The sequence below is a fragment of the Malaya genurostris genome, chromosome 1 (genome assembly GCF_030247185.1).
Source record: "Malaya genurostris strain Urasoe2022 chromosome 1, Malgen_1.1, whole genome shotgun sequence".
NCBI lineage: Eukaryota > Metazoa > Arthropoda > Insecta > Diptera > Culicidae > Malaya > Malaya genurostris.
Genome location: NC_080570.1, coordinates 9,662,763 through 9,723,710, shown reverse-complemented (window position 1 = coordinate 9,723,710; position 60,948 = coordinate 9,662,763). Strand labels below are relative to the sequence as shown.

The 60,948-nt window shown below is 38.5% G+C and overlaps 3 protein-coding genes across 5 annotated transcripts; all 3 read right to left on the bottom strand.

Annotated features, from left to right (window-relative positions):
* Positions 1-1,831: 1,831 nt before the first annotated feature.
* On the bottom strand, positions 1,832-14,556 carry LOC131431930 (acyl-CoA Delta-9 desaturase-like). 2 transcript variants are annotated; one of them, XM_058597902.1, is made up of 5 exons: positions 13,950-14,556; positions 2,981-3,280; positions 2,786-2,916; positions 2,232-2,727; positions 1,832-2,171 (listed from the first exon to the last, which is right to left on the bottom strand). In XM_058597902.1, exons 2-5 carry the CDS (start codon positions 3,246-3,248, stop codon positions 1,960-1,962), a joined length of 1,107 nt encoding a protein of 368 aa, XP_058453885.1. In that variant the 5' UTR covers positions 3,249-3,280; positions 13,950-14,556; the 3' UTR covers positions 1,832-1,959. The 2 variants fall into 2 exon arrangements, with proteins under 2 accessions (XP_058453885.1, XP_058453892.1); XM_058597909.1 differs by lacking the exon at positions 13,950-14,556 and adding an exon at positions 3,404-3,424.
* A 6,194-nt stretch (positions 14,557-20,750) lies between these two features.
* LOC131431919 (acyl-CoA Delta-9 desaturase-like) lies at positions 20,751-43,953 on the bottom strand. 2 transcript variants are annotated; one of them, XM_058597880.1, is made up of 7 exons: positions 43,577-43,953; positions 22,186-22,537; positions 21,997-22,127; positions 21,720-21,925; positions 21,471-21,656; positions 21,226-21,401; positions 20,751-21,165 (listed from the first exon to the last, which is right to left on the bottom strand). In XM_058597880.1, the coding sequence occupies exons 2-7, from the start codon at positions 22,469-22,471 to the stop codon at positions 21,002-21,004; spliced, it is 1,149 nt and encodes a 382-aa protein (XP_058453863.1). In that variant the 5' UTR covers positions 22,472-22,537; positions 43,577-43,953; the 3' UTR covers positions 20,751-21,001. The 2 variants fall into 2 exon arrangements, with proteins under 2 accessions (XP_058453863.1, XP_058453871.1); XM_058597888.1 differs by having other exon boundaries at positions 43,709-43,953.
* Positions 43,954-50,726: 6,773 nt separating this feature from the next.
* LOC131431911 (small glutamine-rich tetratricopeptide repeat-containing protein beta-like) lies at positions 50,727-52,365 on the bottom strand. Its single transcript, XM_058597867.1, has 3 exons — positions 51,826-52,365; positions 51,346-51,762; positions 50,727-51,278 (listed from the first exon to the last, which is right to left on the bottom strand). The coding sequence occupies exons 1-3, from the start codon at positions 52,161-52,163 to the stop codon at positions 51,050-51,052; spliced, it is 984 nt and encodes a 327-aa protein (XP_058453850.1). The 5' UTR covers positions 52,164-52,365; the 3' UTR covers positions 50,727-51,049.
* Between the last annotated feature and the right edge of the window lie 8,583 nt (positions 52,366-60,948).

Sequence of the window (60,948 nt, the reverse complement as noted above, 5' to 3'; positions counted from 1 at the left end):
ATTCATCAAAATTGATGTTGTTCCCTTCAACATACTCCCCATCGACTGCAACACTCTTCTGCCAGCGCTTGATCCGATTTTCGAAGCATTTTTTATATTTATTATATTATGATTTTTCCATAATCTCATATCGGAAGCTGGAATGCGTTCCACGGAGCGGTTTCTTGTGTCGATCGAATAGGAAAAAGTCACAGGGAGCCAAATCAGTTATTCACCCACAAATCTGGTCTTTTTCGGTGAATTGCTTCACTCAATCGTCTCATAATGCCCAAATAATACTCCTTGTTGACGGTCTGGTCTTGTGAAAGATATTCATGATACACAACACTCTTGCAATCAATGAAAACTGTGAGCAACGTCTTCTTTTTCGACTGAAAACGACGTCACCACTCACGGCCACTTCTGAAACGTTCGTGCCACTGATAAACGACTGCTTTCTTCACTCTTCTAACATTTGGAATGTCGTCTTACCATTGAAACTGTTTTTAACGCAAAATTTAATGCAAACTCGTTGTTGCCAATTCAATTCCATTTTGAAAATTGTAAAAATCGTTTTAGTTTTTCCAGTGCTAGAAAGTTTTGCTCATAAAACTACTCCCGGAACTGTTTAAAAAATCGTTCGGGAAATTTTCCATTAAACTGCTTCAAAAACTCCGATAAACGCAGTCATCCCCATGCATAGACAGTTCCTTGAAGTTTTTGTATGGTTATGTCATATTCGTGTAAAACCTTATTGCGTACAAGAAGGCAGATAAAAATTACACAGAAATAGATTTTACTAGATTTTTAGTTTGCAAGCTTTTTTAGTGTCGGAAAACTACTATCGAACTCTAAAAAAACAAAGCTCTCGAGCATTTATGACAACGGTTTCAAAAACTACTCGACTGTGAGATTTCAACCAAAAGCTTAAATTATTCGCGAAAAGGCACACGGTCTAAAACTACAATCGCATTTGTTTATATGTTTTGTTGGCAACACGGAAACATCGTGAGACAATGTGAACATATGCGAGAGAGCCAAATGAGAGACATAAAACGCGCGAAAGGAATTGAGCGAGCCACGTGGTCGACCGAAAATCCTAACGCGACCAACGGTTCTTAGGCCTACAATCTGTCTTCAAATTAATTAAATAGAGGTCTAATCTAGTTATAGTTTTACGTTTCACTATCAAATAGTAGTCGATCCAAATAACAATATTATTTGAAAAGAAACATTGAAGAGATTATTGGACGCGACATTTAGCAGGATGTGAGAAAACTGCTGCAAAACAGCGCCTACCAAGTTTTTTTTATCGATCATTTTGTTTTGTCGTCGTCGCTTGATGTCGAACCAGAGATGCCGGGTCGAATGCTTAAATGTTTGCAGATTGCAAAAATTCTCCAAAGATGTATTACACTTTGTAGATTCAGCGAATCCAACAAAAAACGCACGAATCATTTTCAAACGTCTGCTACTTACGTTAACTGTCTGTAAATGTCTTTGGTCTTCAAAATATCTGCAAAAACACTCGGAAATCTAAAACAATCTGCAGCCCTTATAATCAATATGTAGATTTATAGACAAATCTGCAAACCAGGCGCCTCTGTGCCTGTCTGCTGTCAGACCGTTTGTTTGAAACCAAATTCAGCCTAGAGAGTGAGCACGAGCACGTGTTAATTTTCGTGAGTGTTTTACGAGAAAGAAAGCATACTTTCTCGGTGGCTTTCGATTTGACAGTTTGGCTTCGAGCGAAAACGACATCAGTTTCATCAACATTGTTCGAAGATGTAACATTTGTTCTCAAACAAAAATAACATTTGAAGCATGTCATCTTGATAAATTTCGACACCGGTTCGTGTTTAATTGGTTTTGTTCTTTCTAGAAAAAAAGTAGTGGTCTGTCACAAAAAAATCCTCAAAAATAAATTAATCGCTTCTACTAGGCCATCGAGATCCAGTCAACGGACGAACCCCGTCCGCCCTAGTGAAGTCTTTCGTTCTTCAGATAGTGCTCACGTTGCAGGTTGCACATATCTTCGGCGCCGGCTTGCTTCAGACAGTCCACGATCGGTCGACCGCTGTCCACCGCCATCGTTAAACCCTTCTTGACGGCTTCCGTTGTCATGGTCTGGAGTTTGGTGGCCATTCCCAGTGCAGCACAAACCCGTATGAATGCCGTGGTGCCACCAGAACCTGACAAAAAAAACATGATTATCGGCAAACAGCAGTAGTCATCAGATCCTAGATCCTTACCGTAGGTTCCGAATTCACCGCTTTGGTAGTCGAATGGCAACAGATAGTGATACTGTGGCCAGTAGCTCTTTGTCACGATGAAAACCATGTTGGAATCGCTCTGCTTGTGGTTTTTATCCAAACCCCAGACGAAGTGAGCCGAGTTGATCAACCAGGAAACATTCAGCACCAGCAGATATCGGAGCGAGAAAGCCACGAAGATTGCCGCCTGCACGGTATCACCCCAGTACTCGAGCGGGGCGTTGATCGGCAACAGCACAAACATCACCGGATAGAGAATCCAGTAGAAGCGCTTCTGGAACATTACGATCCCGTCCTCCTCCAGATCGCTCATGTCAATGTTCTGCAGCAGCTTCTCCTGGCGGGGACTCAACTTACGAATGTTGGCAAACACTTGCGCGTGCAGAAAGTCCTTGTCGCTGTAGTACGGATCGTCCGCGTTGCGGAACTGTTCATGGTGCAGTCGGTGCATGCGAACCCAGTCGTAGATGGAACCCTGACCGATGAAAATCCATTATAAAATTTGAAAGAAAATGAAAATTTTAGCATCCTACCTGTCCGGCCATAGTTTGAAACAGCATCAGGGTAAACCGTAGGAATGTGGATGCCTGGTAGGCTTTGTGTGCCCATAGTCTATGGGCACCTGCCGTAACGCCTAGTATTCCACATAAGGTTAGGAATGATGCTGTAAAATACAAACACACATAAAGTAAAAACCCGGAATCAACTACAACGGAAATACGACTTACTGAAAACGAACGTGATCGCTGAGGTGTGCGAAAATAGGACAAAAATTCCGTACACTCCGAGAATGTTCAGGTGGATGTAGAACAGCACCGACGGCCAGCTGGCCTCCCTTTTGGTATCCCGTGATGAACTGACTGATGACGTCTTCCCGTCCGTTGGCGTTGGTGAGCTGCTGGCCGCATCGTTGCTTCCCGCCGTCATCGTTTGGGAACCGTTGAGGTTCGCATTGTTCTCGGACCCAATGTTTGGGGACGCCTCAGCCGTTGACATTGCTCCGATCCCCGGTGCCGGTGCGATTCGATCTGTTGGAAAAGACAACGAAAAAACAATGTCATATTTTCGGAATTTCATGGGCTGTCAGACTGGAACTGGTTTCTCCTGAACTATGCTTTCGCGTTAAATGTCGACCTTGACGGTTTTGTTACCGGTGGTTATCCATTGTCCCCGTGCAATTATCGCCTAGCGGCTTCTTCGACATGTCGTTACGCAGGGCCACATGGTGAACCGGTTATTCGGTTCGTCGTCAACAACACACAGATATGGAGGAAGGTGATTGCATTTTTGCATTCAAAGTTGTTGTTTTTGTTGTTGTTGTTGTTCGTGGGCGGAACGAGCGATAGGCGATTTCTCTGGGAAAATATATCGTATAAAATCGCTAAGCAAACCGGCTGTAAACAATTGCTCGGTTGTGAGATTGCATTTGTTTAGATTACAACGTTCTCGAATGACACTGCAACTTCCGAACAGCGCACACGCCGCAATCTAGTGAGCTTCGACAATTGAAATACACGATCAACGCTAATTAATACTTTGACACTGCTTACCGGGCTATCGATTTCGGCCTGGCGACACGAAGGGTTGCGCCGGATATCGACAGGCTTGAAAAGTTTTCTGACCCTAAGAGGTTACGTTCATTATCAATCGTTTGCCATCCCCCCATTTTCAATGCGATTGACCGGATCAGATCGAGAGAAGATGGTTGGTCCGATAAATTAATTACGTTTATGCGATAATTCGTTTGCAACCCAGCAGTAACCCGATGATCGACGCTAGTGAGGACTAAGTGTTAATTATAAAATTAATTCGTGATAGTTGTTCACTCAATGGAAACTGTACAGACCCGATAAACTAGCGTCCGTAGGTGCTGCACTCGGTAAACAAAGGCGTGCTTTCGAAGCGCTTCTAATACACAACAACACATTTTTCTATTATATAATTTCATAATACTGTTCGGCTGTTGAAAGTTCTTCCAGTTCGTCTCGAAACAGCAGTAGAATGTAGCAGTACTGAAAAAAAGTTAGTCGTAGAATGAAAAACAAACGACATTGAATTGTGTTCGGTTCCCACATTATTGACTACAACACTTCAGAAGAGGTCAATCTCGTATTCGTTCAAAACTGTCAATGTACGTGAGGTTAGTTACATTGACCGATCATTATAGCACATCAAATTAACATATCGGTGCATTATATTGTATATTCATGTTCTGTTAACCCCAGAAAGTACCGACACCGACACCGATCTATTACTATTTGGACGCTAAAAACCTGATGATTAAGAATTGCTACTGAATCTCGGCAGGAAAAATTGCCGAAATTCGCACAGCCTAGAGCTCGGCAAAATGTTTAATTACTAAGAATCTCAGCAGTCCGAGAATTGGTAACTGTCAATTATTACCATGGCCTCGGTAAAAGCGTTCGGTATTGAACCATGAATTGCCGAGTCATCTATACTAGAGCGTGTAAAAGATTTTACTTTATTGTTGTTTGAAATAATTAACACAAAATATGTGTTTGGAAAAGGAGATGTTTTATTAATACTAATTTTAATTCAGAATTCAAGAAAGAAAATCAAATTTACGAATGAAAACACTTGTTTTAGTGTTCCTCTACACACTTAAACCCGATTCTCCTGTTCGGTAAAGTAAAATGCCGAAACAGATCGGAAGCTCACAATTTTGCCAATTCCTCGGTAATTAATATTATGTTTTCCGAGATTCGTTTGGTAGATTTACTGAAGTTTGTGAAAAGTGCATCTGTTTGCGCAAACTTGGCAAAATTTTGTGCTGAACTCATCGCTGTTTAGCAAATGCGTTTGCCGAAACCTCAAAATAGGTGTTGAGTTTTGCCGAAATTCGCAAGACAACTGTCATTTACGTTTTACATTTCTGCTGGGCACTACGCAGTTAGTTCCTGACGAAATATTTCGGAGAAAATTACCGGTGGTCATTGGAAAAAAGGGAATTATTCCAAAAGGGGAATGTAAGATGTATTCATTATGTGTAATAACTACAAATTATTGTTGATTATATATAGAAAGCTTCCTTCCAGATCCTGCTTTCTTTGTCGGAAAGGCATTATAGGTTATGTCGAAGAACTTCGATGGCGTGTCAACCAACAAATGCGAACATTCAGCGTTTAGTTCAGATTGTATATTTTACAATTGTGCGTCTTCTAAACATATGTAATGTAATGTATATTTTATGTATGTTACAACCGAATGTAAACATTGTCACTCATTTCGGTTCTGTTTAACGAGTTGTTGGTTAAAATGGGAAAACTGTGTTTTATTGAAAATTGTCGGAGAAAATCTCCAGTCGTATCGTTATTTAAATTTCCGAAGCATACAGAGTGAAATAAAGTTTTACACAATAAGTATAGTCTTGGTAATGCGTATCATTTCGTTCTTCTTTCGGTACTTGATACCTTGACAAAGCAGCTTGTTCGATGCAAGCTGTTAAGAATAAAGAGACAAAATATTTGTCGAGAGAGGATGAATTTTTCAATAAATCTTTCACAACAATGTTTGCTCATTTCTTCCATATATTCGCTAACCATAGATTTTGATTCTTTCACACTCTGACTTTTCGTAGTACAGAACGTCGGAAATCTACTCTGTTAGCACTTGGAATTTCGAGCTTTCCGAGGTTCTTTATTGCACTAGAAAGTAATCGTAGGTACCTTACGCGAAATGTACATTGTAACTTCCAATTAACTGCTATAATGAATATCTGCTGTAATCTGTCCTCTCGCGATTAATTTAAATACACGAGAGATCATGCCGATTAGTTCGAAACAAACAGAATATTTAGTGTAACATAAAATCTCAATATATACAAATGAGCTAACGAATCGAAAGGGCTCTCACGGTTTGACATTTTCATTATAAATATGATGATGGGAACTCAGCAGTGCAACCAGTTTATCATCATAGTTGCTAGTTTCATGGAGGACCGTGAATGTGCGCCAAAAAAAGATCGTGACTGTCATGGCTGGAAATTCGTTTGTGGTAACATTGCGATGAAAAAAAGGTTACTATTACACTACAAATTTTTTTATACACATATGACAGCTGAATACTGGAACTAGAGCTGAGCTCTGGACCTGAACCAACCGGAATGATGCACTTGCTTTACTTCCTGCTCAGTCAACTGCGCAGGCTAAAAGGATGATAAATTGATAATCATATTTTAGATGGCATGTATCAAAAATTATGTTGATGCGTTACGTCACGACAAAAAGTAACAGGTAGTTGTAAAAATATCATTATATTTTCCATATTTGCAATACAAACAGTGCTGAGTTCGGTACTGATTATGTGCCGAACGTACTCAAAGTGACCGCAGCGGTAATTCCAAAGTAACAAACTGTTATCAACTTCCAGTTCGCACGGTCACACCGAACCACGAATATTTGAACATACGCTACGCTTCTACCGCAAATGTCAAGCGACAGCGCTCATTCATGATGTATTTCCCGGAGAGAATCACGGGGAATCGTCCGCTGCTTTTCGGTTTGACCGAATTTCAAGCAGTCTCGTCTTTTATCTTTCCGCGCAGTATCACTTTAGCACCTGTTTCCAAATTGATGCCAATGTTTTTTTTCTCGGATGCACGGGTGCGGAATCGGAATCGGCGAGGTGCGGTCGGTAACATATCATCGTCTCGGGCGAAGGCTAGGGTATTTCGTTCTTTCAAGGTCCGGTCCGGCGGCTGAGCTAAGCTGAACTGAGCTAATCAAAACCGAACGAAGCGTTCAAACGATGATCGCATCGATATTTATTTCAATTGACGATTGGATCGTTAGCCTGTAATTGAGTTGAAATTTACTACCCTGCCTGGTTTAACCTCGCCAACCAACAACCATTTCCGATCTGAAAGATACCGAAAAACTCGTGCAATCGAGAAGAAGGATCATGGGAAAAGACACCATCAAACACGCTCTGGTGAACACAGTTTTGCATGGATTCGTCAGTGTTACCACACAAATTTTCACAAATTTGACCTAGTGCAAAAAATAAAATCAGCTGTACAAGTATGTAACATATTATAAAACTTTGAAATTGCCAATTTTTCGGTCAGCCAGCGACGAAGTTTAATTTCAGTTGGTGTGCAACATCACTTTATTTTATAGCAGCTATATCAAGCACTTGATCGAAGCAACCAGCGATAAAACAGAATGTGCAAACCTTGTCTCTTACATACTAATTTCCTACTAGTCGTAATTCGGCACAATTCTACGAGTATTTGTTTGCTCTCCAGTGATCAGAAAACTCTACGAGCAGCAGTTAATTAGAATGCTTTAATAGCGTGTAAATCTGATGAATGCGAGATCGAATTAATCAGCATCAGCAATTCGTTCGTGTTGGTATCGGACTGCACGTGTCAGAACCACGCTTCCGCGGAAGCACTCGAAACAGCATCGACGCAATTGCATTTCTCGTGAATCCCCGAGTTGAGCTGAGGCTGAGGCTGGGAAGTCGAGGAAGGTACTGAGAAGCTGGGCCAACAAACTACCTCTATCTTTCAGGGTCACCGTTGGTTGACTTGTTGATGCAGGTCCGTTGTCGACTCGGACGCCGTTGCACCCGGGAATGGTCGATGCACTTTGCCATAATCCTTTCACTTTTGTCCGATTCAGTTCCTTTTGGTTCTTCTTCCTCGTGCTTGGTTTGGGTTTGGGTGATTATTCCGGAAAAAAATGGGCTCGCTCGAAGGTTTTTTTTTGGTTTGCGACCGGAATGGGCGGCATCGTCATCGTTCAGTTACCGTAACCAGAACAGTAAGTTTTGAAGTCGTTCCCAAGTCAATGAATTTATTCGATTCTGGTAAGGACTTCTTATTATTTTCTTTAGGCGCAGAAATGGAATGCCGGTATAAGAATATACGAATGGGTGTTGTGGTCGCTCTGGTGTAGGCACGCTTCAAATCCCACCAGAAGTTTCTTTTTTTTTACATAAAACAAGGACGAAAATGAAGCATCTTTCATTTTCGTTGGAATGTTACCAAAAAAATATTAACTTGAGTGATAACTAACGCTCGTATCCGTACTGTATTTTACAGTATTGTACTGTATTTTTGAGCTAAATACTGCGTACTGTTTTATACCCTCAAATGTACTGTATTTTAATTTGTACTGTATTTCTACACTGAAATGTATCGTATTTTTCACACTAAAAATAATACTAAATTTTGAATCTTTGACGCATCGAATTTCGATATGTGGCAGTACGTAGCGAATGTGAATGAGAACACAACAACACACACAACAATTTTTTCATGAATAATTCTTGTTCAGAGCGCGTCACAACAATTTAGCAAAATTTTGATGATTAAAAATAAGAAAAAAAGAAAATATACTCTAAATCAAAATGCGAATACAACTGTGTTATGAAAACCGCAAAAAAAAACGCTATCGCAGAGACGAGACTCGAACCCGTAGCTAGCTGCTATCTGAGGAAATCGTTTTGCCAATTGAGCTACCCTGCATATGAAACACACGTAAAAACCCGATCAACACATCGTATCTAAATTATTTCTCTTTTTGATACTTGTTAGAAAATTTTGATATTTGAACTACTAACGAGACCAGACTTGTTTCATCACTTGCTATGAAAACACCTTTTTTATTATAAACTTGTTACGGCTTGTTGATCGGGAACAGACTAATTGAGGGACGAAACAACTGGCGGACGAAACAACTGGCGGAGAGGTTGCTGTAGAGAAATGACTACAATTGAACACCGTGGTACCCGAGCTAAACATGCTCGGTTCTTTTGTTCAGTTAGACTGTTTTTTCGTGTGTTTCACATGCAGGATAGTTTAATTGGCAAAACGATTTACCCGGATTTAGCTAGCTACGTGTTCGAGTCCCAACTCTGCGGTGTCTTTTTCGCGATTTCCATTACATAGTTGTATTCGCATGTCATTTTTTCAATCTGTTTTCCACGTAAGATACTGACAAAATTTATTTGTTTTTCTTTTTTATTCACTATTTTTAGAAAAATGCGTACGGTAAAATGTACTATATTTTTAAAGTCGATGTACTGTATTTTCTTGATTTTTATTATCTATTCATGGCACACTTTATTTGAAATGATAACAATGCAATTAATCTCGCGCTCCACCAAGTGGTGAGTGCGGTCATTTCAGAAAATACTGGGAACGAACCAAATTTTTTTTTAATTTTAATAGGCACATACATGTCTTTATAATTTATCTTTAATGTTACTGTGATGTCCCTCGTGAATCGCAAGAGTGATCCATATTGATATATAATATATTTGATCATGCGGGTGACAATTTTATGTATTCTGTTTAGCTATTTTAGCTCTGAATTCAACCTCACAAATATCACTTTAAGCTCTTTTGCTAGTTGGAGACAAGGTATGCTTTAACTATTTTCTTCTGATCGGAATGGCATACTTTTTATTAGTTCATTGTTAAAAATCAAAGAAAATCGTCGATAAATTAAATCTATTGTCTATTAAATCAATGGAAACAATTAATTACTCCAGGGAGTAATTCAAAAAATTGTATTCTTTCTTTTATAATTTATTACAACGAAACATTTCAAGAATGTTTTGTCAAGTTTTGAAGTCAATCGAAGTAGAAATCTTGGGCCTGTGCGCCAAGCTCTTGCTTCTTCGTATAATGAGATAGCCATAGATAAAGGTCCAGAGTTTCGTTTCAATAGGCTTGAAAATTTCTCAGAAAATTCTTCAAATGTTTTACTACATGAAAATATAAAGAAAATAATAAATGATTTTTCAAAAGTGTTAGACCCTACCCGCCCCTTAAGTGACACACTCGAGATGGTCGGGTATCGGGTATTTTACCCGAAACCCGACCCGTACCCGTACCCGACGGGTTTTTGGTCGGGTACGGGTAAAAATTTTTATTTTCGATCGGGTACGGGTCGGGTACGGGTAAAAAAAATTTACTGCTTACTCGGGTACGGGTCGGGTCGGGTAAAAAATTTACTACTCACTCGGGTACGGGTCGGGTACGGGTAAATTTTTTTTTCTGATCGATTACCCGACTTTTACTTCACATAAATATGTTTACACGTTGACGAGAATTTTTTATTGCAAAACAGTTGTTCCGAAAAATAAACAATTTGATTCAAGGGGTTTTGACATTCGCGCCTAGAACCAGACCTAAAAACTGGCATCTTTTTCCAGAAAAAAACATTTCTTTTCTCCATTTAAAAAAAAACGATCAATCATAGTTACGCGAAAAGTTATGTGACTATTTTCCACCCTACTTTTTTATAACATATTTAATAAGACACACTGCCTTAGCTCTAAGATGTTGCGGTCAGACCATACTTTTCACGTAGGTTTTAATGAACTGCCATTTTAAAGCTGTTTAATGCACAATCCAGTAAACATTACTTGATTAATATATAAAATGTAGTGTAGTACTCATATCACATTCAGATACCAGAAAACTGTTATTTCAAATATTGGTTGGAGATTTTCAAAATTTACATATAAATCATTAGGATTCTAACCATAAAAACATGAACATTTATTTCAGAAAATCTGCATAGAAGTTCTTCTTATTCTTCACTTCTGGGTGGTGTCACCTCACTTGAAATGACACCGATTGATGGCACAGCAAGTTGAGCTATATTACCAGTTCGATGTCAACATTTCATGAGGGCACATAAACCAATGATCTCCTTAATTTTCACGTGTACCTACAAAGTATTCGTGTAGAATGAAAGATAATATCTCCATGTTTCCAACTTTTCCAAATATGTAACGAACGTTTTTGTATAATAACGCAGATATAGTCGAAAGAGAAAGTAAACAAAGAAAATCTGTCAATTGTTATTAGGCCCTTTTGAAATGTTGACGTCGAGTTAATTTACGTTTCTTTTCACTGAAAAGCTCGATGCATGACAGTCGCAAAAGTACGGGTGAAAATCTTTTCACGCGAAATGCTTAAATTTTCACCGTGTTCACTCGTTGAGGGTTCCAAGGGAGGTGGAACAGAAGTTCAATGGCTGTAAAAACCACCAGCTCCCGTTAACATCGTTGGTGTGGGTTTGTGAGGCTTACAAAACGGGCATATTTGACAGATTAATTTATATTAAAATCATAATTCATTTTGCTTTGTAGTAAAAAAATGTAACCAAAAAAAATTTCTCACAAATGTTCAAACTACTTACACTTGAAGGACTCACAGTTCAACATTTTCAAAATTGAATTTTTCACACCGGGAATACACGTGAATTATTTGATGTTTGGTCAATTCACGTAAACGAACCGATGATACTCTATTAATTTTAGGGGATGTTCGTGATTTTTCAAGTGATTCAAATGTGAATTTTTATTTGTGTGTCAAGATAATGAGCACGCTTACTTGTGGTTCTAAAGAATTGGATCAAAAGTCGCACTGTTTCGTAAAAACCATACCTACCCAAAATTGAATACAACGGGTATTACGACATTTTGGATAAATATGCTTCTCGAAAAATTTGAGTAGATATTACTCCCTTTTGTTGACATTTGTAAATGAGTATAAAGTACCAAAGACATAGGAAATCTATTCATGCTTCACAGTGTATTTATATGTTTAAATGTAAACAAGCATTTTAATGTATTTTACTTACAAACTAGAGCCTGATACGCTCTATCTAGCTCGCTATCTAAAACACTTTATTTTTTCCATCCTGAATTTTAGTAAACTTTTTACTACTCATTCGGGTCGGGTACGGGTACAGGTAATTTTTAATCGGGTACGGGTCGGGTACGGGTAAAATTTTTTATTTTTTATCGGGTACGGGTCGGGTACGGGTAATTTTTTTTTTATTATTGATCGGGTACGGGTAATTTTTTAAATTTTTAATCGGGTACGGGTCGGGTACGGGTAATTTTTTTTGCTGATCACTCGGGTACGGGTCGGGTTCGGGTATAAGAATTTCTATACCCGACCATCTCTATGACACACCACTAAAATTCATAAAAAGTGCACTTTTTTCAAAATTAGATGAAGTCAATCTTCTTCCAATTTAAAGCGCAAAAAGTGAATCGAAACCATTTCCTTTTACCCGATTTGGAGTTGAAATTAAATGATTTTGATATTCTTATGTTAGACGTCTTACTTATCATAATTGAAATCACAAAATTTCTATTGAATACACTATGATGAACTATGATTTATGATTGCCCGGTTTCAAAAATCGGATCTAGAAACGGCAATGAAAAACGACGTGTTCTAGCATTCCTGAATTTGTTTAGAATATTCCGATAATGAAAACGCACTGAACTGCAAGAAGTTTTTTTTCACTCAAATGTTTGAAAACTCAACGCTTACTCTAATGTATATGAATAAATGCGAGAGAACTCATGGCCTAAGTAAATTTTACTCAAATCCATACTCAAATTTTGACATATTGTTCCACACGCTCTTTGAACATAACTCATGGTTTGAGTTGCGATTACTCAAATTCATAAACTGGAACAATATGTCAAAATTTGAGTATGGATTTGAGTAAAATAAACTCGTGGCCATGAGTTCCCTCGCATTTATTCATACATTAGAGTAAGCGTTGAGTTTTTAAACATTTGAGTGAAAAAAAAACTTCTTGCAGTTCAGTGCGTATTCATTCTCGGAATATTCTTATCGAATTCTGGAATGCAAAAACACGTCGTTTTCGTCCCGGGTTGGCGGTTCAATGCATAGGACGCTGGTCTTACAAGCCAGTTGTCGTATGTTCGAGCCCCGGCCTGGAAGGATTCTTAGTGTCAGTCGGATCCATAGTACTAGTCATGCAATGATTCTGTACACTAAGAATCGGCTGCGAAGTCTGTTGAAACAGAAGGGCCAAATTCCACAAAAGGAATGTAATGCCAGGACTTTGCTTTGTCACTCAATTTTGAGTTATGTTCAATGAGAGTGCAGTTTATGAATTTGAGTAACTGCAACTCCAAGCCATGAGTTATGTAGAAAAAAGCGTCGCGAAAATACCATGGTTACACTACAACGCCGGAAGAAAATAAACAAGTTCATAAGTTCTGAGCAGAAGATTGTTCGGTTCAATTGCTTCTAACGCGAATTGAAACGTATCACACTAATTAACTACTAGGTTAGTCGAATATAATAAGTTACTTCTACATCAAAATTCAAATGTCGCGGAATGTGATGCAAAATCGTTCGTTATTTGTCATAGTTACGGCACCTTTAGCGACTTGACGTTTACTGTTTCGGTTCAATTAGTCATTGAACACGGCTGACGGTGAACCGAGTTCATCGAGGGGTCCCACCTGAAGGGTACATGGAAAATCATTGACCATTCTATCTTGAGTTTTGTTTAGTAGTAAAAAAAATACAAGCGTATCGTTTACCAGTTCTAAATTTGACAGCTAAACTGTTCGAATAAATAAAATGGAAACGGATACGTCTCGAGGTTCCGAACATGCTCTAAAAAGCATTGTGGTAAAAATTCAAAATTATTTCATAATTTTTTCATAAATCACGGTACACGACCGAACGACCGCGAGACTGCAGGAAGGATTGTTCGGAAATCTTTCAAAATTAGCATACGCACGTTTGTCACCGGCGAAGCACGAGATGGGATTCCGGTTTTAAATTTCTAAATTTATTCATGCTGATTCGCAGAACAGTCAAATGAATAAGGCATTATTTTTTTCTATTTTTGGGTAGAACTTACTGTTGCTTACCTTATGGTTCAGCGATATCCGTGTCTTGAATGGATCCTGATCGGAAGGTGCGCCGATCGACGTTACCAGAGTCGACAGGGGCGTCGATTTAATCGCTGCTAATTGATGGCTTGTGAGATACCTGAGATGCTGCGGTGAGAGAGAAGATCCGGACCGAGTTTCAGCCACTCTCACCAATTCATATGTTCTAACAGATAAAACAAACCGTCACATGCAATTTTTGTCTTATCGCGAGTAGTTTTTCGTTTTTTCCACTAAACTTTCAACTAAACGCGAATTCTATCAAAGACAAATAACAATCACAAAGTGGTACTCGACGATGTCCATCCGGTACCGTCGCGGGATCTGTTCTCGGAGTTTGAAGTTCTCGCAGTGCTCGACCAACTGGGCGGCTGTTGGTTCAGGGCGGGATGACGACCGTTCGACGCGAATGTTCAAGTGCGAATAAGCAACCGATAAGACGTCCCAGGTATCGAAGCGACAGCCGTCATCTCCACTTCTCTCCGTCTCCCTCCTTTCACTTCTCCTACTGTTCGGTTGCTGACGTTGTTGTTGTTGTTGTTGTTGCTGCTTCGGATGGCGTTGCGCCAGCCCAGGCCAGGTGAATTACATACAAATCGAAATTCAAAACGAACGGCAATCATGACTGGAAGTTAGGAATTTATACCGGCTAAGTGACAAACAGTCCGTAAATGAAAAACCGGGATCAGACGGGTCGTACAAAGTAGAATAATTATTTCACGGGTTGAACTTTTCCTATAGCCCAAATGGATCGAAAGTTGATTGTTGAGAACCTCGCAACGTTTTATTCAAGTCCTAGTATGATTACGTGATTACATCCGAGTTCGAAGAAAAACCCTTTTGTCATCTGCGCCACTCGAACACTACAGAGCAAATAAAACACTATCTCGTCAATTCGTGAGAAATCCAAACATTAACTCAATCAGAATCCAAGCTGTGGAAACCGGAACTGAATCTTCTGCAGTGTGATGTCTCTTTTAGGGTAACGGAGGTACCGTTTGCCACACTAATATATTTATTTTATCGTGAATACGCCTTACTTTACTATAGGGCACCTTTTCAAAATTTACCCTCTGAGAAAGTGATGAGTTTCTGATCGTGAATATTGTTGTTGTTGTGTCTAATCTAACAACATAATTTTTGCTTCATGCCATCGAAAATATGATCATCAATGTATGATAACATACGAATAAAGCCGGTGTTTATTATCGTAGATAATTTCACAATTTGACCCTTCTGAATGTCAGAAATAAATCCCGCACAGCATTTTTAAAGTTTTTTTCAGATAAATCTGCACATCAGAAATGAAATGATCGACATCAACATTCTATACCAACCGTTTAGATCGCCCATTTGTGAAAAATCTACAGACGAAATCACGTGAAAAGAAAGCTTCTAATCAAATTTGGTTCAGTATGCAATCAATCGGAACTATGAGCAACTCTGCTGCGGGGCGTTCACAGAGCCAGTTTCGCTTCAAACAAGAGCGATTGCGTCTTCCAGCTGCTGGTCGTTTGCGAAAAGTGAACAACGACTGGAAACATTACACTGGATCAACCCTTCTAATGACTCCAAATGTTATCTGAAGAACTATTAGAATTACTTGTCTGTTGAAATATGCTAATCGGAAGTGAATATAATCTGTTTAGTGAAAGTTTACAGTATGATAAATTTTAATAAGAAAATTTTCGAATTTTTTCTCGGCTTCGTCAATTTCTTCAACATTTATCATATGGTTGAGTGATAAGTTTTTGATCGTGAATATCTCTTGTTCTATTTAACGTTTCAACATAATTTTTGCTCTTAGTCAGCGGAGATAAGATCAACAGTTTGGAATATAATTTACAGTTGTACGACATGACTACAAATAACTCGAAATTAAAGTTATTTAATATATTTTATAAGTAAAGAAGATAAAAGTTTGATGCTATATTCATTGCGTAGTTGGCTCGTTTAGCTCAGACCAGGTCGTGAATTTATTTCTAGAGTTCAGTTCTAATTAGGTTTTAGAATCCAGATTTTTTTCCTAAATCCAGCTCTAAAATTCAATACCACGTCCAGAATCCAGAGCCAGAATCGAGTTCCAGAAAACTCTGGAACTGGAACCGAATTACAGAACATGATTCTAGAACCAGAATTCTGAAACTGAGTTCTGAACCACGGACCAAAATTCAGGACCGGAATTCGGATCCAGAGTTCTGTAGTAATTCCAGAATTCGCAGTTCTTGAATGCATTCCGAAATCTAGGTTCATAATTCTGTTCCAGAATGCTGGTCTAGAGTTTAATTCCTAAATTCAGTTTTAGAAATTTAATTGATTCAGGATTCTGAAGATTTTTGAACTTTATTCCGGATCAAGACTCTAGAACTGAGTTTCGAAGCGGCATTCTGTATCCGAATTAGAATACTAAATCCTGGACCGGAATATGGCATCAAAATTGAGTTTCAGTATTCGGTTCAAAATTCAGCTCCAGAATTCCAGGTCCAGAGTTTTTCAGATTCAGATTCAGATTCTTTAACATCAATGAAACTGAACCACCCATTTTATTCGTATTCACATCATTCGGCTATGTGTCTAACATTACCCATCCGCCTTTTATTTTTTGTTTGTAATCAAAATGAAGTACATATTCATACCTAATTTGTTGAAGAATGGAATAATCTTTAAAATTCCGAGACACGATGTACTTCATTTTGATCACATCCTAAAATATGTTTTGTTGCAGAGTGACCAAAATACCTCCGTTACCCTTAGCTAGAAGCTTTTCGAGCCGACAACATTTACGGACCATTGGCTTATACTGAAACTATTTTTTTATCACACAAGGAGATCCGATTACTTTTCAGGATTCTTCCCCTTTCTGTAGATAGTAGAACCGCGTACGTTTCAGACGAACTTTGACAGATCAAGTGAGAAGGACAAAGCTGATTGGACTGATTCATGAGAAGCTCTTTGGATCGTCTAGAAAATTGGTGTGAAACTCTCTATCTCGTTTATTAACTTGGCACGTGATGATGCAATGCAAAAAACCTTGTGGAGCACACATAAGTTGGATCTCAGCTGTTCAAATCTCGGTAGCTGATTTTATTATCGTGAATACGACTTACTTTACTATAGAACACATTTTCAAAATTTACCCTCTGAGAGAGTGATGAGTTTTTGATCGTGAATATATCTTATTGTATCTAACGTATCAACATAATTTTTGTTATATGTCATCAGAAATATGATCATCAATTTTCAGTTGTATGACATAATCACAAATTATTCAAAATTAAAGTTTTTTTTTTGATATTTGGTATTAACGAGTATTGAAGATGAAAACTCATGACCTAATTTTAAAAGATCATAGCTCAGAGATCTCTAGAAGTATTTATATAATCTAACTATCAATAAATTCGAAAATGTGCAACTTAAACATGTATTGAAACAACATTAAAGGGTTTCAATTGTAAACTATTGAAAAATTTGTCATATTTGACCCATGTTAGAATCAACCAATCAGAACACGTTCTGAGGAAGATATTGAAATATCAGCTGTTGTATGATTGTTTCGGTATAAAAGATGAACATTGAACTTATTCTCATAATTTTCTGTGTAACGATAGTCGAAGCAAGGCATACGGGTAACTTAGTAACTTTGAAGATCTCACGCGTTTGGAATGAAGTGCAGAATTGTGCCGAAGAACTGTCGCATCAGGACGCACAGCAAAACCGCACCAACGACTTGCTAATCCTATTGGAATGAAGCGACCAACAGAATGATGGTAAGGAACTTCATTGGGAGAACACACTTTAACCACGATTGGCGTTTCCGGTGAACAGCAGCGGAAGTCGTCAGAGCTTCATAGGAGCGCTGCGTTTGAAAACACCGCTGCTCAGTTAAGATATCCGGAATTTGAGTCGGAATTCATTGTGAGTTCCAATTCCGCCTCGAATCGATTGTTTCATCTTATTAGGAATCCAATTGAAAATCACAATGAATTCCGAATCAAATTTCGCACGAGTTTATCGAGTGTACACGCCAAGAGCCATCTCAGGTCTGTCTAGATGCAGATCCCATGGGTCATGGCAATTCAAGGCACTTTTCAGTCTCATTTGAATTTTTAACCATTTCTTATCATATGCATCGGATTTTTTAGAATGGAAGTTGACATAAGTTTGCGCCATCACTAACGAAATTCAATTACGATGGGCAACGCTCACACGCAATGTGAAAACAAAACTATTGATGTGAAACACATCTTTCAACTAGTATGAGTGTCTTTTCGAATCAACGACAAAACCTTTGAACTTGCCTTTATATGGAGCCGGGACAGGGATGCCAAGTATTAATAATAAAAATCTGTATATTCCGAAATTAAGACTGACAAAACCTGGTTAAAGATAAACTTAACATAGAGTGGTCTGCGATTTCTTATGTGTCATATGAATAGGACCCCTCGATAAGCTTGGTTCACTGTCAGTTTCAGTCTTTTCAAGCAAAAACTACAAGCGTCTGATTGCTTAGATGCGTCGTAACTATGGCAATGATTGTTTATGTTTGAAACAATACCAAGATAGAGTCTGAACGCTATTGAGCAGTTTTGTTTCATATCCAGTGATTCTTAAAATAAGAAAGTAAAAACTACTTTGAAATATTGTTAAGAATTTGAGAATTTTACTTTTTTTCGGTTTTTAACGATATCAAACTAACTAGAGATTATGAGAGGAGAAAGAATATGAAATTATAGAGCCATTATGGGTACTCCCAAGGAAGAGCAAGGATGCGAAGATAAAGTGCGGAAAAGTGAGACGTGACAAGAGTCATTTAAGTAAGGAGGAGGCTTCTCGTATCTAAACTTTTACCTTCTACCAGAAGAGTCGAACTTAGGCATCTTAGCGATACGAATCATCCGAGTCTCTGATATGTCAGAAAGTACAGGCAAAGGTCGTTTGCCATTTACTATCCGAACTGGCAAAAGTAAAGTTACATGCAGTGTTGGAGATTGCCGAAAATTTTACAGAAGCTATATGCTATATTGCTCTCTATATTGTATACAACATTTTCAATCCGTTAGAAGATGCTACAAGAACTCGAGTCATTCAATGCATGAACCACGAGAGAATTTTTCTACATTTCTTCGCTCCACTTCATACTCTGAGTATTTCACGGTCCTTGAAAAAATATACAGTCTGATAATGATAGTTGCTGTGTGGAATTTCCCAAGAGAGGATTGCAAGTTGACAATTATCGCAGAAAATCGAATCTATGGTTCAACTTGATGTTTCTCATACTAGGTTGCAATATTTCAAAACCATTGTGTGGAGCATTCACATTCATTTTCATAGAGTTAGAATAAGCGGCAATAGTAAAATGATTCTATCGCAATTATCAACTGTCTGTATAGAATCGGATCGCGAAACGAGAATAAGCGACCGGTTGTTGCTTCAGAGAGGATCCCCACAGCAGCGTCCTAACCTTTGATTTTCAGAAATGTCATCGAGAGAAATTCGCTCTCGAACTGGTGTCGATTCTATGTTAAATGAGCCATGCCGGGTGTTTGTTGTTGCGATGATATTAGTCTCTCTTTGATGGCACTGATTCAATCATGTGAAGAGTGAAGAGTGAGCGTTATTTGATACGATAAAAGCCATCCTTGGTTACATGAAGTAATCACATTTTGCCCATGACGGCTTCTCACAAAATGTGTTTCATTGTGTTGATATTTTCTCATCTCTATATAGCTCGTAGAAAAATTCTGCGGAATTTTCTGAATGATTCATTGGGTTTTGTTATGTATTTTTTCTGACTGAGAAACTGCTGAAAATTACAATGCTTGGAATAGCATTCCACCATTTGATCATCGAATAGCTCGACTTTGAAGGCTTACATCATAAATGACCGTGCTCGGTAGTTCGGCTGTTCAAAGCTCTTCAAAAGATGGAAAAATTACCGAATGAAGTCTAGTGTGCAGAAAAAAATGGGACTATTAATACATTATTATCCAACATGCTTCTTACCCTTGAAGCCCTAGAAACTGTTTTCTCCGCTTTTCAGCCGGGGAATCGGGAAGTTTTTATGAATGTTACACCTTTCACACACACTAAGAATTAAATTGAATGTTCGGTACCGAAAATGTTTGGTAGTCAATTGGTTTATTATTGTTGAATTCGTTGATATTTGTATCTTGCCAAAATTAAAAATGGTGACTCGCGTCGACCATATTTTTTAATCCGAATTCTCATTGCTCAGAAAAGAAATTTAAACAAATTTTCAAACAATTCTGAATTAGGCCTTACGCAGTCCAGTATTCTAGATTTCCTTCACTCATCGCGCAGGCGACAACAAGCGCTGACCCGTGGATTGAACTTGTTTTACATTTAGCCTCTACGGTTCTGAAGTTTTCAGCAGATTCATATGTGGGACCCTTCTAGACAGACACAAGCTCACATGCTAATGAGTAAAAAATACCAAAGCAGAATTTTAATCAATCCAACACCGACTTTGAACCGACTATTGGGTTATTTTCGCCTGTGACACCAATGCGCAACGAAGGACGTAGTTCTAGAAAGCACTGCGGAAGTCGGTACCGCCTGTATTTTAAAACTCATTCTCATTCTCATTCAGAAGTTCAGCAACTTCTGCTCTTGAATCGATCATTTTCTGCTCCTATTCGAGAAGTTGTTTTTAGTATTCGATCATTTTCAAGCCATTTTGTTCTGGAAAATCATATAATCATTTGGATCGAGGTCACAGATCTCACGGAAATATTCGGATAATAATAATAATAACTATCCTTCTAGTAGCGTCATTCAATGAATTTCCCTGACAATAAAAAACACTGCATTGTTCGGGATTGATCCCATAATGTTATAGTAACTTTAAAATTCACTGAGTTGAGGAGTTTCCGGACCCCTTTGCTGTTACATTCGTGTGTCTTGTCTAATCATAGCCTTAAAATCTACATACTTTCGTTAAAATACGAGTAAATAATGCATCTTGGGTGACTAAAGCTAAAACCGCTCAAACACTGGTCCCGTGGACTTTATCATTCCTGTAGTCGTAGGATGTCTTCCAAATCTTCCTGTTGAATGTCCTGATCGCCGAAGCCCCAAACTGCATCTTTGTGTGCGTACTCATCAGTCAGGAAACGTGTCCCGTCGCCATACTTGGCCGCACGCCGTTCGATGATTGTCGGAGAAACGGATTTTCCTAGAAAAAAAAGGTAATCGTAGTCAAAATGATAGATCGATTGATTGATTGAATTCCTACGTTCGTACGCCCAGCCCAGCCGAGCGAAAGCATCGATGAATCCGGTGGTCACATTGAACATGTAACCCTTCAATTCTCCGGTTTTGTAATCCCATGGAAACACGTGATGATAGTTGTGCCAGCCCTCGCCCATGGCAGCGATTGCAACCGAGAGGTTCTCCACTGGGCTGATGGTTCTGTAAACATGGATAGAATCATACAATGTCAGCCGGCATTTTTTAATTAAACTTCATTCAGTCCCCTACTTATCGTACGGTCGATTGCCGAACATGTGAGCCACACTATTTACGAAAAAGGCAATGTTGAGGGTGGTGGTGAAGCGCATCGTGAAGCATACCCAGAAGGCAACCCACAGACTCTCCGCCCAAAAGTAGTACGGTACCAGAACCGGGAATCCGATGACCAACAGAGCGAACAACGGTAGGTAGTATCTAGCAGGGGAAATAAAAGTTACAGAAAACTAACTAAAACTTTCGACCACACAAATCGCTTACTTCTTCTGCCACATCACGATCGGATCGGCCTCCAGATCACTCATGTCGATGGCCTTTCGCTTGGCCACCACATCCGGATGCGGTGTCAGAAAGACCCAACCGACGTGAGCGAAGAAAAAACCACGCTTTGCGTTGTGTGGATCGGCATCCGTCTCGGAGTATTTGTGGTGAACTCGGTGATCATGCGCCCACGTGTAGGCATCACGCTAAAAACGAACATCGAACAAGTGTTAAAATTAGATTGCCTACTGGCAGGCGATGTATTGAAGAAACGTACCTGACCACAAATGGTGAATAGAAACATCAGCAGTACCCGCAGCGGCCACTTTGCTTTGTACGATTTATGAGACCACAATCGGTGAGCACCGGCTGTGATTCCGAAACCCGATCCCCATACGAGTAGGATAGCTGAAATTCGGAATAGGATAATTTTTGTCAATCGAAAAAAATCCGGAAAAATACTCACTCCACACTACGGTGTAGAATTTGGCCTGCAGAGTCACCACCTGGCATAGGCCTATCAGGAAACCAACGTGCAGAAACAACTGCGCGAAAAAATCCGGCCACCGGATCTGCGCTCGAAACTCGTCCTCGGCCGGTTGCACCGTTGACTTGGATGGTTTCGCAAATGGGTAATTATTGTTATTTTCACTGCTGACTAGATTTGCACCGTCCACTCGCTGCCGAACTGTGGATCCATTTTGACAGTTGCTACCAACGGGGTCCTCCTGTTCCACAATATGAGGAGCCATTCTACAGGTACAGGTTCAAACCGTGTTTGATTCCGATCAGTGAACTGGTAAACTGTCCGGGTGTGCCTAGCAAAATCGATATAAAAAAAGCAATCGTCTATGAGATTATCAAACCATTTCCATCCAGCTGGGGGTGATGTGGGTGCTACTAAAGCAAACATATTCGCCGTAATTACTAACGCTCTTCGGGAGGGGCCGATCTTATCGACACTGACAGTCGCATGTGCGGCGGCAAGCGGAGAACCACTCTCGCCTTCTATATTGGAAAAGCCATAAGCTATCGGCGGTCCGATGAATGACTGACAGTGTGTGTGAGTGTCACACGAGGGTGTTCCCTCTGGAGCGCCCTCGTCGGTGGAGCCGGTGTTTGGTAGTTCATGATGATGCGGGTAGCAGAGGATTACCGCAATTTGCATAGTGTTGTCATTAAGTGACATCGATACAGCGAGTACACGCAGCGGCACGGGGTTTGTTTAATACAACAAAACGTTTCTTCGTTTATCTAACCTCAGCCGGGCGGCGTGAGTCAGAATACGATCGTTCCGAACCACACGACACGACCAGAACGGGTGGTTGTGTTGTGGGAAATCGAAAGGTAATTGTTTGATTCGAGATTATCAATTCAACATTCGAACAGAAAATTATATTGAAACTGTTTATGTTGCTCTTTTCCGTGTGTACTTGAACTTCACACGAAAATTTAAAAAAAATGGTGTAGTTAAACTTCACACGAAAATTTAAACAAATTTCACTGAAGAGTCAAAAATCGAAACGACACAAGAAGAGATCCGACTAAAAATTAGTGTGTCCAGTTCAATCTAGAGATGGGCAATTCGCTCCTGAGCTGTTCCAGTGAATCGAATGATTGAAGTGAGCTGACAGCTCACAGCTCTTTTCAAAAGAACCGCAGCTCACCAGCTCACTCATTTGCTACCCAGTTTACTGCATTCATTGCATCATTGCAAATTAATGATTCAATTTCGATCATGCATATGAAAGAAAACCGGTGCATAAGAAAAGCGGCGCACAAAATGAACCTTAAGTTCAGACTAAAAGAGCTGATGAGTTGATACATCGAATCGATTCACTTTGGTGAGCTGATCGGTTCGGAACTGTTCACCAAAATGAGCTGTTTTGCACGCCTCTAGTTCTATCAGTAATCCATGACTTTCGTAACTTGGCAACTCATAGGCGTTGTTCAACGTCAATGCCTGCGAATAGCACAGCGATCCGCGATGCGCTGTCCTGGCTCTGTTCAACCCGGGTAGAACTGATTTCCAAACCAATAGTAAACTTTATTATTAAAATTAAATTACTCAATGGCAACACCTAACATAAATTTGTTTAAAATAAGAGATTTTAAATGTCGAAAATAATAACTAAATCTGCTTGAGAGAATAACAACAATTGAGCAAATTCTATCATTGTAATATCAAACCAAAAGTAAATTATTTCTTGAAGACAAATTTCAAAGACAGTTGTTGTTTTAACATTCAAAACAGAAGAATATTGTAAACATTTCTTTTATCTAATTCTCAGACCGTTTATTTAATTACTATTTGTTCGAAGATGGAACTATTGGACCAGTTGTATTTAATACAATTGAAACATTTCATCAGTAAAAAATTGGGATGCAATATCCAATATTGATGTTAAACAGTTATTACAAAATATCATGATTTCTACTATGAAATATAGAGAAAAAAAATTAGAAGTATTGCAATAACAGCCCAGATATGATGGTAAAATTTACTGTTACTTTGGGCTTTGTTTGCTGTTTACATCTACCCGGGAATGCCTGCCCTTTTCAAACCTGAGCTGTGATTCTCAAGCTCAAGTTTTTTTATACTCCTTGTGTCCAATTTTCGAATAATAGCAACACCAGTCGTAAAGTCACTTTTCAACATCTTCATAACTAGTAAAGTTCTGCCCGGCAAGCGCGTGAGACATCGAAGGAAACGAATGTTAGTCGGACGGTGCCAAGCCTACGGAGTATGGCGCGACAGACAAAGTTCAGCAATGACCTTTTTGACAGCTGTGTTCGTTTGTGAACGCATGTCGTTGTCATGCCGCCAAATGTCTTTCTCGTGCCTTGTGGAGCATTCTGGTCAGTTTTCGAGCAATGCTTGATTTATTTGCTGTCAGTAGCGATTACCACTTACAGTTTCCCCTGATTTGAGAATCTCAAGACACTAGACACCTATCTGGTATATCGATATAAAGTGAGAGTTACGATAGAAATGTGTCGATAATGTACATTTGGTGTGAACATATTTGACATCAAGTCATTGAGTAAAAAACATCATCTTTTTTCATCGTGTTAAAAATGTTGATTTTTGTACCAGAAAATGATGACTGGCGGAAAGCATTAATTTTTTTGTCATTTGAAAAAGTGATTTGCTCCTGAGTCGCGTCGAACGCTTGTTGAGCCATATGATGATCATGCTCTATCAGAAGCCCCTCATGAAAATAGTTTAAACTGTTTAGAGATAATGATTTTGACGTGAGAAATGAAGAACGCGGAAATCTAAGCTGGGCGCAATTTGGGGGATTGATAATTTTCTCAATTAAATTTATACCCTTTTCCGCAAGCCAATTGAGAGTGGTTTTGACATAGTGAGCCGACGCTCAAGCCGCCCAAAACAGTGGAGGTTTACTATGCTTCTTATATAAAGGCAGCAATCTGATCGATAGATTTCTGCATTTATAGTTCCCGGTAGTGTAAAAAATGGTTGACTTCAAACCACAAGAACATATTGCTTGCCAAACCAGTACCTTTCGACTGAATTTCTCCACTTGAATCTACCTGTCCACATCGCTCACATCCTCCCCAACGACGACAGTAAAGTATTGTCGACTTGGAAAGGTTTTTGAGCCCTCCTTTACATAAGTCTCATCGTTCATCAAAACACACTGCAAAAGACGCGAATACAACTTCCGGGTCCTTGTTGCTGCTCGCTTATTCTGTTCTACACTTTGTTTCGAGATTTTCTGCTTCTCGTAGGTCTTCAGGTGATTTCGCCTCTTGATACGTTGGATCATTCCGACACTCGTTCCCGCTTTTTTGGCCAAATCACGTATTGACATTGATTTGTTCTTCATGATTAGAGATAGCACTTTCTGGTCCAGTTTCGGGTTGGAAGAACCGGGTTTTCTGCCTCTTCATGGTAGCTCATCCTAAGAATAATGTTCCTCAAACTTATTAATTATGTTCTTAACACTGGCATGATGCATACCAAACCGCTTCGCCAATTTTCGCATAGTAATACCCTCCTCACTAAGCCATGTATCCAGAACCTTAACTTTCACCACTTCCTTTTCAATACGCGACATTTTGAAAACGCAGAATTTCAACCGAACAAACAAGTAAACAAACGAAAGCTGACAGCCAAACGCACAGCATGCTGCGATCTGAGCATAAAAAACCATCACAAATAAAGGGTGATTTTTTAAGAGCTTGAGAACTTTTTTAAACAATAAAACGCATAAAATTTGCAAAATCTCATCGGTTCTTTATTTTAAACGTTAGATTGGTACATGACATTTACTTTTTGAAGATAATTTCATTTAAATGTTGACCGCGGCTGCGTCTTAGGTGGTCCATTCGGAAAGTCCAATTTTGGGCAACTTTTTCGAGCATTTCGGCCGGAATAGCCCGAATTTCTTCGGAAATGTTGTCTTCCAAAGCTGGAATAGTTACTGGCTTATTTCTGTAGACTTTAGACTTGACGTAGCCCCACAAAAAATAGTCTAAAGGCGTCAAATCGCATGATCTTGGTGGCCAACTTACCGGTCCATTTCTTGAGATGAATTGTTCTCCGAAGTTTTCCCTCAAAATGGCCATAGAATCGCGAGCTGTGTGGCATGTAGCGCCATCTTGTTGAAACCACATGTCAACCAAGTTCAGCTCTTCCATTTTTGGCAACAAAAAGTTTGTTAGCATCGAACGATAGCGATCGCCATTCACTGTAACGTTGCGTCCAACAGCATCTTTGAAAAAATACGGTCCAATGATTCCACCAGCGTACAAACCACACCAAACAGTGCATTTTTCGGGATGCATGGGCAGTTCTTGAACGGCTTCTGGTTGCTCTTCACTCCAAATGCGGCAATTTTGCTTATTTACGTAGCCATTCAACCAGAAATGAGCCTCATCGCTGAACAAAATTTGTCGATAAAAAAGCGGATTTTCTGCCAACTTTTCTAGGGCCCATTCACTGAAAATTCGACGTTGTGGCAGATGAAATTATCTTCAAAAAGTAAATGTCATGTACCAATCTAACGTTTAAAATAAAGAACCGATGAGATTTTGCAAATTTTATGCGTTTTATTGTTTAAAAAAGTTCTCAAGCTCTTAAAAAATCACCCTTTACATGCGTACAACACAAATGTATGTGGATAGCTTATTTTGGATACACTCCTTAGATAATCGGGAAAAAACCACTACCCAATTCAACTGGACCCAATAGAAAATCAGTTTTGCACTGAATTGTTACTGGCGATTAAGATATTCTTAATAGATTTGCTTTTAGAATCCTAAATGGAAAAACTCATGGGTTTATCTGGATTAATATTTTTGGTGGAATTAGAAAAGTGTGATATAACAGACGTGATCAATTTCAACTATTAAATAAATATTCGAAAATCGACCAGAATGGGCCAGAAGACACGGAAAGGTATACAGGATACAATCAAAGCACTAAACTGGAAGCTACCTCCCTACCCGCTGTATTCACTAGGCTTGACCCCTTCCGACTACTACTTGTTTTTATCGATAGGCCACGCATTGGCTGATCAGCACGATCGATTCGAAGTTGAAACTAGGGTGTCCGATTGGCATCAAAAGACGAACATTTCTATTGGCGTTTTAAAATGCCAGAAAGATGATCAAGATGCGTAGAAAACAGTGGTCAACCATTTGAATTTCCTTTTTCTCATTTATCGAATCTTTTTACTCAATTTTCTGGTGTCAAGTTTTTATGCGATTATTCTCAACCCTCAATCTACAGTTTTCGATTCTCAATTCATAATTCGATTTAATTTCATAATTAAATTTACGATTTTCAATTCTTCGTGTTTCATTCTCAGTACTGATTTCTTAGTTTTCTGTTCTCCATTTTCAGAGCGCAGGTTTCGACAAAGCTGTCAATTCTGAATTCTAAATTTTCATTTGTCATTTTACGATTTCGATTTCTCAATGCTGGATATCCTTTTCGCAATTTTCAGTTATTATTTTCCAATTCTCAATAGTTAATTTTGAATTCTAAGTTAATAATTTTTTTTCGTGAGTTTAAATTTTATGCTTTTAATTTTGAATTCTAGTGTCTGAATTGTGTAAAAAACAAATGGTCAATACTTTGAATGATTTTGTGCTATTATCCCATTCAAAATAAGTGTTTTATTTCAACCAAAAAAAACGCTCTATTAGTACCTGGTATTTAATTCCACCAAATGTATAGCATCGCTTTCTTTCCGAAGCGATTTTATTTTGCAGTTGATGTTAAAAGTTAGCCAAACTTAATCCCTTGATTTTCTGCGCTAGGAATTCTCAAAATAAATCCATTTTTCATGTACCGTCACGATTCGGTCCAGAAAACCCTTTGATTCATGCTGAAATTGGACCAATTTGAGATGTTTTTTTTTTCAGCGTTCAGAAATAATCATGTAAAGGACGCGAAGATGAAGCAAATATCGAAGAAAATAATAAAGATGCGATTGTTATAATTTCTAAGCATCCATGACCCTTCCTTGATACTGTGGTCGGATTTGGCATCTTGTCACTACACCAAACATGTTTTGGAATGGTATAAAGCGAATGGAGTCCATGTTATATCGAAAGAGCAAACTCACCTAATTGCCCGAAGTTGCGACCTATCTGACGGTACTGGCCTCTCGTGAAAAGAGAACTTTCAATATAAACAACAAGTTTCAACTGTAGAAGAGCAGCTCCAGTCGATGACCAACATGCGGGCCACCCGCCGGGTCTTCGTAGCATGGGGGTGTTTCCCGCGGACCCACAGAAGGATACGGCCACTATTGAAACGTTTCCACGTCAGATTTCAACACCACCGCCACGAAGAACCACTCCCATCGATAAGGGCAACCGGCCGGATCAAAGACTCAAGCGTGTTTCCTGAGGACCCACATGGACAAGCCCTTGGCATCGTAAACCTAAATGGATTGTGCCTTAATAAATATATCTTAGAAAAACAAAGAAAAGTTCCAACTGTAGAAAATCAGCTAAATCGGGTACATAGAAGTCTGCACATACTCTAAAGACTGGAGTAAACTCTAAAGCTCAAGCAGCCTAATGAAGTGACTGTAATAAGTTTCAAGACGACTAATAATGCTCAATGTATATAAAATGCATTTTAACTTGAACTAACAGTCAATTTGTTTAATTTCAAATTTTTTCACGAACAATCACAAAGGAATACAAAGGAATTGAGTTCAAATTAACTAATTTACTTCACGGTTCTGTGAATTGTACATATGAATCGAAAGATATAGGTGATCAAAACGGCAATCGAATAAATAGTTGGCCAAAACAGATTTGGCAAGCAATTCGTTGCTGTAGATTTGAAACTGATAATTAGCGAGATTAGATTGAGTGTAGACGTAGAATCTTGATGTAGCTGGTCGAGCAATGAACGACGACGATTAAAGTAGGAGCATTCACCGGCAGCTCTGTTCGTTTGCTCGGCTTTCCTCAATCGTTTCATGTCAACAGGTGTCAATATGCAACGCCACGACTGATGAGTTTTTGTCACGGCACACTAATAATTGAGCACATTAAATCGATAACAGAAACTAGGAGTAAATGGTCGTTTCTATGAAAAATGAACATTTTTACAACCACAGTAGCCACAGTACCGAGCTTTATCTCGTATCTGTCAAACAGTCATTGACGTTTTATCATCGCTCGTTAACTGTTTCGTTCAATTCAGATAAACTTAAAATAGTACCAAAAAAAAAACGCATTATCACCATCGTCCTTATCGGACAGACGTTCCAAATAATAAAAAAAGACAAGAATGAGCTTTGTTACAATAAGATACCGGGATGTAAAATTTTTTATTGTGTTGTATAGAACCAAATCTACCCTACTCTATCTCATCTATTGTCTGGACAGAACCAAAAACACCTGCTGGAATCATCGATTGAATAACAGCCCAGCTGCCGTAGCGCTCCAGTCGACATATGACTCACTGAAAAAAAGCAAACAACCGGTGATGTTTGGTTCCTTGTCTTATCACCGGTTTTTTTCCGACACTGCTTTTTTTTCGCAGAGCAAACGTAAACAAAACATAAAAAGAAACATCACGCATGTGCTCGGACTGCGCGCTTCTTCACGACTCATTAGAACGTTAGAATACTAACCGAAATGCTGAAGAAGAGATTGAGGTCCCACACGATATATGCGGTGTCATTTGACGGTACGATGATGTAATAGCCGGAATACGGTTCGGTTTATACCAGATTTGTGAAGGAAAATCATTCATTCAATGGCCACCCATCGGGTACTGACAGTTGCTTCCTTTTCACCACAGCCTACTAGTTCACCACCATAGTAGAAATGCATGTCACAGCACTTGACAGTAATTGTCAGTCCACACATCTCCGCTTGCTCTGTTTACTTAGTGTGACTATGATAACGAAAGTTTAAACATTTTCGACTCAAACTAGCCGGCGTCAGCGTTCTTTGCCGCGTACAGCAACGAAGTGTGAACTGAATGAAGCCCAACAATGTGTGACTAAGCCATTAGTATTCCGGGCCCAGTGAGTTCCCGGGGCCTATAAGCACAATCGAACCGATGATTATTGCTTCACCGACAACCGAGAACAGTCACATGTTTACGGTTATTCGTATAATGTTGATAATCGCAAGCGATGAAAATCACGTCCTCCACATTCGGGGTTGCCAACAAAATATTTCATAATAATGGGTCGACCCGTCAACGACTTACTCGTTTTCACTCGCCCATAGCCTGCTGCTGCTGCTACGAATTCGGATCGATATTGTTTATTCAAATCACGATGAGCACGTGAGTTCCAGTTCAATTTTATTGTTTTGGTGCCGGATTTTTACTTTTCGATGCGGTACTGCCAATGACATTCTTGTTTTCGTTATCAGAAATGACTGAGACGATGAAAAAATGAGATGCATAAACATTAATTTTACGTTGCCTATATTGCTTCTATCCTATAGATGATGGTGACAACTTCTTTCTCTATGTTTACCCTTTGATTCTTGAAAGTAAGATAAACAAAATTTTATCGACATTTTACAATGTGAAGGATCAGCAGAATATCGATGAAAATTACTGCTTTGCGATACCAAAATGTCACAAAGAGCTCAAACAAAAGTTTTGATATTACATTCCGTTAGGGGAATTTTACCACACAGAATTCATAACGGATTCGTTGCCATCCCAAAACTGTACAAATCAGTTGATTATCAATATTACTACACACTGTCACCAATAAGAACGGAACTAACGAAAGCAAAACAACACAAAACGGTCCGTTTTTCGAATGACTATTTTACTATCGATTAATTTATTTTTTCGTATAGAAGTAAATATCGTGAACAGTTCTTTGAGAACGATGTGTTGGTCCTGAAAAGTACCGATTTTTCAAACTACTTCGAAGTTTTATAATAAAGATGTCGTTCTGCTTGAAAGCGAAGGATCAGTAGAATACCGATGGAAATGATTGTATCTAGTGTCCACTCACAGGTTTGGCTCATTGTTTAGGCATCTTATTTCAATGGAAGAATTGATGAAACCATCATAGAAAGAAGGGGGGGGGGGGGGGAGGGCATAGAACAATCAGGAATAAGAACTAAAACTAATTGGCTCCAGTGGTACGTTCCCTTAGTTATTTAGAGATTTGTGTCTTGCCGTGGCTTCCTATCATTTTCCTGATGGGAAGAGAAAGATAAAAGGAACATGGAAGGAAAATGTGAAATGGGAGAGGTGGGAAAACAACACAAAACACAAAGAGATAAATCGTTCTGCATCCACGAAAGGATGCACGAAAGTACCAAAATGCACAGTTAATGAAACCTCCAAGCCCCGGAAGGATTCCCGGAAGAATGCAAAACGATTTGCAGTATGTATGAGCAGAAGAAAATTCGGCACCCCATAAGGGACGCCAAACAATCTTCTCAAGCCTTTCAAGGTCAATACAGAAAGGATTCATTCACTTCAGGAAGAACAATGAGCCCCTCTGACTATAGCTCCTTACCACATTGGGTGAGAAACGATAAAATATCCTTTAACTTTAGCTCCGCATAGACAGACTCAACCATGTATGGAGAACCAAAAACCCGGATATGTAGTGGCATCAACGCGGGACAGTTACATAGCAGATGCTATGAAGTACGCAATCACAAATCATAAAAATAATACTCAGCACGCTGAATGGTAGTTTGAATGATGCAATGACGACATGGAACAGGAAATAATTCCACCGAATACCATTACGGCATATCTGTTAGGTGGACAGAGCTGATATCTGTCACTATCAACTAGCAACATTGTCACAACATGTCCGACGACTCTTTGCAAAAACTAATGAACTTTATCGATTCATGTTTATGTTAGTGCTATCTTGATTTTTGAATGAGAAAGAAAACCAAAATTAGTCGCCTATAATTAACTGAGTATACTTCTACTATCGAGTATCTCTTTTGACAGCGGAGCTGCAAATTGTCAGTCATGTCAAATGACCTTGACAGACTGACTAAAATCATCGTCAACTGTAATCGGTACGGTCAAAGTGTCTGTCAAATGAGATACTCGATAGTTGAATGATCAAGTAGAAGTATACTCAGTCAAAAACAGGTGACGCATTTTGTTCTCTCTCTCTCATTCTCCTATTCCCCGTTGAAGTAAAAAAATTCCATGAGAGTACTAACATAAACATAAATTGATAAAGTTAATTGTTATTTGTAAAAAGTCATCGGATTTCGGAGTTTATTGGTGTACATGAATTTAATTCAATGTTTATGCTGCTTGATTAATATTTAGTCACATCGTAATCAAGCAGTGACAGGAGAAATGAAGATAATATCAATCGCATCGGCAATCAATGGTGAGTGTAATATCAAGCACGCTTAAAAATAGTTACTCAAAAATGAGTAAGATCTCACTCATCTACAGATTTAGAGTAACTCCGAAGTTACTCAAATTTGAGTTCTTCCACTGGAAACGATATTTGGGAAAAATCTACTCATTTACTGAGTAATACTTTATTCGTACATGTACCAAAAATAAAGTAACTATCACTCAAATTTCACATATACCAAATTTGCAAAAAAATTGCTCCTTTTATGAGTGTATTGTATTAAAATATTAAGTAATTGAACTCAATACTATAACAAGTGGTGATTGCTGGTTTCATTCTTAAGCACAACACGGAGTTTATCATTCCGGTTTTTGCAGACACAAGTTGAGCGACTCACCCTCGAAATACGCGATATCACTAACAAAATATACAACCTGTTGCTACAAATGGTTATTACAACTTTTAGACTGATCTTGCGAATAGTAACAAAAAAAACCTGTTTTAATCCACCTAGTGGTGTAATGATGCCTTTCTCATATCAATCATACTATCATATATAATACTGTGGTATTCTTCAAAATTATTTTTCTTCGATTCTTAAAAGAATAACCGAAATAGATTTGTTTGACCGTCTACTGATAAAAACTATCAATTGAAAAAGATGTGAGGTCGATTTAGAAAACTTTTTACGGTTTTTCGCTCTTTTCAGTGATGATATAACACACTTTACCCTATATTTCCGGATCCGAAAGTCAGATCCTGATGAAATTCAGGAATTACGTATGGGACCACAAGACCTTTCATTTGAATCTAAGTTTGTGAAAATCGATTCAGCCATCTCTGAGAAAAGTTAGTGCACTTATTTTCACGATTTTTTGCACATTTTACCCCATAATTCCGGAACCGGAAGTCGGATCCAAATAATATTCAGGAATTTTGTATAGGACCACAAGACCTTTCATTTGAATCTAAGTTTGTGAAAATCGGTTCAGTCATCTCCGAGAAAAGTTAGTGCAAAAAACGTTACGTACACACATACGCACATACACACAGACACACATACATTTTGCGTATTTGACGAACTGAGTCGAATGGTATATGACACTCGGCCCTCCGGGCCTCGGTTCAAAAGTCGGTTTTCACAGTGATTGCATAACCTTTCTATATGAGAAAAGCAAAAAAAAAATTTTCTTCGATTGTAAAAAAAATAACCGAAATCGGTTTGTTTGACCGTCTACTGATAAAAACCATCAAATTGGAAAAGATTTGAGGTCGATTTAGATTTTTTTTAAGGTTTTTACCCATTTTCAGTGATGGTATACAATTTTTAACACACTTTACCCTATATTTCCGGATCCGGAAGTCGGATCCGCATGAAATTCTGGAATACCGCATGGGACTACAGGACCTTTCATTTGAGCCTAAGTTTGTGAAAATCGGTCGCGCCATCTATGAGAAAAGTTAGAACACATATTTTCTTTTTTTTGCACATTTTACCCCATAACTCCCGAACCGGAAGTCGGATCCAAATAATATTCAGGAATTTTTATGGGACCCCAAGACCTTTCATTTGAATCTAAGTTTGTGAAAATCGATTCAGCCATCTCTGAGAAAAGTTAGTGCACTTATTTTCACGATTTTTTGCACATTTTACCGCATAATTCCGGAACCGGAAGTCGGATCCAAATAATATTCAGGAATTTTGTATAGGACCACAAGACCTTTCATTTGAATCTAAGTTTGTGAAAATCGGTTCAGCCATCTCCGAGAAAACTTAGTGCAAAAAAACGTTACATACACACATACGCACATACACACACACACACACATACACACATACAGACATTTTGCGTACTCGACGAACTGAGTCGAATGGTATATGACACTCGGCCCTCCGGGCCTCGGTTCGAAAGTCGGTTTTCACAGTGATTGCATAACCTTTCTATATGAGAAAGGCAAAACGACTTATTGCGTTAAACTCAAATTTAGAGTAGCAGTTACTCAATATCATTGATCATAACTACTCAATTTTTGACGTTTCCATGTATCATTTGAAAATGAGTAACTAGTACTCAAACTCTGAGTAACTTTTTCTAAGCGTGAGGGAATTTAAGTTATGACAGATCGGCTTTTAGACACTCAATATATGATGATTGGTAGAGCCTGGTTGGCAGCAGTCCAGTGACATAAACTTCCAATCTTCGTCGTGCAAAGTTCCTCGTTGATAGTGACATTTAGCAGCTCTGGTCCTTACACGAGAATTATTAATATCATTTCTAGTAGCGGACCTTATACTATGTTCGCACTGGCCGAAAATAACATGTTTTAACGATAGTAATATAAAGTTAAAACCGCACTGTTCACACTAAGAAAAATGGTTGTACCTATCTGCGTTGCCAGGTCATTTTTCCAAAAATATGTAGTCGGCGCAAAAATCTATCTGTATCGTATCGGTATCAATATCTCTTCTACATAGGTAGTGGAAAAGGTGAGCAAAAAAAAGGTCCCACGACAACCTTTTCTCATGTCTATTCAAGCTAAAAACAAAAATCAGTACTTATCTGTGTGATCCGTGAATTCTCGGTATTTTGGGAGAACATATCTGTATTGTAATATAGAGGTCAAAAATCTGTATAAATACCGAGAAATCGGTATACCTGGCAACGTTGGTACCAGTTTTCAGTTTTGTTTTATTATGATTACATGGCTACTTTGATGGCAAAAAAAGCTGTTGTTGAACAGCTTGTCAATTGACATAGTCGAAAAGTGAAGGAAAATGCTAGCAGGGTTTTGCTTTACTGACAATTATATCATGTTATTTCGGGAAAACATGTTTTAATGTGACGTTTATGAATATGAAATATCGCAAAAGTAAATCATGTTATTTCGCTTGAAACATGAAATCGGAGTTATAACATGTTTTAACTCATAGTGTGAACATAGTAACGTGTAAGGTGCAGTTATGACGAGTTCTCCATGCAAGTTTGGAATATCATTTCTTATTGATCATTAAAAATGACATTCCAAATCTGTGTGGAGAATTCATCAATACTGCCCTTAAACGTTCAATAAAAATCACATTACTTTTTAGTAATCACATTTTAAATGATAAGGGCCGCTATAGAGCCGATGGCTTTGGAGGAGCAACAGACATGTAACTCACGGTTGTCATTTTATTTGGAAAAACAGGAAGATATGAGGAAGAAAAGTTTGAATATCGAGCGTTTCTGGATCATTCGTCGAATCATGTCCAGTTGCTGTAACCAAGAACAATATTATTTCAAATTTACCAAAACGGGAATACTTGATAACTTGGAGAAATTAAACTGCATACCCAAAAACATCACATATTGGCTCTGCAATAGAATTTTGAGCCATGTTTTGTAGCGATAAACTCAGAAATTTTGAGTATTTTCATGCACATTCAAATCGTACAATTGCACAAAAATGATTATAAAAATTACAAATCATTCAAAATGTAGGTTGCATTGTTCCACATCAATAGCTCGAACGACTACCCATAGAGCTGATCGTTATAGTGTTTAGATCGATTTATTGGTCCTCAAAAGATCAATTATTTGAACAGCATCGAAGGCAACGATTCATTGGCGTTACTGGTAAATCATCTGTCTGACAAGAGTTGAGTTCCCCATCGAATCACAAAAATGGTTGCACTTCATTTTACTTTCAAACATTTGTTAGCATTAGCATTAGCATTAGAGACCGCCCGTGTGTTGCTACTCCGTTATTGATCTGGACCAATTGAGATTTCAAAATGATTTTTTGAAGTAACATGTTTGGGAATAACACATTGTTTCACACTGTGCAAACTGTATTGAACCATGCATGCTGATCAATACCGACGCCGGCCACGTCCGAATGCAGATCTACTGGGGAGGGAAAGGATTGTTAGTTCGATGCATGTTGCTACTAAGAACCGAGGAATCCTCTGCATTCCCACATGCATCACAGGAGAGGATACTTTGTTAGTAAATGTTTTAATAATGTTATCATGTGTTTATTGCTCTGGGTAGCCGGCTACCAAGAATGTTTTAAAGTATTATCGTTTTATGTGTTACTTTGTGCTGGCAATATAATGCACGAAACAGTCAATCTCCCAAATTGACAAAACTCCGGACAGCCGGCTGTCGAGTATGCAGTCACTCGTTTATGCATCTGCCTTTCGCGTTTTTTTTAGTCATGCAAAAAAACACATTCGGATTGATAGAAAAAAGATATCATCTCACTGCTAGGTGGATTAAGCACGTGAAACGTGATACAAAATAAACGAGCGAATAGGATTTAGACAAAAAAGTTGATTCATTGCATTGAAATATTCTAAACAGTTATTATAAAATCATATAATCATATATCACCAAAAAAAGGTCAACAGATTTCACACGCGTCTTGATTCTTTATTATTTCCGCTTTATTATTTTAATTATTCATTAAAATTATTAATTGGTTATATTAGTTGATCTGGGCAGCCGGCTACCGAGAAAAATATTAATTTACTGTTTGAAATATTAATATCAAGTGTTTTTTACTATGTATTCAATATACCGATATATGTTATCTCTGTTATTAACTTTGTAATATAAACGGATTTGCGCAATGGTTGATTTTTATCATACATTTTATAATCCTGAAAGACAATCAATAACATGGAAGAAGAAATCATTCCAAATAAAACTTTTCTCCGAAGCTAGACGGAAATTGATAGGTTGAATAAAGAGATGATTTAGTAAAATAGAGTAATCAGAAGTAAAACATTGAAAATATCTGATAACTGAAAGGAAAAAGAAACTCCTGCAATTGTCGCCTTTTAAGACATGGAAGCAGGAACCCAGTGGATCTATTCTTGGTTCATTTTTTTCCGCCGGATTCCACACGGCATCTAGGCTGGTACAGTCCGGAGAGAGCTAATAGGTACTATCAATCTCCTAGTGGACCCCAGCCCCTTTCATTTTACTTTCAAACATTTGTCTCGACAAAGTCTATGCAATACTGAACTACTGCTGCAAGCTCATCAATTAGGCAACCTTGAAATTGAAATTAAGATATTCTACGCGACCAGAGTTCACGGGGTGGTGCTCGAGTGCCGATTACATCACCTGTTCCCGGTCGTTTCAAGTCTCCGGACAATGCAGGAAATGAATTTTCGTTTAAAAGTAATGTCTAACATATAAATTTCTACCGATTGATAGTCAACCGCAACTCGAGACAACCGACACCCAAGTCTTACACATGTGTAGCTGTGCAGGCGTGATTGTGCTTTTTGTCCAATTATCATCCGCCCAGATTGGGGGAAACTTCCATACGATTCCGTTGGTCGAATGTACAAATCGGACAAATTCCCTGATTGTGTGCTCGAATTTACCGCAGGCAAATACAACCGGAACCCGATTGACTGGGCAACAACAAACAAATCGATCATATCTTCTATTGACATGTGAAACTTCAATTGACATAGATTTAATGGAATTTTATATTACCTAGAACACCACCACCGTTGCTTATTTTGCTGTCTCTGGCTTGGCGTACCTTATCAATGTTTCAGCAGCTCAATTTGTCTATTCCACCCCCCTTCGATTGTAGCGAAGTCGTTCATCGGTGGGCAATGAAACTATCCGAGTCCGACTAACCAAGCAATAAATCATTTTCCCATGAATTCAGGTTCGAATTTTTTCAGAAATCTGTCTGGAAAGTTTCCGAAAGGTTTACGTTAGATGCCACTTGAGAAACAAATCTCATTCTGTCAAATCAGTTTTTTCTTGTTTTTCGCCTCGGGAGTCCGTCAAGTCCGAGTAAGAGACCCCAGCCTTCTGATTGCCGTTCGAACAGCACAACTATTAGCGCCAATTAGCACCAATTGACCGAATCTGTCCCGAATAGATAGGTTCTAAAGATCGCACCCATCAGGAGAACAACACACCGACGGGAGAATTGCTCAGCGGCAAGTCACCAGTTGAACTGTGATTTTTCGGAGTTGCAACTAAAAATAGTCCGCCATTCCATCCGTCCGTCCGTCCTTTCAGTCAACCCAAATAGTTTTAACATATTTAATAGCAATTACATGACAGACACCGTGCACGGGAAGCAAATTTCATTTACGGCTCGCCATTGCATCGATTCTTGTTGATCACATGATCATATGACATTCAAAGTGTATGGAAATTTTAAGTTTCCAGCGGATGCATGATCGCGTTTCGAAATCATGCGTGTGCTTTCGATAGTAAAATTGTGTCCTAGTTTTGTGATATTCAGTTCAAAATGAAATCACCGGATATTCAAAGTGAGTGCTAAAAACTGTCCCAGAAAGTATGGAAGCAAACAGAAACCGCTGCCATTTCGCAATGGTTCAGAATCTGTCAATTTTTATAGCTGCGTTCTGTTGGTTACACTCTTCTCTAACCACTTGTGCAGTTGTTTATTCGTTTTCATTAGTTTGTTTCGAAATGCGTGAACTTTCAGCAGAACAACGTCGAAAAATTGTGTACAAATGGCGCACAGAACGCGGACTGTCACTGAGAAAGATAGCAAAAATGGAAGGAGTAAGTGGAAAAGTCGTGCGAAATGCAATCAGAAAGTTCGGTGTGGATAACACTTTTGAGGATAAACCGAGAAAAAAAGGTCCTGCTAACCCTCAGTTGGATAAACGTATACTGAAGGCGTTCGAGGAAAAGAAGGAGGGTTCAGCTTGGGATGTGGCCAAAAAAGTGGGCACTTCGAAGTCAAATGTTCTTCGTGCTAAAGAACGTTTGAATCTTCGAACCTATAAGAAGCAGAAACAACCAAAACGTAGTCCGAAACAAGAAGCATCGATCAGGCCGAGGGTTCGAAAGCTGTACAATACGATTCTTGCTGGAAATTTGAACTGCATAATCATGGACGACGAAACCTACGTGAAACTCGATTACAAATCCTTGCCGGGACCACAATATTATACGGTGCGAGAAGGGCGCGTGTTAAACCAGTCCGAGACATCGATTGAAGTCGAAAAATTTGGTGAGAAAGCTATGGTCTGACAAGCAATTTGTAGCTGCGGTAAGATTTCGAAACCCTTCATCACCACTGCTTCGATGAACAGCGAAATATACATCAAGGAATGTTTACAAAAACGACTTCTACCCATGATTCGAAGCCACAAGGATCCTGTTGTCTGCTGGCCAGATCTAGCTTCTTGCCATTACTCGAAATCAACGGTAGAATGGCATACTACCAAAAATGTCACTTTCGTCCCAAAAGACATGAATCCACCAAATTGCCCACAACTTCGACCAATTGAGGAACTTTGGGCATTAACGAAGACACATCTTAGGAACCATGTCTCGGCAGCCGAAACCATTCAACAGTTCGAAAAAGATTGGAAAAAAGTGTTAAAACTTATCGCCAAGAAGTCTGTACGGAATTTAATGAGGAACGTTCGCAAGAAGGTGCGCCAGCTAGTCTACAATGACTAAGTAGCAAATGTTGAGAATAATATTCTGTTGTTGTAGTCTAATATTAGCAGTGTATCGAATAAAATTTGAGTATCTAACACTTGTGAATTATTTACAGCGAAATCAAAGTGCGTCCATACTTTCTGGGACAGTCTTCAATAGCTAATGATCTCTCGCTAAAGTGTCATGATTTTTTTTTCAATTTGAAACAAGACCTTTATTTGAGTTTGCTAGTCGATAATTAAGACAGCACTCGAAAAAAAGTAACACTTCTTTCTGTGTATTATTACAATTTTTTGAATGGGTAAGATATTGCTGCCCTTTCCCCGATCCCACAAAAGTGACACTAATTTTTGGCCGGATCTGGCATCGTGCCATTACGTGAACCCTATTATGAAGTAGTACACTAACGATGTTGTTTGTTGCTTGCCGAAGTACGCAAATCTGCCACTTTGCTCGACAGAAAAGTTCTGGGTGATTATGAAGAGCAACCCATGGAAATCGAGGAATCTTCAAAAACGATAAGGATTTGAGATAGGAATGCATGAAAGTGCGTAAGAAAGATGACGCAAGCGTTCCACAGGATTTGGTGGGTAACGTTAAAGGGGGAGTAAGGGATAATTTGAATCAAAACACATATTTTTTGTAATTTTCTACGGAAAAACAGCTTATGTAAATTAACTCAAACTTTCTCTAAATTATATAGTATCATTTAATAAGACGGTAACAGAGCATTCCCCAAAACCTTTTTTGAGAATTACGTTTCGCGGTAAATATGATAACTCGGCGTAGAATTATCTGAAATCAAAAATGTTCTTAAATTTACTTAAATTACGAGTTATTTCTCTCCCCTCCATCGTTCTCAAGTTATTATTCTGATCTTTTAACAGTGGCTTATTTAAGCAAAAAACGCAATCTTACGCTAAACTTTCCGCCAATATTGAGGTGAAAAACTATCATAATTTCTAAAACGTAAGGGGGAGGCATCTTATACCAAAAAGACTTTTCAAACTTCGGTTCAGTAGATTTTGTAGGATCATATCCACGGAATTCGAAAAATTGGGTTTAAGAAAAACGCGTTCTAGTTCTTTGTTTTCTCAAAAAGTATTTTGACAGTTTTGTTCCGATTGATTTGAAAATTTGACACAATATTTTTGAAATGTTTGAAAACTGCAAAAAAAAGAAAAAAAAAAGATTTTCCGAAACTGTTTCTCCCTTAGCGTCTGACAGCAAAGCAGAACTATAATTGAATATGGTGGCGGTCAAGTAAAGCGAAACATGCTTGGTTCTGCTAGTCAATCAGGCTGACTTAATCTTAATGTGTTTTCACATTGCAAGATAGTTCAATTGGCAAAACCGTTAGGTTGTTCGTCAAGAAAAGTCCCAAGATCCTTGGCACATGTGACTCTATCTATCGTAGATCCTCGGAGACACCACCGCGAAAAAAAATCAAACTGACTCTAGAGGAAAATGGCATCCTCAGTTGCCTTTATAATATTAAATAAATTAAGGTTATCGCAAATGATAAACGTGGAACTCTCAGTAAAAAGTTTACATCGTAGAAATACAGGAGGAAAATTAGTGACTGCCTTATGCAATATCAGAAAAAGCAAAAAAATCATTAGATAAATTAACCGCCAACCGTCGATTGCAGAGATACGATTCAGTCCAGTGAAGAATAAATGATCCGAAGCCCAGTTTGGTGATAGTAAGAGCGTGCTTTATTTCATCAAAAGCAGAGGAGAGGTCCGTATACAAAACGTCATTTTGAAGACCATTAGACATAGCATCTGTTATAAACGTCGTAAAGCTTAATAGATTTGTAACGGTGGAGCGTTTCGGCATGAATCCGTGCTGAGTTTCTACGGTGTACTGTTTACAGTGTTTAAAAATTGGCTCCAGAAAAAGAATCTTCAAGATATGGATGTGTGACGAAGTGCACGCAATTTCAACAGGATGGTGCCACCTGTCATACTGCGGCCGAAACAATCGATGGATTGAAAGAACTTTTCAACGATAACATTATTCGGAGAAATGGACCAGTGAATTGGTCTCCGCGTTCGGGTAATTTGACGCCACTCGATTAATTCTCGTGGGCATTGGTTTATGTGGATAAACCAGCAACGATTGATGCTTTGGAAAACAATATTTATTCGTGTCATTGCTGAAATACGCCCTCAAATGCTTGAAAAAGTGGTCGAAAATTAGACCGACAGAGAAACTATCTACCAAATAAAAAAATCATTGGCCATTTCGTGCTTTGGCATGTGTTTTATTTCAATTTCGCGTCAGCAAGCTCTTCAAAAAACACTAGTTAATATTCAATTAAGCGAAAATTTCAATACAATTCCCTACTACATTGAGACTGGCTCCTGGCACCGAATGGAATCAAGTCGTGGTTCAAGTTGAATTGCTAAGGGGCACTAGCAGTTCCATTGGAGCTGCTATGCACTGAAAGAACGAAGACGAAGTCCCCAAATGATCAATTATAAATTGATTCAAACGGAATACATTTGACATATTCTATCTGTATGCGTTCACATGAAACGGAAACTTAAATAATTGAGTTTCACTCGATCATTGCAGTTCTTCACTTTCCCTGACTAGACAATTATCAAGCCGGCCGGTTGGCCGCTTCTCCCTATGCACGTGCATCCAAGCAGATGTAAATTGAAATGATTTTGTTCTAAGAGTCGAGAGAAAAAAACGACAGAAATCACGAATCACGAATACTCATGCACATTTCGACGAGCCGTATCAATTGATATCGACTCCTCGATCCCTCCCTCCAGCCCACACTTTTTGAAAAGTAATGCTCTAAACGGACGTCGCCGTTTGTCGTTTTTATTTTAGATCTACTGCGGGAGATCGCACTAGTCATGTTCGATCATCTTGGATCGGAGTCAAAATCAACTAGCAGCGAAACATTGAAACAAGAACAAACATTAAAAATGGTTAGGTTTCACAATTTGCTTCGAACCTATTCCCATCTTCGCACCGTCACCCGCATAAACTAGAGAAACCTAGGTTCTATCACAGTTTCCGTTTTCTCTTCCCAACAAATTCGTTTTCGAAACACCAAATTTCAAACAAAAATAGTTTTTTTTCCTCCTCCAGTTTTGTCCCAGTTCGAATCACTCTTCTGAGCCGAGTGATGAATGTGTAAGTAGAGGAGGGGGCACCCAACACCATTCTGCTGCATTCTGATGTTTACATTCTGACGTAAGACGCCCGTTTTTATCGTCTACGAGTAGAGCGCAACTCCTCCCGCTGCTGTACATTTCGTACGGAGTGTGTCACCGGCCGGGACGGAAACGCAACCCAGGAGGAAGCCAGCCCCATCCTCCTCCGGATATCATTGTACAAACACAGGTGTTCCACGTATGGAGACGGCGGTAGACTCGTAAACGGTATCACGATATGACGCACTGTTAAACCCTTATTACTGATAAGCTCTGCTGGCCTTGAGCACATATTGACCAAAGGTGGTGGAAGTTTCCGAAAAGAAACGTCAGTTTCCGAAGCAAAATCAAGCAACTCATCGAAGCAAGCCAAGCAATATGATGTCTGCTACGCACAAAATTCAAATTACCGTGTGATGAGATGAAACCGAACCAACGCAAAGATCCAGTGGCGCGAGACACGTGTAACTTTTTCAAAGTTCGACTACGACCTTGAGTTCAACGGCATCCGCGGACCAAATTCTAGGCGATTAGTCACTCACTTAGGCTGCTGATGCTGGCTGTCAATGGTAGGCACTGAACATAAACACCACAACAACAACCGACATCCCCCTACTGTTCCGTTTCTAGTTCTAATCAACTTCACTGGGCACAGACTGATGAAGCCATTGCAACAACTCCTATTCAATTCCAGAACCAATAATTATTTGGAAATGGAAATCACTTTTATGTTTCGAATTTACGTCCCGTTCGATCAACCGCCTGTAACCAACTGACTGACTGCCTGACTGCCTAACTGACAGTGAAGTGTGACTGGAGAAAAAAATGAACAAAAAAAAACAAACTCTGATCACCCACAATGCGACAACTGCCTAAACACGCTGCACACCCGAAAGGGTCGATTGAACGCTGAACCGAGGAAACCGATGATGATGATGATGATGAATGTTGCGCCTACCGACCGATCCGCCGAAAAACGCTTGATGAGAGATTGCTCTTAGAGAGAGTGTGAGAGAGGGAACGCGTTTAGCACGTGGGACTGTTGCTTCTATGTTTTCCCGGACGGATGGATTCTCTTTTGCTACAGAGCTTTGATGATGACATCTAGGGTGGTATGCACCATGATAAACGCTCGCATTTATTTTTTTTTTTGACAAAAACAGCAACATTTTGCAAAAAATCAAGAAAATACAATACTTCGACAGCGCTTTCTTCAGTGCGCATTATATTTAAAATCAGATGATTTATTTCCCAATAGAAATAGGTATTTTTAGTTGAATTTGCAAAATAAAAATCTGTCTTAATCCACCTAGTAGTATAATGATGCCTTTCTCATATTACTTATATTTCCAAAAATTTCACTGGAAGATTCTGTCAAGAATTTTTTTTCTATCTTGAATAAAATAAGAAACTTTATTTGCAAACAGTTTTGTCAAGTTAATAAGAATTTTACTTTATTTTGCATCGTCACACTAAATGATTGAACACACTTCGCCCTATAGATCTAGAACCGGAAGTCGGATCCGGATGAAATTAAACAGCAACCTATGAGACTATAGGATCTTTTATTTGAGCCCAAGTTTGTGGGAATCGATCGAATCGATCGAATCATCTCTGAGAAAATTTAGTGAATCTCGTTCTAGAGTTTTCGACCACTATTTCCATTACTTGGAACCAGTATAGCCGAAGTCGGTTCGTTTAGGAAGTAACTAACACATGGATCAATAAATCCCGAGACTAAAGCAGAGATGGCGCTCGTAGTAAACCAGTAACCACGTCTTTCTAGAGTACTAACCTTTGCTTGAAACGGGTCAAAATTTTAAGTCGATCCGACCAGAAACAGCTGAGTTATCGAGGTTGGAGTAAAGTCGTTTTGTAGTTTGTTTAAAAAATGGAAAAAACCGAGTTTCGTGTTTTGATAAAACATTGTTTTTAATGGGTAAAAACACCGTGCAAGCGAAACAATGGATTGAAAAATGTTATCCGGACTCTTGTCCATCAAAAACAACGATTTGTCGGTGGTTCGCCGAGTTTAAACGTGGTCGTACCGACACAAATGGCGCTGAACGCTCGGGTAGACCTGTGAAAGCCGTTACACCGGAAAATGTGAGTGAAGTGACAAAAATTATAATGAAATATCGTGAGGTGAAGCTCCGTGAGATTGCTGAGATGACACAGATATCATATGGAAGTGTATTTACTATCCTTCATGAAAAATTGAGCATGAAAAAGGTTTTTTCCAAGTGGGTGCCGCGATTGCTTTCGATGGAACAAAAACAGCAACGAGTCGATGAATGCTGTTTTTGTTCCATCCATGGCGAAATTGAACAAACTGGGCTTTGATCTGCTTCCCCACTCCCCATACTCGCCAGATTTAGCCCCCAGTGACTACTGGCTCTTTGCTGATCTTAAAACAATGCTCCAGGGAAAAAGATTTGACTCAAATGAGGAGGTCATCGCTGAAACTAAAGCTTATTTTGAAGCGAAAGATAATTTTTTTTATAAACATGGCATTGAAAAATTGGAAAAAAAAACGTTGGAACCATTGTATCACCCTTAAAGGTGATTATGTTGATGAATAAAAAAAAATTTTGCAAAAAAAATGTTGTTTCCATTGTTAGTCTCGGGATCCATGTGTTAATATAGCCTACATGGAATCAGTTTTGAGCCAAATCTAGAAGAATTCAGAATCTTTTTTTGCATCGTCGCTCTAAATGACGGTGTGCATGATGAAATTCAATAGCAACCTTTGGGAACTCACACACACACACACACACACACATTCAAAATAGACGAAAATGACAAACTATGAGAACGAAATCCATGTCCGGTCAATGACATAAGCGGAACAGTAGTTTCAACATTCAGTTCTTTCTTTCATTTGCCCTTTCAGTCATTTCGGTATTCAACCGAAGCTTTGAGAATCGAAAAAGACAGAAAAAAGGTTTCACAATGATTTTCACCTGTTAGTGCTCGAATTCATTGTAGTTTTGGTTTCCAAAGAGGTTCTGAGATGTAATCACTTCGATTTGTCATATTTTAGTTACACTTTATAGCCAAACGTCACCGATTTTCAGTACATCGATGAAAGAAAGAGAATTGAAATATTGCTGATGATCCCTTCAGGCGTTAGTTAAATTTCATCTTGTCATAGACGAAAGAGTGACATTGGCAATTATACTCTCTCATTTTTTTCGATGAGAAACGAAAATGCTCTCTTCATTTTGTTCTGGTGTCGGTCATTTACGAATGAAACAGTAAAATATTGAAAATGAGGCTGTTGAAATGGTTTCTTTCATTGAGAATGCGAGACAATTTTAAGCTCTGTTTAGGGATGACCTAAAACGGTTCGGTTATAAGCCTTCTAATTTGAATTTTTGTTCGTGAAATTCGATTTGGGATTCTTCGGGAAAACGATTCAGTTCCTCTATTCCCAATACTTTCGAAGACGAAGTCAGTTTAATTCCTCTAAGCGGTTGTCAACCCTTTCATTTGATTCGAAATTTTTTAAAATCAGTTTAGCCATCTTTAAAAAATCAGAGTACGTTCCAAGTTAAATTTTTTGGGTTACTTCAAGGATCGAAAACCGAATCTATCATTTGAATATTAGATGGATCAGTCATCCACGTGAATAATTATTTTAATTTATTTACGCATATCATCCAGTAGTTTCTATTCGTTTGAGTTTAGGTTTGTCGATGGGACTTGACATTTGAATCTAATTGGTTATGCTGTCTTTGAGAAAATTGAGAAGTTTGATGTAAGTGAAATTCATCAGCAGGTTATAGAACCAGGAGATCTTTCATTTGAATCTCAGTTTAGGAAAATTCGTTCAGCCAACTTCGAGAAACGTTACTTCATGTTGCATGCAGCACATACACACATTCACCTACAAACTGAGGACACGTTCAGGAGTGTTCTAGCTCAAGATGCATAAGTTATATCAGTTACAAAATTTAAATCTGGATTTTATAACAAGAAAAACTGGCAGCCCCAGCAGTGTTTCCCTCGTGTTTCAAATATACAAAAAATAGAACGGCATCGTAGACCAGTTTTAAATTTGACAGAAGAACTGGTCGAATAAATAAAACTAGAACGGCTTGCTGGGGACACGTTTGTTCCAGTTTCTGTTCTATTATAGATCTTCCATATAGCACTTTTAATTGCTGAATTTGCTCTTACAAAATAAACTGGCAACCCCAGTAGCGTTTTATCTGTGTTTCAAATATAGAAAAAATAGAACGGCAGCGTATACCAGGTTTAAATTTGACAGTAGAACTGTTCGAATAAATGAAACTAAAACGGCCACCCAAGTCCCTGCTAGGCCGCCATGTTTTTGTGACCATCATCTTTTCCGCAAAGACGAAAACAACGAAGAAGTATATAAGTTCGTTGTTGCTAAATATCTGCGATATTTAGCTGTGAAAGTTGATTTTTTTTATGTTTGATTATAAATGTGATATCGCTATGAAACGTGCGGTGCCAAATTGTAATACTGACTTTCACAATCGATGAAGTGTTGTATTTTACTTCATTTTGTTTACTTTGCTCTCACTGACTTGCTAGCTTTGATGGCCCCGAAGGACTGAGATGTTGGTTACGATAGCACTAGCTGGGCTGCGGCCACCTATATGAATCTGGCGGCTGCTGAATTTGCTCTGACATTTGGTAATCTTGAAACACTGATCGACTCGAAAATTGATTTTATCAATGATTGTATAACTTTTATATCTGAGAAGGCAAAAAATTTGATCTCACTACACAAAATGTCACGAAAAAGGATGATGTATACAGTCTTTCAAGTGCTGTACATAGTTTTTCAATGGCGTATGCAAAATCGTGTTTCACTTTGCATCCAGACATCGCTTTATCATGAGCGCTCAGAATAATGTTTTCTTGTAATAATATGGTCTACAACTTCAACAAATTTTAATTTTTATCTCACTTCTTGGTCGAAAATTCTTCTGAAGGCATTTAGGCTCCAAAATCAACTTCAGAAGCGCAAACAGAAAACGCATTTTGGAGTAATTGGAACCACTATACACTAGAATAGGAGGAAATCTATCTCTCTGTTAAAAATGAATAATTTTTAACAATCTAAAGCTTGTCCGGGCCTCTGAAAATTTTTCTAAAGTTTTAGCGAATCCTATACCTATTTTTTATATTTATAAAAAAGGTAAAAAACGGCACTATTTTTTGGTCGTGAATACAAAGTAACTATGTAACTAGTAAAGTAACTATGCGGTGCCTTCTCAAAATTTATCCTCCTGAGAGAGTGATGAGTTTTTGATCGTGAATATCTCTTATTGTATCTAACGTATCGACATAATTTTTGCTACATGCCATCGGAAATATGATCATGATTTTATAGTAAAATTTGTAGGTGTATGACATAATCTAAAATAATTCAAAATTAAAATTTTTCTGAAATGTTTGGTATCAGAGAGGAGAATATATGACGCGTGTTTACCTTTCTCGTATTTTGAAAGCTCATAGGTCAGTGATCTGTAGAATCTAACTACCAATAGTATCGAAATAGTACACTATTGGAAAACCTGCCTGATTTGACCCATACCAATCAGAACGCGGTTTGAGGAAGAAAACAAAATACCTGCTACTGTACAACTGCATCGATATAAAAGATAAAACATGAACAGTTTTTCCCATCATTTTCTGAGCAACACTTGTCGAAGCGAGTCATACGGGAGAGCAACATCGAAGACCTGTGCAGTTAAATTGTCCAGAATTTGAGTCGGAATTCATTGTGAATTCCAAATGCAGCTAGTGATTCCGCCCGAAATGGATTATTCCATCCAATTGGAAATTACAATTAATATCGAGTCAAATTTCGAACGAGTTTACCGAGTTTACCGAGTGTACACTCCATGATTCATCTCAGATCTAAATGCAGATCCCATAGATCATGGAAATTTAAGGCCATCTCTTATCAAAAGCATCAGATTCATCAAAATGGAAGTTGAAAACGTTTGCGCCGTCACTAACACATTCAATTGCGACTGTAATGCGTAAATAAAAGTATTTATGTAGAACACATCTTTATACTAGTATGGGTGTCGTTTCGAAATATGCCGTGCGAAACAGGGTTGCCATATATACATATTAATCTGTATTTTATTTCTTCTAAAAAATACAGATTTAAATCGTCGTTTAAATGTTACGAGAGTAACGAATTTCTTAACACCGCAAAAAACCCACATTTGCTTAAAAGTGTTTTTCTAAATATATTTCATGTTTCTATACGAATTAAGAAATCAAGTACGCCTAATTTATTATGGTCGTTAAGACCTTTACTTTGTGAAAAAACTACAAACGAAATCACGTAAAAAGTAAGCTCTGAAACCAAAATTGGTTCCGTTTGGAATCAATCGGAACTTTCGGTAGTTTAGTTGCGGGACGTTCGCTTAGTCAGTTTCGCTTCAAAACAGAACGATGGCGACAAACTGGTGTTGGTCTTTTGCATTGGAGCAAAATACAACGAAAAGTGAGCAACCTTGAGGATCATAATACAAGATCAGCCTTCCAAATGTTATCTAAAGAACTATTAGAATTACCTTTATGTTGAAATATGCCAATCGGAAGTGAATATCATCAGTTTAGTGTAGGTCTACAGTCTAACAGATTCTAATTGTAAAATTTTCGCATTTGGTAACCAGTATTGTATCTGTCATGCAACTGTCAGAAATCGCGAAGGTAAGAATGCCTTTCAAATCTATTAGAATTTCATATTTTTGGTCAGTTTATTTCATTACAAAATATGTTTCGGTTTTCATAATACAGCTCTGAGAAATAAAAAAGCCCTACGCGCGGAGTTTAATCCAGGTAGACTGCGTAGAATTCATCAACGTTTCGAAATCAATACCCCTCCATCTTCAGGGTATTATGATCACAATTACTCGTGGCAAGTGGTATGTAACATGTATTTGGTGCGAAATAATTGGAATTAGTTGTTTATGTTTAAACACAATTGATATATTAAAGTTTAGACTACATTTCTCGACGAACATTAAAAAAGATCCTTAGTTCAAATGACAATTATTACGACATATTCCTGTATTTTCCAACTGATTCTGAAGTGCAGATCGAAAGTTGATGGTTTCAGTCATTGTTCAATGTAAAGTGTTAGAGAAAGGGACTGCCGATATGACTTAATAATCGAAAGACAAAATAAACAAATAGAAACTGTCATTTGCACTGTAGACCTTATCTAGTAGTTAATTTTATCATCGCCCATGGCTAAAATTCCGACCAATTGTAGTCTGTTTGTTACATATTGAGACACTAACCGATTAACCCATCCAATGTCGACGATTTTGCTTTGATTCGATTCCAGAGTGCTCGAGTAGGGCAATGGTTGAAGCTGCATTTATCCTTCAGCCAACAACCCAAGATCTGACGCTAGTATTACCCACCTCTAAAATGAAAAAAAAAAAACATGCGTGACCCTAAGAAATACAATGTCAAACGAGATGCCGTCTTATGTCATCCGAAACTGAAGCTTGTATGGCGATGTGATCAAAAGCAAACACTTTTGGGTTATTTTGGCATTTTCGTTACTAGTTTTAAAGATTTATTGAATCCATTAGACAACTAAAACAAACAATGAAAGTCGTATCAACATCGTTTGCGGGTTAAAGTTTGTAGTTATAGTCGAGATGTTGACAAGTACTCAAAATCTGTCCAATGACTGGAAATAAATGTAGCTGTTTTTCTTTTTCAAGGGAAGTTGTATGGTATTACGCCTTTCCTACAACCAACAGTATGTAGGGAAAATTACACAAAACCAGCTTCTAGCTCGACACAAGAAGAGGGACGACACAATTCCCATCCGGAATCCGTTCGGCATGAGCAAGTAACGAAACAGATTAGGAATTCGCTGGAGGTGGCTGCTGCTGGTTATCGTTATTATTGCCTCCGTTTTGATGGCTCCCTTCACCACCGGGAGTTCCTTCCGGTGGAAGCTCACCGCTCTGCTCCATCTGTCGGATTACGTTCGCAAAGGCTTCCGGATTTTCGTTGGTCATCTGCATTGCCAGTTGTCGACCGGTTTCCAGCAAAGCATCGACATTATTCATGCTACTCAGTTGACCCAACCTTAGCGGAAAAGAAAACTTGTAACACTTGCGAAAACATCTAAACGAAAAAAAACAGTGAAACTTACATGTTCTGGATGGCCGGATCGTGCATCATCCGGGTGGCCATGCTAACCAGGGCTGGATTATTGAAAGCAGCGGCAAAATCTATTCCGCGCAAACCAGCGGTGGCCTGAAGGTTTGGAGCTCCGCCCGGAGCCGACCGAAGTTCTTCCAGTCGCTGCTGGGTGACACTCATGTTATTCTTATAATCCTGATTGTCCGGCTCGATCCGAAGAGCATTCTGGTACGCTTCTAACGCTTGATCGTGCAAGTTCATCTTCGAATAGGCAAGCCCCAGACGACCGTAGGCTTTACTGTAATTCGGATCATAGCGCAGGGACATCCGGCAATCGTCCGCAGCTCGTTGGTAATCTCCCATGCGGCTGTAGGCTGCTGCACGATTGCAATAGAAAACCGGATTGGTGGCGTCCAAACTGATGGCTCTGTGGGACAATGCGATTGTTAAATAAAGCTACCTTCCATTTCGATACATGATAAAACCTTACCTTCCGTAAAGGTTGAGAGCTTCATGGTATTTTTCCTCCTTCATCAACCGATTTCCTTCGTTCTTCAAATTTTCCGCTTCCTGCTTACGTTCTGGGCTGACATTTGTGAACGTGCCCCGGTACACTTCGAACAGATCGATGTGATTTAATGGATTCTCCTGACTACTGCCGCCCTCTCCACCACCCTCCTCCGGTGTAATTTCGTACACATTCTCCAGACACTGAATGGCAACTTCGAGACTTTCCCGAGAATCGGAACTGAAGTTCGGCTGCTCCAGCTGACTGTTGAGAAAGCGTATGAAAGAACGTACAAAATATTTCGCCTCGATATCGCTCATTATCACTGCTCTTGTTCGATCACAAAGTTTTCCGTGTTATGTTTGATTTGATTCGGTAGCACGTTCGACACCGTTTCAAATTGATCGCTTTCAAAGTGGGAAGGATTATTTTCTCCGATGACGGGTTCAAGCACATCGAATACCAGGCAAACTTCAAAAATGAGCTGATCGACTGCAGCCGTGGGATGACAGGAGAAATAAATTACCATGGATGACAATGACAGCCGGTCGCAGGGATGCCAGGACATAATAGAGAGTTCGATTTGGTTCTAATATTCGTATTGTCATATCGGTAGTAGTGTACACTTGTACTATGATTTTTCAAATAAATTTACCCGGTGTTATCAGAAATCGGTCAAAAGGTGAAGTAATTAAAAATTATCCTACCGATTTGACAGCTCCTGCTGAAAGTATCATCTCAAAACAAGCTTCGGTTCTCAATTTCATGTTAGTGTAATTGTGTCAATTGGAAAGCCCCAGCATAATGCACTGTGTTTATCAGCTCTTCATGGATTAGTTTTGGCATTAAAAATGCCTTACTCTTCACTATATGGGGCCGGGTGTCAATTAAAAGTTTCAAAAATAGTCGCGTAACCTTTTTGTGTCATAATTTTGAACGTTAATAACTCGGTCATTTGTTGAAGGATTGTTATAATTTTAAAACCAATCGATTCGGAAACTTTTAACTTAAACATGTATGACGACGTCGTTTCAGTATTTCAATAGCGTACTATTGAAAAAATGGTTGGAATCGACCTATGTTTTCATCCACCAATCCCTGTTGTACAAAATGACGTCAACTTTTTGTTCGGCATAGGAGGCTTTGCGTCATGCATAAAAAACACCGTATCGTTATGCCTAGTATGAAGAGAAATCTATAAATACAGGCTGCACAATATTTCTTTACCTAGTTGATGTTTGACTGTGAATGAAACAAGTAGCTCGTCCAGTGAGCTGATGACTGGATTTTATATGCGTTCACTTGCTGGATTGTCGCTTTTGCATTATGTGTTGGTGAAATTTCCTACTGTCAGCGCAACACCGTGTTCGCTTGAGTATCTTATATATCATCTAGCTATTGAAGAACCGAATCAGCGTGGTTACCGATTCTTTTGAAATATCCCATGTATTTAGCAAATTTTTGGTCGATTTTGCCATTAAAAATGCCTTACACTTCGCTTCCCGAGGCTGGGTGTCGTTTAAAACATGCTAAACTAATCGCGTAACATTTCTCTGTCATAATTTTGAACGCTTATAACTCAGTCATTTGTTGATGGATTTATTTAATTCAACAACTAATCGATTCGGAAACATTTAACTTAAACTTATGAGATAACGTCATTTGAATATTTCAATTGCATACCATTGAAAAATTGGTTTGAATTGAGTATTTTATTTTGGTTCTCTGGTAACTATCAGGCCAATTTAGAATTATCAGCGATAGATTTTCCGGATCTAATTTGCAGCGCTTGTTCCTCGATGATTTGTTAATGGATTTTCCTAATTTAAATGATTCCAAAGCTTCAATATTGTAAGCTTAAAAATGTTTTAATTTGTCAACGGATCGGTTTGCATACTTAAATCTCCATTCCCATACGAACAAAACGTGACAATATGACTGAACAAGTTGTTGTCCCACATGTATCAAAGATAAACTCAAGGTAAGTTTACTTGCGATTTTACATGTATCGTTTGAATATGAACCCTCGTAGAATTTAGTTAATGACCAGTTTTAGTTGAATTATTATTTGCTTCAAAACAATAAGCGTCTGATGGCTACACGCGTTGTAACTATGACAATATTTATTCATGTGTTAATAACATCTAGTTACAATATGAACAAAATTTCGGAATTTTGTTGCGTATCCATTCCGTATATTCCTAATATGCCAAAGCGAAAATCAATGTAAGTAACTAAATATTCTATGCGGGCTGTTTCACATGTTTTCTTCCTCGTATTGTTGCCATATTATTTACCGACACTTTCCGAAGATTATCGACGATTTTGAAGGATTAATAAAATTACACCATTACTGAGATTACTGGTGCAACATTCTCTTGGATCGATTAATTGTTTATAAAATTAATAAGTCCACCAGTGAACGACCATTATTAGGTTAAAACTGGGGGTAAATAAACGATATAAGTCAAATCAAATTAATAAGTTTGTACGTTTCTCGAAAATTATCATCATAAAATAAAATAGTTTCAATTGTTCAGGTTTAAATCTTTAGGTTGTTTGTATCTAAAATTGAGCTTTCAAGTAACTTTAAAGTGTAGTGAAGTTTAGTGTATCATCATCATTATCATCTTTATTTTTGTATTTATTATGAAGACCCCAGAAACGTTTCATTTTTAATGTTATTGTGCTCGGTCGTGTCTTGAATACAACCCTCTAATTTTTAAAAGTGGCAACTCTGGCAGGTTTCGCTGGATTTTCTCTATGGTATGATAGAATCTGAATCAAACGTTTCCATTTGTTGCATGAAACTTTGTACGCAAGTTGATGAAACAAGGATTGAATCCTTGACTATTTATAGCAAGTATTTTTTCTGCTTCCAATCTGAATTCGCACTGAGTAAATGCGGAAACGCATGGTAAATATTTATATTGAGGTTGCAACACTAACCTGCAAGTTGGTGGAAATTCCAAGCGAAGTTAGTTGAACTGTCATTTCTTACTCATCAATTGATAAAACCATGTTACATCATGATTATTTTGTTGGCTTGATTATGACCCACGCGCTTTTACAGAGATTAATAAATTATTTTGCTTTCACAATCGAAGCTCATAACATAGGAATATCTCTTCTCATATACATTTTAAGTTGATAAGGTATGTTTAGGAATCAATGGGGCAAAGTTATACCATATAACATATGAATTCCTTCAGCGATCAACAAATTCTTACATCTGAATAAAAGAATGCGATTCTCGTAACCGGAAAACAAACAGCAACGTAGACGGCATTTACAGATCCGGTGAAACTTGACCGAAGCCTTCCCCCGATGCATCCCGCGCCCGGCAGGAATTTATTTTCCTTAATATGCCAGAATTATTATAAAATCATTTTGATGTAACACCTAAAAAAAATCAAATTATTGCCGCTGTAAATGTAATTTTACCACATTTTTGCCTTTCTCATATAGAAAGGTTATGCAATCACTGTGAAAAACCGACTTTTGAAACCGAAGGCCGAGTGTCATATACCATTCGACTGAGTTCGTCGAGTACGCAAAATGTGTGTGTGTGTGTGTGTGTGTGTGTGTGTGTGTGTGTGTGTGTGTGTGTGTGTGTGTGTGTGTGTGTGTGTGTGTGTGTGTGTGTGTGTGTGTGTGTGTATGTAACGTTTTTTTACACTAACTCGGAGATGGCTGAACCGATTTTTACAAACTTAAATTTAAATGGAAGGTTTGGACCCGACTTCTGCTTCCGGAGTTATGTGGTAAAAGGGGCAAAAAATGAAAATATATGTTCTAACTTTTCTCATAGATGGCGCGAGCGATTTTCACAAACTTAGGTTCAAATGACAAGTCGTAGGTTGTACTTTATTTCGAAAAAATAAACTTTATCTGAACATCCAGCCAGGCAGACAAAGACTTTTTACAATAAATCCTGTTTGCAAGTTTCTTAGCATGAATCGCCCAGACATTCTTTCTGAATGCTCCGTAAGTTCCATGACACCTAAAATGTCACTACCACTCGGGTTAATCGAGCACTCAGAAACGAGCAGTCAAGTACGAATGCATTGCCCAGTTCGTCCAGGAAACAACGTAGGAATCAGAAGACCGTCCATCGGATCAATTTCTCATGGCTAACTCGACTTGACTGACCCTTCTAAAATATGTCATATTACATTCGACGTACCTTTTCCTCCCTCCATTGTAGTTGATACAATGAACACAATGATGACCACCCTCAGCCTCCTCCTCCACAGATCATTACCCGATAATAATCAATCAACGGTTAAATGAAGCGTACTGAAACGAGTGTCCGTCTCTCTCTCTTCGGTTAGCATTCACATGCATTCAACCATCCCGCGGAATGGTCATCAATCGCGCATCACTTAGAAGAGCGATGGCATAGAAGAAATCAAGCTGTCAAAACATGTAAACATAAGCGTTTTCATTTTTTTCCATTTTTTTTTTGCAATCAGTTTCGCAGAAACTGACAGGGTTCACTGGTGACGCGTGTGGCACACGTACCTATGCACCGAGGAGAATGTCTTCACGCATCACATGTTTGTCATTTATTTTTCTGACTGACGATTTCGATCGAAATACTGAAAGCCGAGGGTGGATAACACAAGACAGAGGCTATCTGGTTCGATTTCAAAGGAGAAAATGTTAAATTGTTTGTGGCGCAGGGAATTTTTCGTTGTGCATTGCTGAATATTAAATATTATTGTAATCAGATTTTTCTTTTCAGAGAACTGGAACTTTTGCTTGACAATGCTCACTGGATGGAACGGATTGGTAATTATTAACCGCGCAAACATTCCAAAAACTATTAAAACAAAGCTAGGGTTAAAAACAATTTGTGTGAAAACAGCACTAGAAAAATCGGTTGTTAAAAATTTGGTGGGTGGAATTCAGGATGAGAGACGAAATTGAATCAAGAAAAAAATTGTGAATCAAAGCTCTTTACTAGTGGTTCATAATTAAAATATAGATCAAACTGAACTAGTTTAACAATGAAACAAAACATGATTCACGCGTAATCTCTCAAGAACAGTGTTGCCAAAAAGATACCAGCAAAATCACTCTTTATTATTCTATCTCTATATTACACCAATTTCAGCCCGGGATTGCTTTGCGAAAATGTTTTCGAAGTGAGAAGCGATGTCAAAGATTTTAAGGAAGTTTTTCACATTAGAACGAATGATTTGCGTTTGATACATCGGTTTAAACTCCAACTATCTCAATGACAAAGGTGTAATGAATTTATAACCAGGTTTTAGTCAAGTTGTATTGCTAAAGGTTTTATTGTATTCATGTTCAACGCTCGACTAAGTCCTGAACCAGTGGTTTTTATTTCTGTTGTTAACTTTGTTTAGCTAACCCCCGGAGAATAAGTTCGTTTTAATTACAAATGAATGAATATAAATGATGCGTGCATCCCCCACTAGGGACGAAATGTCAATCGATTCCTATCCTGTCCACCACACACACACACGCTCACATAAATCCTAATGAGTCACTTGTAGTTCGATTGGAACAAACTCGACAAACGAAAGACGGAACGATGAGCATTCATCAATTCCACTTTGCTTCCACAATCTACCCGAAACCCCATCGAAGATGACCATGATTAATGACTAACCTTTCGGTTGCTCGGAGATTGCCAGCGCAGCCAACCGTGAAAACTCAAATTAATCCGCATTTCATTTTCCCTAAAGTGGTCGCGTCATACCGATGCCACAGGTTGCTTTGATGCCCTTCCATTTTTTTTTGGGTGGGCGGGAATGGTTGGATCCAAATCTAATCAAAACCCCTTATTCGGTGTCCATTCGTCCGTCCCGGGGACATGACGAATTTCCAAAGTAGTGCTTTCCTCGAGAGGGATCCGGCAGCGGGGGATATAGAAATTTTATTATAATTGTCATTTTTCAATTTAAACTTGCTCTAAACAAGTGGCAGTAAAGTCTACTTGAAAAAGTATTTTCCACCTTTATGAAGGATAAATGAAAAGAGAAAAAAAACCTGCACAAAGGGGCAAAATAATTATCAACAATGATACTGTCATTTTTTTTCTTCTTTCTATGTCCTCACTTTTGTCACGCAAATCAAGAACTGCTGCTGCAGTCAATAGCACAAAAAGCGGATTATGGAACGAAATTAAAATTTTGTAAAAGAAAAACTCCAAAGGCACTCGGCATGCGACGAACGAACGAGTTAGACGAGGACGAGGAGCAAAAAAAACCGAGCGGCAACCCTTTGGTTGATGACGATTTTCAGGAAATAATCTGATCTAAGGCGGCGGTGAGGTGGAAAATCTGCATTTGATGACTGTGCACATTTGGACAACGATCCGTTTCTGTTTTTTTTTGTTTTCGTGTTCCGCGTCGTCAAGGAGAGACATTAGTTTTAATGGATAATCATCAAATGCAGGTGCGTTTTTTTTTCAGTCGTAAAAACCATTGAAACAATTAAGTTTCATAGCTCGTTAGTAAAGAAAAGTAAAAAGAAATTTTTAACTGTCAAACTGCCGTATGAAATATTTCACTTACGATGAATCCAATTTAGCACTATCCGGCCAACTTCGATTGAAATCAGTAGCAGAATCCCCACAGTAAAAAAAAATATATGCAAACAAACATTTCAACGCACGAACGAGTTTTTCCTTATTATGCCGAGGAACCCCGACAGAAAAGTATGTGTTTATTTTGCTGACTATATCGTTATTCCCGGCCAAAACCCAAACTTATCACATAATAGTAAGTGAATTTATGTCGAATGCTTTGGTCGGCAATAGTACGAGTAAAATGGTTAGTCTCTATCTCCTCGTTATCCGTATCCGATTCGGCAGGAACAGTGGGTGTAGGATGTAGCAAACCTCCAGCACACTCTTGGCTTTTATTCCATATCATATCGAGATGCAGTCTGGCGTGTGGCCGAGGACAGGGTAAACATTTTCCAGTCGAATGTGTATTTTTTACAGTCCGGCTTGAATAACGCTGGTTCGAGGATAAGAGTCTCTATTATGACAACAACAAAAAATCCGGATGAAAAGAGAGTATGCCAATTCGTCAATGAACAACAACGTTGATACAGTTAATGTTCTCGTCGTCATCGTCGTCGGCGGCAATATTTGCCGAGAAGCACAAAACGCGGTGGATTTTGATTGAGTGGTTCAATTTTGGACTGGAAATCAAAACAAACAGGATCTCGTCGGTCGGTCGGTTTCGGTTGGTGATTTCCTGAGGATTATTTGTTGTGACGTTGAAGATATGAGTGCCGAGAGCTGGTCGAATATGAGCCACTGTGTTTGCGTTGGGATTGGAGAATTGATGTTTTTAATTAAAAATAACGTTTCGACAAGTGAATGCTTCGCACTGGTGGCTGGTTACCCCATTATGACGAGGATGAGAGATGATTAGAGTAAGTATAGCGAGTAGACGCTTGATTTTCAACGATTTGGATGCTGGGATAAATAGTTTTATGAGGTTTACATTATAAAACAGAATAACGGACCGTTCCTGTGGATTTGATTAAACGTTCCTGTCGAATAAACGGTCAGTCCAATTATTTCAGAATCCATCTTGTGACCGAAAAGCAAAATAAATAGATTAGTTCTCAAGTGGAATATCTAAATAAATTGGTTGAAAATCTAATTGAATGAAATCAATATTTTTTCCGCTATTCTAACAAAATATTCTTCGATCATTAAAACACAAACAAATTTCCAGACATGACAGTCACGATCTTTTTTTGGCGCACATCTACGGTCCTCCGTGAAACTGGCACCAATGGTGATAAATTGGTTGCACTGCTGAGTTCCCATCATACATTCATAATAAGGTTTTGCACGATGACCACTCGAGTGAACTACCAATGAACTGCCGATGAATCAAGTTCACCTTTTGACAGCTATCAGTGGTTTGTTTTGATTTTCAGATGAAGATTCAAAGTTCGGAAATGATCAAAAAGTGTTTGTTGAAATCGTGTTCCTCGGTAAAAGGGACTAAAAAATTGCTCTGTTTGCGTTTCCACTACCAAGCAGAAATTTCTTTATGAATAGGTTAAATGAAAAAAGGAGAGAGAAGTGGATTGAGGCCCTCAGACTGAGTGCAGGTTTCCGTTCGCTCTGTCAGCGGGGGACAATCCGTGTGCGTATGCGGTTAGTTTGTGATTTTGCTTGCTTTCAACTGCATCCATATCTTTAAATTTGATGATCCTTCGTTTCATGTAAGGCAGCGTGCAAAATTCGAAATCAAACGATGAACTTCCGATGAACTTATCCACTGTAAACAAACCACTGATAGCTGTCAAAATTAATTCATTTTGTTCATTTTTGTGAGGTTATGTCATGTTCGTGCAAAACCTAATTCGTTTCAAATGGAATGCAGCGCTAGTGAGTGGTGCGTTCATTCATGGTTCATCTGCTGCTTCGCTGTAGTGGTGGCCGGGGGCGATCACAGTGTGTTAGTGAAGCAATGATCAACGGTCTCTTCGATCTCAGTGTGTTCAACATATTCAGGTTGTTGTTGAAATTAGTGAGTGGTGTTTTAAAGTTACCCTTCGAAAATAGTTAAAGGGTGATTTAAAAATGGTGAAGTTCTACGTAAAAAATGGCAGTGTTTTGTTCGAGTCCAAATAAAAGATGAAATTCAATTTTCCAGCCTGAGTAACGGGATTTTATTTCAAGGTAAATAGATGTAAATGAAATTATAAATGAATTTATCTGCAAATAGCGGTTTCTTTCCCGGCAATTACACATTCTGGAAAAGTTTTCATGATTTTTTTGCTTAACATAAATGCAAGAACTATTATCTCTCGATCTTTAATAATTTTTTTTTTGAATCGAACAAAGATGGCTCATTTACAGGATACGGCTTCGATTTTATTATTTTGAGATACAGGTACAAATGTCATAGTATATTAATTATTACAAAAAAATTGATTTTCTCAGGAGTTTCGTCTTGAGTTGGTCGCGTATAACTTCATTATAAATTTTTTCAATGCTTTGGGATTTTTATTACAGATTTTTTCAATTAAAAACATCTTGAATTCTTATCACGTCTTCACCTCCTGTCTACTCTTATTTCAACCTGTCTCCTTGGTGGA

Excerpts from the sequence above, each read along its gene's own strand:
- LOC131431930 (XM_058597902.1), bottom strand. The coding sequence starts at position 3,248 with ATGTCAACGGCTGAGGCGTCCCCAAACATTGGGTCCGAGAACAATGCG. Across the intron at positions 2,728-2,785 it reads TTCAAACTATGGCCGGACAG|GGTTCCATCTACGACTGGGT; the intron begins GTAGGATGCTAA and ends TTCATCGGTCAG. Across the intron at positions 2,172-2,231 it reads CGGTGAATTCGGAACCTACG|GTTCTGGTGGCACCACGGCA; the intron begins GTAAGGATCTAG and ends TTTTTTTGTCAG.
- LOC131431919 (XM_058597880.1), bottom strand. The coding sequence starts at position 22,471 with ATGGCTCCTCATATTGTGGAACAGGAGGACCCCGTTGGTAGCAACTGT. Across the intron at positions 21,402-21,470 it reads GGCAATCGACCGTACGATAA|AACCATCAGCCCAGTGGAGA; the intron begins GTAGGGGACTGA and ends CCATGTTTACAG. Across the intron at positions 21,166-21,225 it reads GCTGGGCTGGGCGTACGAAC|GAAAATCCGTTTCTCCGACA; the intron begins GTAGGAATTCAA and ends TTTTTTTTCTAG.
- LOC131431911 (XM_058597867.1), bottom strand. The coding sequence starts at position 52,163 with ATGAGCGATATCGAGGCGAAATATTTTGTACGTTCTTTCATACGCTTT. Across the intron at positions 51,763-51,825 it reads GCTCTCAACCTTTACGGAAG|AGCCATCAGTTTGGACGCCA; the intron begins GTAAGGTTTTAT and ends ATTGTCCCACAG. Across the intron at positions 51,279-51,345 it reads GATCCGGCCATCCAGAACAT|GTTGGGTCAACTGAGTAGCA; the intron begins GTAAGTTTCACT and ends TTTTCCGCTAAG.